Source organism: Nycticebus coucang, chromosome 14 (assembly GCF_027406575.1).
Source record: "Nycticebus coucang isolate mNycCou1 chromosome 14, mNycCou1.pri, whole genome shotgun sequence".
NCBI classification, from domain to species: Eukaryota; Metazoa; Chordata; class Mammalia; order Primates; family Lorisidae; genus Nycticebus; species Nycticebus coucang.
The window spans coordinates 14,411,495-14,475,698 of NC_069793.1; the positions used below are offsets into that span (position 1 = coordinate 14,411,495).

General features: G+C 41.2%; 2 protein-coding genes and 2 pseudogenes across 2 annotated transcripts; 2 read left to right on the forward strand and 2 right to left on the reverse strand.

Annotated features, from left to right (window-relative positions):
- Positions 1-6,261: 6,261 nt before the first annotated feature.
- On the reverse strand, positions 6,262-33,084 carry LOC128565403 (olfactory receptor 9Q1-like). The gene is made up of 3 exons (XM_053561828.1): positions 32,962-33,084; positions 30,344-30,418; positions 6,262-7,221 (listed from the first exon to the last, which is right to left on the reverse strand). Exon 3 carries the CDS (start codon positions 7,195-7,197, stop codon positions 6,262-6,264), a length of 936 nt encoding a protein of 311 aa, XP_053417803.1. The 5' UTR covers positions 7,198-7,221; positions 30,344-30,418; positions 32,962-33,084.
- On the forward strand, positions 23,643-28,313 carry LOC128564300 (DDB1- and CUL4-associated factor 13-like; annotated as a pseudogene).
- A 6,378-nt stretch (positions 33,085-39,462) lies between the features above and the next one.
- On the forward strand, positions 39,463-39,576 carry LOC128566154 (uncharacterized; annotated as a pseudogene).
- A 10,775-nt stretch (positions 39,577-50,351) lies between these two features.
- Positions 50,352-51,293, reverse strand: LOC128564301 (olfactory receptor 9I1-like). The gene has a single exon (XM_053559795.1). It carries the CDS (start codon positions 51,291-51,293, stop codon positions 50,352-50,354), a length of 942 nt encoding a protein of 313 aa, XP_053415770.1.
- Between the last annotated feature and the right edge of the window lie 12,911 nt (positions 51,294-64,204).

Below are 64,204 nucleotides of genomic sequence, written 5' to 3' on the forward strand. Positions count from 1 at the left end.
ACTCACAGTCACTGCAAAGGAGTGGACCGAGCATCCACCCTACCCCCATGTAGCTTCACCTTTATAGCTGTAGTTGATTGGATAAAGAGAAGACCAGATCTGAGTCAACTGCAACAGATAAACCTTTCTTATCCCAAAAAGCTCTTTTCTTGAACTATTTAGGTGGATGTCTCATTCTTACAGCCAAAAAAGTCATGAGTTACGGGCTGGAGTGGATGCTAAGAAGGATGTGTAAAGTACGTATCTTTAGCTCTCACACTGGAGTCCATCTTCCTCCATCTAGACTTAGGTAGACCTCTTGCCAGTTTGAGGCTGAGGAACACCTAGTGCCTATAAATTTCCTTTGGAAGGATTTTGGAAGGGCTTATCCTGCTGCAATGTTCCCTTTCAATTCATCATTGGTATCCCTGCCCTCACTTTACATATTCTGGAACTGCAGAATTTTTATACATTTTCATAAGATACTGGTACCAAAGGGGACATTAGAAGTCAAATGACACAGCCTTTTCAAATCATAGGCAAATAGGTTGAGGCCCTCAAATAGGAAGACAGTTGGTGGTTGTATCAGTCCATTTGATTCCTAGTCTATGAACTTTCTTTTTAACTTCAGATTAATATGGGAGTACAAATGATTAGGTTACATTGTTTGCATTTCTAAGGTAAAGTTCAAGTTGTAGTTAACCCCTTGATCCAGGGGATGTACTTATACCCTACATTGTGCACATTAGATGAAAGCTTACCAATCCCCCTCCCTCCTTCTTTTTTCCCTCTCCAACCTCTCCCCTCCCCCCACCACTTGAATATACTTGTGTTTTTCTCTTGTGGGTATATAGTTGTTTTTTTCTACTGGTTTCATAGTAGTATTCAGTACATTGGATACTTGCTTTTCCATTCTTGTGATACTTCACTGAGAAGAATGTGTTTCAACTCCATCCAGGTAAATACAAAAGATGTAGAATCCCCATCTTTTTATGATTGAATCTATTTAATCAGTTAATCAAACTGGTTACCAGACACTTTACCCAGTGACCCCTTATTGCTCTCAAGTACAGAAAAGTCCCCAAATAAAGATGATCTTGATTTAGTTCTATGCCTATCCACCTTTTCTATCCTTCAACTTTCTCAGAGGTGTGCAGTCCTGAGACAAATTTCTTCCATTGCTTCCCTTATGAGATTTCTTAAAGTTTTCTAAGAGTCTCCACATGTGAACTTTGGAGCCATAAAGAATATTGGAATCTTGTCAACTCCTCATCATACAGATATGGAGAATAAGAGACTGAAGAGGGAGTGACTTACAGTCGCTAGGTTTCTTAGCAAGAACTTAGTATTTATAAGTAACAGACCAGCCCAGCACATAACATGGCTTGAACACACAGATTAATTCACTGTAAGAGTCTCCAAAATAATTCTCCAGACTATGAGGATACAGGAAAGGGTGCATCCAAGTCTCGGGAACAATTGTGACCATCAACTCCTAAGATACAAGGAATTTTTCTATTGTCCATATCATTTCTAAACATCAGCTTTATTTTCTTCCTACATCTACTTTGTGAAAGAAAGAAAAAAAAATGCCCACTGGTCATTTCCACACTTCATGTGTCCCAACTTGTCCACCACAAAGCAGGTGAAGATCACTTTTTCTGATGCCAAATTAAAAGAAAAATAATTCCTAAGAAAGACCTCAGATGTTATTTGCCCAAGGTATGGAGTAACAATACTGGGCCAAAACTGATTAGTGGCCAGTAGGGGAAGACCAGAAAGATGGGATATACAGGGAGACAGAAATACTTGCATGATCCACATGGTCACACAATAGAACATTTCCAAGAAAGAAGGAATACTGTTCTGGGGTCACAACAGAATAAGATTTTCACCACACTGAAGTAAGGAGAATCAGAGAAATTCCCACTGCCCCTGTGCTTCAGAGAATGGTGCAGAGGTGGTAGGTGAGCTAGAAGCAGATCTGCCACTGGCACCCCAACAGCTTATGCTTTCCTCCTGTCTTTTATCCACCAGGCCTTGGGAAGACAATGGTTGTTTGGTGGTTTTTCAAGCTTTGTGTCTGACCTCTTCAGGCCAATGTCAAGTGTGGAAAGTTCATCTCCCACCATTCCCATACTTCCCAGTTTCTGGGTTCCCCAGTGCTCATCCCCATCCCAACCCATGTTCAGAGAGAGCTCTGAGACTGTCTCCTTCTGAAGAAAGTGAGTGGCAATGTTTAATGCAAGGTCCCTTCTTAAATAACTTATCTTTTTAATAGTGTTAAAGCTCGAGTAGATAGAATCTCAGCCTTCAGAAGGACTCAAATCTCTCTTAATCAACTATTTACCCCATGTGACAGATGGAGACACCAAGGAAGACAGCAAGGGAATTCCTTTATGGAAGGACACACAGCTGGCTGATGGTAGTTAGCTGATGGTGGTTCTTTCTATTATATCCTATAGTTTCAAAAACAAAAAAAGAAAGGTCAAGCGGACTAGCATCAAGCAAGGGAATTGGAAACAAAAAGTAGGAATTTAAGAGGGATACAGGCTCCTTCGTGGCACTTCAGAAATCATGCCATTTGTAATATCTGTTGACTTGCATTGCCCCCAGAAGGGCTGTGGCATTCCTTCTTCCACTTCCAGAACACTTCATTATTTTCTGGGACGAAGGAAGTTGGCGGGGTCTCCTGAAGCCCACGAGAATGGTCATGCGACCAACAACTTCCTTCCTTGACAGCTCCTAATAGTGACGCTCTCCTTGGAGGGCACCAGGTGTGGCAGACACTTGAGAGGACCCAGCTTAGTGCCAGGAGTGAGCCCAGGCTGGGTGCAGATAGAGCACTACCCTTACCATTCCTTTATTGAGCTGCATGTCCAAGGTTTCTCTACAGAAGATCTGTTTATTCTCATTTTAGGCATTGTAGCACATTGTAGTAAACCTTCTTGTAAATGGTATTCCTGGGCTGAAGAGCCCACTTTTCAAAAATCTAAAAGCACATTTTTAAGCATTAGTGTGGTATAATTGATATAACAAAAATTGCACTAATTTATTATATACCATTTGATGACTTTGAAAAAAAATAAATAAGTATATATACTCATAATACCATCACCACAATCAGTGTATATTGTGTACCTATCCAAAATTTTCCCTGTCTTCTTTTATGGGTTTTCTTTTTTGTTGTTTTGAGTGGTTGATTGGATCATTGGTTGTATGGTGGTAAGAACATTTGAACTGAGATCCATCCTCTTCACATATTTTTAAGTAACTAATATCATATTATAACTGCGGGTTCTATGTTGTATAGCAGATCTCTAGAATTATTCATCTTGCATAACTGAACCTTTATGCACAGTGAACAATTCTCCATCCCACCTCTCCCCGTTCCCTGGCAACCACCATACTACTCTCTGCTTCTGTGAGTTAGACTATTTTGTTACCTCATATAAATGAAATCAGCATTTATCTTCCTGTGACTCACTTATCTCACTTAGCATAGTGTTCCTGTAAGTTCATCATCGTCACAAATGGCAGAATTTTCCTTTGGGAATTAAAATAACTGAAAAAAAGAAAAACAATCACAGGTTGTCTATTTCAATGAGTTCTATACAAGGTATAGCAGGACATAGGGAACTATTGATACTAACACCCATTTATAACCAGGTAACGTCTCTGTTATCAACCAATTCAAAATTTCCTAATTAAACCCAATTCCCTTTCCCTACCTAAGTGGAAGGCATTTGTTTTCAACTTTCCCTGAGCTCTCTTTATAGAGTAAAAAGTAAAGAGTAAAAAGTATAGAGTATAGAGTAAAAAGTAGATGGAGTTCCATATACAACATGGGACTTCATGACCATGTTCTATAGCTTTTTCATTTAGCCCTTTCTTCTTGAATAGATATCTTTAAATGCTTACTGAGAATTTTTTTCTTTTTCAATTTTTTATATTGACTTCAAAATACTAAGTGGATGCAAATTTTTTGGTACACTGGTAACTTTTATAATGCTTAAAGCAGGGATATTAGTGTGCCCCTCACCTGAATAGTGTTCACCGTAACTGTGCCTGCTTAGAATCGAATCAGAAGGAGACATTAAATTTTTTTTCTTAGACCTGGCAACTTATTCTCTTAAAAATCCCTTCCCAGTCATTGTGTTCTCTCTATATTCTGGTAGATTCTAAGAGAGCAAATAATTCCTCAATATACTGCTGTTATTCACACAAACCCAATATTGTCTTTCTCAACCAGGAAGAAATTTCATAAAGCCAATTCAAGCTTTCCAACCAGTTCCTTAACATTTCACACCACCTGTAACACACTTGACATATGAACATTTATTAATCATCTCCTTAGTGGAGACATAAATTTTCAGCCAGGGTTTTGATATCTAGACAAAATGTGATTAGCGTAATAAAATATTTCTTATAATAATTATAATATATATTTTAAAATAGCCCATATCCTGGAATAAACAATGTCTTTGAATATATTTGGTTGTCTTTTGCTTTACTGTAGTGATTTTAAATTGAAACGTCCTTTGGCCCTCTGCAAACTCAATCTTCTACCCTTCGTATATCTGTTCCTCCAATTCAAAGTCCAGTTCCTGGAATTCCGTGTGTGATGCAGCCTTGTTGGCTGGATTAGTTTGGAGAAATCCTGTTCATAAAATAATCTCAGTACTTCTATGAAACCAACTTATATTTACTCACACTTTCTTATGAAAGATAGAACACAACTATAGCCCAGGATGACGGAGAGAAATGGAGTGGGAAGGGAGGGCAAGGGAAAGGTTTCACAGAGGGAGGGTAAAAGGCAGGACCACACCTATGGAACATATTGTAAGGGTACAAGTCAAATCTGTCAAGTGTAGAACATAAATGTCTTAACACAATAATCAAGTAAATGAGGCGAAAGATACGTTGATTGGTTTGATGTAAGCACATCAGATTGTATAAAAAAAAAAAACACATTGTACCCCACATATGCATAAATGTATTCATGATCTATGTGTATGACTTAATAAAAAAATAATAATAATATCACCCACTCTTCCCCCACCCACAACTGTTTACATCATTAACATAACTGGAATCTTGTTTTTTGGTAATCCAGGAAACAAGAAGTGAAGAAATTTAAGTTTTAGGGGGAAAAAAATTATTTTTAATGCAGAAAAGATGAGTAGACAGGGCCTGCTCCCTTCCAGTGCCTTGGGTTTGGTTGAAGTAAGGCAACTTTGGTTGTAGCAGATCAAGAGCCAACAGATTTTGTGATGCTTTGAATGTAATTCTCAGGTCACTGTTGCAGAGCACAGGGATCCTGTAGAGGCAAAGATCCCTCCTGCCCACTCGCCCATGGAATTCAGCAATGCTCTGCTTTCCTGAGGACAAATCCTTTAAGAACACAGACAGTCGAATCTATAATGCAGAAACTAGAAATACTATTATGGGCAGTGGGAATGGCATAACTTTGTCAAGTGCATTTTCAGGCAATGGAGCTGGAACAGGTGGGGAAGAAGAAAGAACAGGGCATATTTCCAGTGACGACAGCAATTGACACACATGTTATTTGTGGGCACTGTGTAGAGACTGGTGTGTGGCATCCCTGGGAACACCTAGGGATCTGAGGAACACCTTGAGCAGTGTCAGCTTTGCTAAGTGGGACCTCAAACTACCATCATTTGATCATTAAAAATAAATGTAATCTAAATATTAAATTCAAATTGATGATATAACTCTGAAGTACATAGGAGTAGAGGATACTGTGATGTCTACAACTTAATCTTGAAATGAATCAAAAAATAAGGGGAGTTGATAGGTGAATTGATGGATGAATAAATTAATGGATAGGTTATATCCATGTAATGAAGTAAATATAGCAAAATATTAGAAATGACAGAATCTGAGTACTGAGTATAGGGTGTTCACCATACATTATTTTTAATATTTCTATAGGACAGGAAAATTTCATTAAACATTTGCAAAAAATATATAATCTTGTGTTATAGACTAGTGAGATGCGTCCTATCTGGATTGCACAGGATTTAATTTCAGATCCTTTGGTCACCTGTCCTGGGAATCAAAGCCCTCGCTCCCATCTCTTCTGAGGCTATGTTTTCCTTTTCTTCCTTCCTCTCCCTGGAGCTAAAAGTTCCGGGCCTTTTTTATCCCTCCTGCCATAATATATTCATTTGAACACTGAGCATGCTATAAATAATGAGTGTCCAGAATGCTGGCACCACAGAGTAGGTGGTTCTCGGGATTTTCCAATTTGGGAGATGATTAGGACAACCTGGCTCTATTGAGAATTTTTCTCAGGGCCTCCTTCACTTCCTGGTTCCTCAGGCTGTAGATGAGGGGGTTCAGCATGGGGATCACTGTCGTGTAGAACACAGAGGCCACCCGGTCGTCCACCGAGGACCGGCCCGAGTTATCCCGCAGGTACATGAAGATGAGGGTGCCGAAGAAGAGTGACACAGCCGTGAGGTGGGAGGCGCAGGTGGAGAAGGTCTTGGCCCGGCCTCCAGCTGAGCGGATCCGCAGAATGGCCGCGATGATGAACGCGTAGGACACCAAGATCACCACCATGCAGGCGGGGATGACAAAAACGGCGAACACAATAATCACCACTTCCTGGGTGTAGCTGTCCCCGCAGGTCAGCTTCAACAGAGGAGGAAGATCACAGAAAATAAAGTCGATCTCCCCGCTTCCGCAGAAGGACAGCGTGAAGGCGGAGACTGTCCGCACCAGGGCGCTGCAGAGGCCGGCAGCGTAGGCCGCGGCCACCCAGCCCAGGCAGGCCTCGTGCGTGACAACGCTGACGTAAAGCAGGGGCTGGCACACTGCCGCGTAGCGGTCGTAGGCCATGAGCGCCAGGATATAGCAGTCGACAGAACCAAACAAAGTGAACAGGAAGAACTGAGCCACACAGCGCATGTAGGACAGAGCTGCCCTGCGCTCCTGCAGCACGGCCAGCATCTGAGGGACGGTGACAGACGAATAGCAGATATCCATGAGAGACAGGTGGCTCAGGAGGAAGTACATCGGGCTGTGGAGCCGGCGATCCGTGCAGATCAAGGTGATCATCCCCAGGTTTCCCAGCAAGGTGATGAGATAGATGCATAAAAAAAGCAGGAAGAGGGGGAGGGCCCATTCGGGGCAGTCCGAGAACGCGATGAGAAGGAACTCGGTCACCAAGGTGAGGTTGGTCTGTGCCATGAAACCAGCGGTACCTGGGAGAACCTGGAGGAGAACAGATTAGGAAACTGTGCCTAAGATTCAACTGTATTTCCAATTTACACTTATCTAACATGTACTATGGACAAAATATGCCAGGTGCTAAATGGAGCTTTAGAGACAGCTCATCTTAGCTCCTGCCTTCAAAGGAATCCTGTGACTTAGTCATCTTAGTATGTCAAGAAACAGATACAGTAAACATTTTTTAGACCAGGAGGGCATATTCACCCATCTCTTTTGCTAAGTCACCAAGCTCTGAGACAAATCTTCCCTATGGCTCCATTAGACAGGGATACATGTTCTCTCACCTGCTGAGGAACTGCCCATCTCAGGACCCTGTCTGTTTCTCTCCGTGACCACAGCTCATCCCTGATTTCAAACATTCATCATCCCTTGCCTCGTCATCTCTTACCTGGATCAAAACAACAGCTGTGGAACTAATGGCACTCTCTGCCTTCCGATTTGCTTCTTGCCCGTCCTTGCTCTTCATTCACGGTGGCCAGAGTGATAATTCTAAGACTTTAACTTAACCCCATTCTCATCTTCCTGTTAAAAATCCTGCCATGGTGCCCCATCACCATGAGATATTATTTAACTCCTCCACATGCTGGGAATGCTCTCTGTGAGCTCTCCCCAACACCACTTCTCAACCTCCCACATTCCTCTCTAGCCATGCGGAGTTACTGGCACCTTCTCCAATGCCCCCATCTTCTCTCATGTCTCTGCAGTTTCGGCAGAACACCCTTGCTGCCCAGAAAACCATCTCTTTTCCATCCCAAAGGGAACACGGCTCACAATAAGGCCTTAATATTATCTTGTGGAATGGATAAAGTCACCAAGTGAAATACCAAGCACCTTGCAAAGGGAAAGGTATTCTGCACATGTTCAAGTGATTATTTTTATTTTTGTGAAAGTATTTAAAAGCATAAAATGCCTGAAGTCTAAGAACTCACTAAAATTGACCAGTAATCGCAGAGGTCATAAGCCATGCTTGGGCTTACACTTCTACACTCAACCTAGCAATGTGCTTACTGAACAGAGCTGCTGTCTGAACTAGAGGCCCTTAGTTTAATTGAAATGAATTTTGTAGTAACTAATATTGTCCTTAATAGAAAACCAACTCTATTCTAAGTAATGTATATAACTAACTCATTTAATCCCTACAACCTCTTTATGATTCAGGAACTTTTCTTATCTTCATGTTACAGATGAGCAAAATCAGACCAGGAGTTTAAGGACCATGCCCAAAGTTGCATAGAACTGACCCTACAAACAAACTGCACACAGAAGCGCTATTTACCTTAAAACAGGATTTCACATGCATCACGTGGCTATTCCAACAGCCCCTATCAAGAAATGTCCACCATTAGGTAAAGAAATGTAAATACCAGCACCACGGTCTGTTAGTTTATGAAGACTGATGGAGAATTTTGAGCTCACAGATAGAAAGCCCTTTGGCACAGTTGATATGCAGCAGAACAGAGAAGACATTTCACCTTCTTTACAGCATAAGACTCTGGAAGCTAGACAAGTGTTGGACTGAGCTATTGGAAAAAATGCAAAAGGAAATTGGATCTGATGATCTGAATTGGGCATGAGCCAAGAGTACCAGGTGGGTTTCCTCACCTGAATTTCATGTTGCCTTTACCCACCCCATCCTCTTCTCTCTTTGTGCACTATTTTTCCTTAGGCTCTGAAATATCATTTCTCCCCTAGTGCTTAGAGGAGCATCCTAAGGGTGTGAGGGAACAGGTGCTGCACTGGGTTTCAGGAGATCTGGTGGTTCTTGCTGCCCTCCCAGACCTGCTCATCTGTGATGTTTGGAAAGCCTCTTGCACCTGCCATGCCCTTCTCTGTCCCCCCACATCCCCTGCAAACACAAAATGTGAATTGGTGTAAGGAAACAATGGCTTACATGCCTGATAGTCAGTCTCTGAACACTACGATCCTCCAGATCTTTTTAAGCTGTTTCTTTTCTGTCAAGGACTCCCTTTATATTCTTTTTGTTTCCATGATCTTCTAAATCTAAGATGCATTTTTCACCCTGGTTCTGTTCAATTCCTGGCTGGAACAGCAGATTTAGGGGAACAGCTTCATCCCATGGGCTCCCAGCTCCAACCCAACTCCCTTTGGAGAAGCCACTAATAGTTGCTACAAAAGTTCTGAAGCCTCCACTCAATGGCTAAAGTGGTCTCTAAGGAAAGGCAATTATTGTTCATGTGGGTTCCTCACAAGGCACCTGGTCCCTCTCATGAAGGAGTAGAGAAGGCTTCCCTCCCCGTCCCAGCTCCCAGAGCCCTACCAGTGGGGTTTAAAGGCCTGAACGCCAGTTCTACATAGTTCCCCAAGGAGGTAAATGTCTCTGGTTTTAATTTCTCTGTTCAGAACAATGTCTGAAATTATGTCCATTATTCCTATCACCAGTGTGGCCATATCCTGGAAGAACAGCACTTTGTGAACACAGGCTTTGCTCAATGTAAGTCAAGAGGACTAAGTGAGCCTCCTAACCAGAGACCTCAACAACACACATCCTGTCTCCTTTGCCCTCTCTGGGAGTCAAGTGTTCCATTAAGCCTTTCATTAAGTCCTTTCTCCCCTCTTATATGCAAATGAAACCAACAAAACCCTGGGATGCTGCCCAGAGGAGAAATTGGCAAGTTCTTATTGGCATGGCCTTTGCCAGCTCTCTGCATTCTTGACACACTAGTACTTTTTCAGCCCCCAATTCATGGACATTGTGTTAAATCATTGAATTTCAACATATCTTTGGTTCAAAAAAGGAAAAAGGGAAGAGGAAGATGAATAGAATAATTGTTTTCTTTGGCAGTTTTGGGAACCCAGAGACAATGAGACCACATAATTCACTGATTCATCACTGTGCTAAGAGTTTTAAGTGAAAAGCAAGAGATACTAAATGAAACGAAAAGAAAAACCACAATGACTATCTATAAGAAATATGCAGCCTAACAAATGTGATCATTATCCATACTACAAGATAGACATTACTGAACTCTTATTCAAGGTATGAGTTAGATGCCCTGGGGATCCAGTGTAGGGCAAGATTTCTTACAGGTGAGGTGAATCACAGAGGGCTTCCAAGAGGAGGTGAACTTTGACAGTCAGTTTGGACAGAGGAGCAGTGGGAGAGTGATAGGCAAAACTCTTCAGGAAAGGGAAAGAACAAATAAGAACAAATGCAGCATGACCAAAAGCAGATGGAATGATGAGTGGCACCTTGGAGGCAGCACAGGACAGTCCTAGATGAGTCAAGTCCAGGGCTAGGGGGAGGTAATTGAAGCACCAGCTCAAGCAAATAAGTTAAGGTGGTGCCAGAAACCTTAGTAAACAACAGAAATAATACTTTATTGTAATACTTTTAAAAATCCAAATCAATGCAAAAAAAAATCTATGATGAACAAAACATCAACATTTTAAATAGAGACAGCACAGTGTCACAGCTTCTTCTTTGCCTCAGTCCCCAACATGGCTTGGTGCAGCGCTGGTACCAGGAGATAATCTTAGAAGGGAGGGCAAGATCAAGGGCTTAGCAAGTGCCCATCTGTCAGTGGGTAGCCCATTCCTCTCCTCTTGATTCTCCACATAGAAAAAAACAATGCAGGAAGCCCAACTTAACAAGATCAAATATTTGTAGAGTATCTTTAACCATGTCAAAGTACTCACTTCTTCATGTATTCTTTTTCTATTTCAGATTAAAATGAGGGTACATACAATGAGGTTATATTGGTTTTTTTGAGGTTATATTGTTTTAAAAGTAAAATAAAATCTATACTTTTTGTCCTTTGTAAATTTATTCTTTATTCTGGATAAAATCTAGAACCTATCCTCAAAATTTTTGAGGACATTCAAAGACTTACTATTGGATCTTAATCCAAGATGGCGGCTGAGTAACAGCTTCCATGCAACAGGGCCTGGTGAGTCTGGGGAGATAAGACTCCATGCATCTCTGTCTGGTGAGATCTGCCTATAATAATCCCTTTGAGGATACAGGGAGTCATCAAGGGACTTCTGGATCCTAAGAGGAGGACAAAAACAGTGGGAAACTGGCAAGTAGTTGCATGTGTTCGATCAACCTAATCCCGCGGGCAGCCATAAGTACAAGCAGCAGTGAGACTACAAACCAGAAAGGCCTTACCTGTGAACTGTTTCAATGTTTTTGGACTTGTCACTCAGTTGAACTGCCTTGGGGAGAGCTTGAGCAGGAGTGCAGAGAAGTTTGGGCATTGTCTAGGGCCCCTGACTGAGCCGCTGAGCCAGACAGAGCTAATAGTGTTCGGCTGTGGGCCACAGGGAGCCATTGTGAGAGAATTGTCCCAGCCAGCTCCGCCCTCAGGGTCGCAGAGCAAAGATTAGGCAGGAGCTAGTAACCTAGTGACTGAGCAGCCTAAAGGCGGGGACTGAGCTGCCTTACAGCCTTAACCCTCAGGGGCAGAGTGAGACCAGTTTTGGCACACTGGAGCCTGGGGCTGTTGCCCTGGGTAGAGTGCCGTGGCGTCACAGCCATAGTAACCTCAAATTCCTGGGCTTGGAACCACCTGGACCTCCATAAGAGCTGGGTCACAACACCCAACCCATGACCCACACCTGCCAGGCCTCCACATGCCTGACCAGGAACTGTGGGAGCCATGCAACCCTGTGTCCTCTCTCCTGTACCCTCCCTGCCTCCACACCGGCTGCTCATCTGGCCAGGGACTCTGGTAGCTGCATGCCCTCCAGAGCCCTCCCTGCCTCTGCACAGAGCCCTTCTCCTGGCCAGAGACTGCTGGAACCTTGGGCTCTCTGTGCCAAAGTCACTGGGTGCCAGGCACTCCCAAAAACATGTGCACCACCTCCTGCCCTGTTGCTGGATCCAGGTGTGTCACACTCCAGAGCTGCTTCCACAACCAGAATTCCCCAACCCCAGAGGAACTACGCAGGGTCACTCCCTACAAAGATCCAGCAACAATAGAATGATCTTGCTGGGGTCTAATCTTGGAGAGACACCTCCCCAACTCTGAGGATGGCCAGAGGCATCGGTGAAAAACAATTATGAGGTGAAATCAACAGAAAAACTCTGGCAATATGAATAATCAGAGTAGATCAATTCCCTCAAGGATCAATGGGGCAGACACAGCACAAGATCCCATGCACAAACAAATAGCTGAGATGTCAGAAATCGAATTTAGAATCTGGATAGCAAATGAGATCAAATTAGAATTCCAAGCAGTAACCCAAAAAATATCTCAAGAATTCAATGAATTCAAAGACCAAATGACCAAAGATTTTGACACATTGAGACAAGAAGTTGCAGCCCTCAAAGATCTGAGAAACACAGTAGAATCCCTCATTAACAGAATGTAGCAAGCAGAAGAAAGGATTTCTGACATTGAAGACAAAGCTTTCAAACGCTCCCAAACTCTCAGAGAGGAAGAGAAATGGAGAGCAAAAACAGATCACTCCCTCAGAGAGCTCTGGGAAAATTCTAAAAAAAAAAAAAAACAATATTCATCTTATATGGATCCCCAAAAGCGACAAAGTGGCTTCACAAGGCACAGAGTCCCTTCTCCATGAGATTATGAAGGAGAACTTTCCATACATGCCAAGAGATCCTGAAATTCAGATAGCAGACAGTTTCAGAACTCCAGGATGACTCAACCCAAATAAGACATCCCCCAGACACATCATAATCAATTTCACTAAAATTAATATGAAGGAGAAAATTCTGAAAGCAGACAGACGAAAGAAAACCATCAATTACAAGGGCAAGAATATTAGAATAACTGCAGATTTCTCTGCTGAAATCGTTCAAGCTAGAAGAGGATGGTCATCGACTTTTAATCTCCTAAAACAAAATAACTTTCAACCCAGGATCCTATACCCAGCTTAACTGAGTTTCATTTATGTCAGAGAAATTAAATACTTCAATGACATTCACACGTTGAAGAAATTTGCCATAACTAAACCAGCTCTCCAGGATATTCTCAGACCAATCCTCCATAAAGACCAGCATAATCCTCCACCACAAAAGTAAACCCACCCAGAAAATTTTGATCAAATTCCAACTTCCACAGTCACAAAAGAATTAAAAATGTCCACCGGACTCTTGAAAGGCTTATCAATATTCTCAATTAATGTGAATAGTTTAAATTGTCCTCTAAAGAGGCACAGGTTGGCTGACTGGATACAAAAACTCAAGCCAGATATCTGCTGCATACAAAAATTGCATATTACACTAAAAGACAAATATAGACTTAAGGTGAAGGGATGGTCATCTATACTCCAGGCAAATGGAAAGCAGAAAAAAAACAGGCATTGCAATTCTATTCACAGACGCAATAGGCTTTAAACCAACCAAAATAAGGAAGGATAAGAATGGACACTTCATATTTGTTAAAGGCAATACTCAATATGATAAGATTTCAATTATTAATATTTATGCACCCAATCAGAATGCTCCTCAATTTATAAGAGAAACTCTAACAGACATGAGCAATTTGATTTCCTCCAGTTCCATAGTAGTTGGAGATTTTAACACCCTTTTAGGAGTGCTGGATAGATCCTCCAAAAACAAGCTAAGCAAAGAAATTTTAGATTTAAACTTAACCATTCAACATCTCGACATAACAAACATCTACAAAACATTTCATCCCAACAAAACTGAATACACATTCTTCTCATCTGCTCACGGAACATACTCCAAAATCGACCACATCCTAGGCCACAAATCTAACCTCAGCAAACCTAAAAAAAATAGAAATTATTCCTTGCATCTTCTCAGACCATCATGGAATAAAAGTTGAACAATAACAACAGGAACCTGCATACCCATACAAAAACTTGGAAGCTAAACAGCCTTATGCTGAAGGTTATAGACGAGATTAAGAAGGAAATCACCAAATTTTTGGAACAAAACAACTATCAAGACATGAATTACCAGAACCTCTAGGATACCACAAAGGCAGTCAGAGAGGGAAATTTATAGCACTGCAAGCCTTCCTCAAGAGAACGGAAAGAGAGGAAGTTAACAACTTAATGGGACATCTCAAGCAACTGGAGAAGGAAAAACACTCCAACACCAAACCCACCAGAAGAAAAGAAATAACCAAAATCAGAGCAGAATTAAATGAAATTGAAAACAAAAGAATTATACAACAGGTCAATAAATTCAAAAGTTGGTTTTTTGAAAAGATCAATAAAATAGATAAACCTTTGGCCAACCTAACCAGAAAAAAAAAAAAAGAGTAAAATCTCTAATTTCATCAATCAGAAATGGTAACGATGAAATAACAACAGACACCTCAGAAATTCAAAAAATCCTGAACGAATACTACAAGAAACTCTACACTCAGAAATATAAAAATCTGGAAGAAATTGACCAATACCTGGAAGTATGCCACCTACCAAGACTTAGCCAGAATGAAGTGGAAATGTTGAACAGGCCTATATCAAGTTCTGAAATAGCATCAACTATACAAAATCTCCCTAAAAAGAAAAGCCCAGGACCAGATGGCTTTACGTTAGAATTCTACCAAACCTTTGAAGAAGAACTAGTACTTATATTACTAAACCTCTTCCAAAATATAGAAAAAGAAGGAATATTACCCAACACATTCTATGAAGCAAGCATCACCTTGATCCCCAAACCAGGGAAAGACCCAACAAGAAAAGAAAATTATAGATCAATATCACTAATGAATATTGATGCTGAAATACTCAATAAGATCCTAACAAACAGAATCCAACAACACATCAAAAAAATTATACACCATGACCAAGTGGGATTTATCCCAGGCTCTCAAGTCTGGTTCAATATATGTAAATCTATAAATGTAATTCAGCACATAAACAAACTAAAAAATAAGGACCATACGATTCTCTCAATTGATGCAGAAAAAGCTTTTAATAATATCCAGCATCCCTTCATAATCAGAACACTTAAGAAAATTGGTATACAAGGGACATTACTTAAACTAATAGAGGCCATCTACAGCAAACCCACAGCCAATATCGTATTGAATGGAGTTAAATTGAAATCATTTCCACTTAGATCAGGAACCAGGCAAGGTTGCCCATTGTCTCCATTGCTCTTTAATGTTGTAATGGAAGTTTTAGCCACTGCAATTAGGGAAGAAAAGGTGATCAAGGGTATCCACATAGGATCAGAAGAGATCAAACTTTCACTCTTCGCAGATGATATGATCGTATATCTGGAAAACACTAGGGATTCTACTACAAAACTTCTAGAAGTGATCAAGGAATACAGCAATGTCTCAGGCTACAAAATCAACACCCATAAATCTATAGCCTTTATATATACCAACAATAACCAAGCTGAAAAAACAGACAAGGACTCTATTCCATTCACAGTAATGCCAAAAAAGATGAAATATTTGGGAGTTTATCTAACAAAGGACGTGAAAGATCTCTACAAAGAGAACTATGAAACTTTAAGAAAAGAAATAGCTGAAGATGTTAACAAATGGAAAAACATACCATGCTCATGGCTGGGAAGAATCAACATTGTTAAAATGTCCATACTGCCCAAAGCAATATATAATTTTAATGCAATTCCTATCAAAGCTCAATTGTCATATTTTAAAGATCTTAAAAAAATAATACTTCATTTTATATGGAATCAGCAAAAACCTCGAATAGCCAAGACATTACTCAGAAATAAAAACAAAGCAGGAGGAATCACACTACCAGACCTCAGACTGCACTATAAATCGATAGTGATCAAAACAGCATGGTACTGGCACAAAAACAGAGAAATAGATGTCTGGAACAGAATAGAGAACCAAGAGATGAATCCAGCTACTTACCATTATTTGATCTTTGACAAGCCAATTAAAAACATTCAGTGGGGAAAAGATTCCCTATTTAACAAATGGTGCTGGGTGAACTGGCTGGCAATCTGTAGAAGACAGAAACTGGACCCACACATTTCACCATCAACTAAGATAGACTCTCACTGGATAAAAGATTTAAACTTAAGACATGAAACTATAAAAATACTTGAAGAAAGTGCAGGGAAAACTCTTGAAGGAATTGGCCTGGGTGAATATTTTATGAGGAGGACTCCCCAGGCAATTGAAGCAGTATCAAAAATACACTACTGGGACCTGATCAAACTATAAAGCTTCTGCACAGCCAAGAACACAGCAAGTAAAGCAAGCAGACAGCCCTCAGAATTGGAGAAAATATTTGCAGGTTATACCTCTGATAAAGGTTTAATAACCAGAATCCACAGAGAACTCAAACATATTAGCAAGAAAAGAACATGTGTCCCCATCTCAGGGTGGGCAAGGGACTTGAAGAGAAACTTCTCTAAAGAAGACAGATGCACGATCTACAAACACATGAAAAAAAGCTCATCATCCTTAATCATCAGAGAAATGCAAATCAAAACTACTTTAAGATATCACCTAACCCCAGTGAGAGTAGCCCACATAACAAAATCCCAAAACCAGAGATGTTGGCATGGATGCAGAGAAAAGGGCACACTTCTACTCTGCTGGTGGGAATGCACACTAATATGTTCCTTCTGGAAGGATGTTTGGCGAATACTTAGAGACCTAAAAATAGACCTGCCATTCGATCCTATAATTCCTTCACTAGGTTTATACCCAGAAGACCAAAAATCACAATATAACAAAGACATCTGTACCAGAATGTTCATTGCAGCCCAATTCATAATTGCTAAGTCATGGAAGAAGCCCAAGTGTCCATCGACCCACGAATGGACTAGCAAATTGTGGTACATGTATACCATGGAATATTATGCAGCCTTAAAGAAAGATAGAGACTTTACCTCTTGCATGTTTACATGGATAGAGCTAGAACATATTCTTAGCAAAGTATCTTAGGAATGGAAGAAAAAGTATCCAATGTACTCAGCCCTACTATGACACTAAATTATAGCTTTCACATGAAGGCTATAACCCAACTATAGCACAAGACTATGAGGAAAGGGCCAAGGAAGGGGAAAGGAAGGGAGAGGTTAGGGTGGAGGGAGGTTAATGGGTGGGGCCACACCTACGCTGCATCTTAGAATGGGTACAGGCAAAACTTACTAAAGGCAGAATACAAATGTCTACATACAGTAACTAAGAAAATGCCATGAAGGCTACGTTGAACAGTTTGATGAGAATATTTCAGATTGTATATGAAACCAGCACATTGTACCCCTTGATTGCACTAATGTACACAGCTATGATTTAACAATTAAAAAAAAAAAAGGCTCACTATTACGTCTGCATGGCTCTCCATTTTCCTGCTCCTGAAAGCTTGTGCCCACTTCCCATGAGTGACTATTCACCCTTCCTTGCCCTACATCATACCAAGCAAGAAGCAGGGTCTTTTTTCTTTTTCTTTCATGCTCTAAAGCAAAATTAACACAATGTTTGTTCGAGTAACAGACTTCAGTAAAGATTTTATAGAAAAGGTGGGAGATTTACATACTATACAGAATTGGGGGGGGGGGTTAGAATTGAATAATCGATGCCATTCTAAAATTTCCCAGCCACTTTGTCCTCACTCCACCTTACTCCACTTTGTCCTCACTGCCTGCTACCATCTGACTCCATCACTTTCTCCACTGACATAATCTTTTGTCCTTATCTGTCTTCCACCAGTTCCAAAGTCTTCCAAATCTCTTCTACCCGATCAATTGAGAGAAGACTCAAAATTCTTCATACACTGTTATGCACAATAACAAAATATCTTCCATTTAGGCCTTGAATTGTAGGTTCTTAAAGGTAATTATCAAGATGTCTTTTATTTTCTTCAACAAGGGCAAAATTTTCTCTGTAGAGGAAAATTAGGTCAAACTTCAGCAAACTTTTGGGTTTTTTACTTTTATCATACCAGAAAAGGATTCAGTGCTCAAGGAAGTCTGGGAGGCTGGGTTAAATGAAGTTAAATAGCTGTCTTAAGTAGAGGATTTCTCAGAGAGTTTAGTATGAGAAAATATTTTATAGGTCTCCAAAGTGCAAAGTAGCAATTCTCAGAAATATTTCACCACGGAGGCCTTAGTTAGCTACTGTAATATAATAAGCACCCAGAAAATTCAGCAGCAAACAATAATAAGCATTTGTTCTCACACTCAAAGGTTTCTGGGTCAGCCAGGGGTTTAGCTTACTAAACTAGGCTTGGCCTCTTCAGCCAAGCTGCAAAAATTGGTCCCGAATCTGTTTCACATGTCCCTCATCATCCTTGGATCAGTAAACCACCTAGGACATTTCTTCTGAAAATGCAGAAGTGCAAACAGGCAAAGCCCATTACTGAAGCGCATTGCAAGTCTTTGCTTGCGTTAGGTCCACTGATGTCTCATCAGCCACCTCAAGCCACAGGGTCGAGCTCAGCCTCCCAGAGTGGGAGAGCTTATTACAAGTGAGAGAAGAGTAGAGTGAATATTTTCTGAACAATAATCCAGTCTTCTTACCATCCATAAATGCTCCTGTCCTACTTCCCCCAACCACATGCAAAATACTTTCGTCAGCACCCTCAGACATCACCCCACATACACAAATGTCAAAAAATTACATCATCAAGATCAAAATCTAAGATTTTGTGATCCTCATCAAGTCCAGATGCAGCTCCCCTGTCTACAGGATGATGAACTGAAAGACAGTCGAATGCCTGCTCAGAAACACCCCAAATGTACTGGTGACTCCGGCAGGATAACATCAATAAACACTCCCATCAGAAAACGGGAAGAATGTCAGGCAGGTGGCAGTCTTTGGTCCACAGCAGCTCTGAAGTCCTCCCGATAAAATATCGGCATGTCCCTGGGTACAAAATACGCCTTGCTGGGTCATGAATCTGAGCCCTTGGGCAAGGGTGGGGAAGGGGGCACAGGCAGTCAGGAAGAAACTTCCTTTTCAGTGTTCCCATGGCTCTTAGAAAATACCAGAACCATGATATATATTTTCATACCCCAGAGTACCTTAATCCTAAACGTAAATAGTTTCTATTTTTTTACTTATCTCTGTCAATTACTATTCTTTAACCACATAGAGTTTACTAAGAGAAGGCATGAGTTTTAGGTAACAGTATGGGTTCTGGAGTTACTCCATCTTTTTCTAGCTCTGCAATCTTGGGAAATATGCAAGATCTCTCTATATATACTTTAACTTCCTCATCTATAAATTGGCCAACCTCAAATTTATGGAGAAAATCAAATAAAGGGGTACCCTTCACTAAGATACCCTAATCTGGCTCAATGTCCTCCAGACAACTTCCAAATTTAATCTTTTCTTCTATTTCTTAGTCTGGAACTATCTACCTTCAATGACATTGTAGTACTGCAATTACTTGCAGATAGCTGTAAAACTTTCTATCCGGGTTTTAATGAATGTAGAACCCGCTAATGATAATTGTGATGACCACAGAAATAGCATCCCTGAGTGCCAACTATAGGCCAGGCACTATGCCAAGCATTTCACATATAACTTCTCACTTAAAAATAAGATTATAAATCATTCGAACTAGATGTAACATTTCTAATCCTATAAGAAAATATCCTTGGAGATGAGAAAGCACTCCTTTATTGGACCGGAGTTCTCATAAATCCATTATGCAATTGTCTCCTCATCATCTTCCTATCCCGTTTCACTCTTCTCTGGCTCAGCGTTAATGCTACCACTGACGTCAGCCTTCTCTGCTGTTGCCATTGCCTGATTGAATTTCAGTATTTCTCTCCATTAAAATATGGAGTTTCTTTGTCAATATTCTGCTTCTGTCTTTCATTGCTTTCCCTGGATCTGAGCTTCACGGAAAACTTTTTGCTGGAAGCTTCTCCACCTCTGGGGTCCTGGTTCTGTGCCTAGCGTATATGAGCACCTGCAAACGATAACAAGGGCCCAGATGGTTGGTACAACAGAGGAGGTTGTGGAGCATTCTGCAGAGCTGTGAAGATAATTAGAACCACTTGGCTTTATCAAGCACTTTCCTCGGGGCTTCCTTTACCTCCTTGTCCTCAGGCTGTCACATCGGGAAGTTCAGCCCCAGCTCACTGCTGTATAGGACATGGTCACAGCCTTTCCCCTGTCATCGCATGCATGGATTAGAGCTGGAGTCTCCGCAATCAACCCAGCTGCAGTTATGCATGAGACCAGGGTTGGGGGAGGAAGCCTTTGCCTAGAAACCCTTTGTGCAGATGTCTAGATGTTTAGATGGCCTTGTTGCTGGCCAGGTAAGAGGGCAGAATCACAGCAATTCTAATCAGAATCGAATACAGAGCAAAGAGGATAATCAGCAGCGGCTAGAGGAAGCTATCACCTGGCTTGCTGTTGACAACAGTGGAAGTCACAGAAATGAAACTAAGAGATGAGGGCAGGAAAGGAGAGCGAGAAGGTGTGAAGAGTTCACAGTCACTAGCTTCTGCCAGACATCGTGGGGGACATGATGCAGCATAAAACAGGGGTTGACAGACCCACAAAATAATCACAGACACATCTGAAAATCTGGGTGGTATTTCCAAAGATGAGACCTTAATGCCAGTCAAACAATATTTTGAGATATTTTTAATTTAATTTTTTATTACATCATAACTGTATACATTTATGGGGTATAATGTGATGATTCGATTTACAATTTGGAATGCTTAAATCAAACTGATTGACATAACCATCACCTCACTTATTTTTTGTGGTAAGACATTTATAATTTACTCTTAGTTATTTTGAAGTGTACCCTTGCATTGTACACATTAGGTGAGTTCCCACCAGTCACCCTTCCCCTCCTATCCCCCTCTCCTTCCCTCTCCCCTCCCTCTTGTTAGACTATATTTGTGTTTTATCATTTGTATGAGAGTGTAAGTGTTTATATATTGGTTTCATAATATTATTGACTACACTGGATACTTTTTCCCCCATTCTTGAGATACTTTTACTAAGAAGGGTATGTTCCAACTCCAACCATATAAACATAAAAGATGTAAAGTCTTTTTAATGGCTGCATAGTATTCCATGGTATACATATACGACAGTTTGTTAATCCTTTCATGGGTTGATGGGCCTTTGGATTGCTTCCATGACTTGGCAATTATGAATTGGGCTGCAATAAATATTCTGGTGCAAATGTCTTTGTGGTAAAATGATATTTTTGAGATTGTAAGCACTTGTTTCCCCTGCCCACCAACAATGATTCCCACCACCACACCTAACACCTTGTGTTCTTTAGAGCTCTAGCTTTACCTCCAAGATTCAGAAAGCAGTGATGAACTGTCACATACGCTTCCCCTTCAGGGTTGGGCTGGATGATAGCATAAACTAAAGAAACCAATTGAATTCCTAAATAATTTTTTAATATATTAAAGAAATAATTATCCAGACACCAAAGCTTTTAATTGCAAGAGAGACTATATTGCAAGTTAAAAGATTTTACTCAGAATTCCCCAACATGAATATTTTAATATAAGGAGAACTCCTGAAAGAGTGTAAGCAGAGAGTTTATGCCACGAGTATAAAATTCACACTATGATAACTTCTCACTAGGATATCACACTATGATATCTTCTTACTTGAGGAGAGATGTTATCTGTAGAAAGGAGAGGAGAAAATCAGTAGCTATCCCAGACTACACTTGTTACCTCGAGAAGATGTCTGGGCCCCGAGACCCCAGATGAGTCCCAGAGAGGAGCAATTAGTGATATAAGTCCCCATTCCATTTTTAGAAGCATCTGGAAGAGGGGATAGTTACGCCTCACTTCCTAGACTAATGCCAAGCCTTCTAGCCATTCTCTGCACCCAACATAGAAGCTGACAAGCTGTCAACAATGGTTGAATAATCAGCGGGACCAAAACAACGTCACAGGATCCTGACACTTCAGTATAAAAAAAAAAAAGCCGAGAAGGTTGGAAAGCCAAAAGAACCCCAGGGCGGTACAAAGAGAATACAGAGTATCTTTCTTTAAGGGAGAAGCCCAGGCTGGACCATGGACAGCAGCAGCAGATAGGAGCACTTGGCAGTTAAGCAGAAAAGACCAGCGACCCCTGTCCAGAGGACAGTGAGAGCAGAGAGCAGAGCTGTACTAAATACCCTACTCCCAGGGCCAGGATGATACTAAAAGCCCCTGGGGATTTAGCTGACTCTCTAAGGGGAAAAGGGATTAGAAGAGAATTTTGAACTGACTTGAGTTTAAATCCTGAATAGACTATATATAAAACTGAATATGATTAAGTTGCCTTACTTTGGAAAGAATTTGTTTTCTTGCCCTCTCTGGGAAAAGATTGAGTTTAGTTAAAAATAAAATTTTAAGAAGTTACTTTTGTTGGACACCTGTATTCAGACTGTATATAAACCTGTTACACTTCACACAGTGTAAAGTAAAAATGCCACTAGGGGCATGAGAATCATGAAAAGAGGAGCATAAGAGATAAACAAATATCTGTTTAATGAAACCTTCAGAAGAAAATGACAAAATTAAAGTAGTAACAGAAGGAAAATTAACTTGAGCCTTAGGCCTTCAGATCCAAACAGCTCATAAAGATCCTGATACTAATATTGAAGAAAAGACACACTGCTAGACTCAAAGATAAAAAATATATGTTATTCACAGCTATGATTTAATTTAAAAATATATATATATATGTTATACATTTCTGGAAGGGGAAAAACAACGACAAAAGCAGGTGATCTATAAGGGAACAAGAAGGAGACTGCCATCAAATTTTGGGCAAAAAGGAAAGAAAAATGTCTATGAATATTAGAGAAAAATGATTTTGAATGTAGAACTTAATACTCAGTCAAATTGTTATTAAAATATGAATTAATTCTACAAGCTGCATTCCCTGATCCTAATACAAGGCACACAGACATTAACAAAGGCTAAAAAAGAGTATCCACCATTTTGACATATTGAAATAGTCCAGTCAGTTATACTTGAAATAAGGTGAAGCTCATCCTGAAATTGAAAACTATTTAGAAATAACAGACATTGATATTGTAGCAACAACAGCAAAAGAGAAAAACTAAATCTACAAGTGCGTGTATTAGACCATGAAGACAACGGCCACAAAAAAAAAACAAAATTTACATTATGAGCAAATACTAAGACACACATACAAGCAAAAGAAGCTAGAAAGAATTTATTTAAAAAATTTGAAGTAAAAAGTAATGATATATAAGACAAATTTTTAAATGGACCTGATAAACCAGGAGCTGCCTCTTTGAAATGATCAATACAATAGACAAACACATTTCCAGTCCAAAGGGAAGAGGCATAAAAACGAAACAAATAAATGACAATAGAACTGATGGATGATAAAAAGCAGTTTGTAAGATAATTTTAAATTATGAGAAAGAAAGTTGCATGTGCAGAAGGAGGCGGCGGTGTACTGACCGAACCTGAGGGGGAGGATTGTGGAGTCAGGGAGGAGGAGTAGCCAAGATGAAGGTGAAGATGCTGAGCCGGAATCCGGACAGCTATGTCCGCAAAACCAAGTTGGACTTACAGAGAGTTCCAAGAAACTATGATCCTACCTTACATCCTTTTGAGGTCTCACGAGAATATGTAAGAGTTTTAAATGCAAATGGTATTTGCCAAACCATTCCTTGCTTCCCTGGATGGTCACTGAGATGGAGTCAATTGCTTGGCAAAGCATCCAAAGAGCCTGGCTACTGTCCTTTCTGGGGCATGTGATGGAGAGGTTAGAATTTGGAACCTCACTAAACAAAAATCTATCCGTACAATACGAGCCCATGAGGGTTTTGTATGAGGAATGTGTACTAGCTTTTGTGGGACTTCTTTTTTTACTGTCGGTGATGACAAAACTGTGAAGCAGTGGAAAATGGATGCCCCAGGCTATGGATAAGAGGAAGAGCCATTGCGTACAATATTAGGAGAGACATTGTATACTGGAATTGATCATCACTGGAAAGAAGCCATTTTTGCCACATGTGGACAGCAAGTAGACATTTGGGATGAGCAAAGAACCAGTCCTATATGTTCAATGACCTGGAGATTTGACAGTATAAGTCATGTTAAATTTAAGCCAATGGAGACATTTCTTTTGGGAAGCTGTGCTTCTGACAGGAATATAGTACTATATGATATGAGACAATCTACTCCTCTGAAAAAGGTTATCTTAGATATGAGAACAAATACAATCTGTTGGAACCCTATGGAAGCTTTCATTTTTACTGCAGCAAATGAAGATTACAATTTACATACTTTCGATGTGCATGCATTGGACACTCCTGTGATGGTTCATACGGATCATGTATCTTCAGCGCTTGATGTGGATTACTCTCCCACTGGGAAGGAGTTTGTGTCTGCTAGTTTTGATAAATCTATTCGAATCTTTCCTGTGGACAAGAGTCGAAGCAGGAAAGTCTACCACACAAAGAGAATGCAATGTGTTACTTGTGTAAAATGGACTTCTGACAGCAAGTATATTATGTGTGAACCTGGGGGAAGTCAGGGTGGAGGGAGGGCAATGGGAGGGGCCACGCCTACTGTGCATCTTAGAATGGGTACAGGTGAAACCTGCTAAATGCAGAACACAAATGTCTACATACAATAACTAAGAAAATGCCATGAAGGCTACGTTGAACAGTTTGATGAGAATATTTCAGATTGCATATGAAACCAGCACATTGTACCCCTCGATTGCACAAATGTACACAGCTATGATTTAACAATAAATAATAAATTACATAAAAGGAAGAGACTAAATACTTAAAAACAAAAATTCATAAAGTATAAAAATTTATGAAATCCTAACAAAAATATTTGAAATCATAGGCCGCATACTCAAATCTCATTCAGATCTGATCTCCCAAATCAGATATCACCTATTAGGATAAATAAAGTTAGTAGCAACTATTATTATTACTATTATCATTATCATTATTATTTGGTTGGTCCAAGGAGAGTTTTTGGTGACCCACCATCCTGCAGGCTTCAGAGACGTCAGAGAAGCAATCTTTAAATACAGAAAAATCTGGGTAGCATGTCATAACTTTCCCATGCAGAATAAACAACAGAATTCTTATATTCAATCTTGTAACTTAAGAAGGTACACAATTTTGTAGATGTCAGCTCTTCAGGTAAAGAAATTTCCTAACAGAAGTGCTCACTGAGGGTCTTGGAAAGAATTTCCCTAAAGCATTACTCAGTCTGGTAACTGAGGTCAAAAAACATATTTTATAGTCTCTCCTTGGCACTGATAATGATACCAGCCTCTTCAGTCAACAAATACTCATTTACTGTCTACCCAGGGTCAGGTAATGGACTGAAGTGCGGGAAATAGCAGTGAGCCAGTTTCACATGATCTCTGCCCCATTCAAGCCTTAAGGTCTATTGGGAAAAACAGACTTCAAACAAGTGACAATACGTGGTTTGTGTCTTTTTACAAAGAGCAGACAGGGTGCTACAGGAGCAAACAACCAGCAAACAGTCTTATTGGGGGAATCAGAGGACAGCTCAATTATGTCCACAGAATTTACTGGATGGCCCTGAATGTGGGATAGACTGTTGCCTAAATAGTCCCTCCACAAAGGGGATGGATCAAGGAGTCAGGAAGCCACAGGAGGTAATATTAAATTATTAGATGTAGTTTTAAATAGAACTCTTGAAAGAAACAAGAGTGTTTCTATGCATTGCATTCCATAGACATTAAGCATGTGTTAAGTAAGCCAGGCATGGTGATAAATGTGTCTGACGTGAAGGAGTGCATTCACTCCATGGTCATTTAGTCTTCAAATATTTTCTAGTGCTTATTGTCTGCCAGGGACTGTTTTAGGCACTGAGGACACAGCAGAGAACCCTGCCCTCATGAACTTACATTCTTGCACAGTGACAGAAAAGAAAACACAAAGGGAAAACATGTATCAGATATAGATAAATGCTGTGCAGAAAAAGATTTAGTTTGCTATTTTAAATAGGGTGATTGGATCATTAGAAGTTGATATTGTAGCAAAGATTTGAAGGAATCAAAACAGCAAGTTATACAGACATCTGGCAAAGAAAGCAAGTGCAAAGGTCCTGAGGTGAGATCATGCCCCACGTGTTCAAGGGACAGCAAGAACTACAGACTCTAGCATAAGAAACAAGCCCACACAAAAAGAACTCTTTTATAATTCAATGTAACAAGTCATGATGCTAGAAATTTTTGCTAAAAAGTCAAGTGCAGCTGTGACAGAATTCTAGTGCTGGGCTGCAAAGACAATGTTTAACATTGCTGAAAGCTCCTGGCCAGCAAGGTCAATGTGAAACAGAGCCCTTGTGCACATGACAAGTAAAAAAAAATAAAAAAAATAAATTCTCTGGCAGCATTAGGTTGGGTGTGGACCAGGTGAACCTGATCAGCTCTCTCACCTGACCCCCTTCACCTTCCCCTGAGCAATTTCTTTCTCCCCTTGTTCATTGTTCTCTCTGTTTATGACCTTCTGCCCTTTCACTGATTATACTCTCAGGGTCTGGATGTAGAAAAAGACATCCAGAGCATGGAGCAACCAGACACCTGGGTCCTCCTTCCCATCCCCTGCCCCGTCCCCACAACCACACTTAATTAGCTGTGTGATCCCAGAGAAGTATCTTAATCACTCTGATTTTCTACTTCCTCATCTGTTTTTTTAATTAATCTCCCTTAAATTATAATTTAACCACCTAACAACAGGAAGCTGGAAGAATGTAATTTTATGATTCTCTTTTCTTCCTAACTCCCTCTCCATAAATTCTCACCTGTGCATCCCCCAGCCAAGCAGAGTCAGGGTGGGGAACACCCTCTGTCTGTGGGTATCCTGGCTCCATCACAACACTCTCCTACTATATTCTGCCCCAACAGGTCCCCGTCAATGGATGCCGGCCAGTCTGAGCTTCCAAGGAGAGGTCTTCTGATATTTGGATTATTTACATGCAAATGGCACCTTTCACAAAGGAATGGAGAAGCCTTCCTTTCTATCTCCATTTCTAACAGCCATAAACCTAGCTGGGCCATCACTAAGCATGGCTGAGAGAACCTGAATTCTAGTTCTGAGTTGTCCCATAAAAAGTCACCTATCTTCCAGGGTTCAGTTTCCTCAGAGGGAATAATGTCGTGAATCATAGGATCTTCTGCCATCACACCAGCTCTGACTGGGGAGAACAGGGATCCCCTCATCTTGACCCAGAGATGGTACAATGGGAACCTATTCACCTAGGGAAAGACAGTTTGCCCTCCCTTGAGGTCAGGTGCCTCATCAAGTTTCTCCCTTTTATCTTGAACAGGAGAAACCTTAGGGAAAAAATAAATAGGACAAGTGCATTACCAGGAGAAGCAATTGGCACGGTCTGCAGGTTGGCATGACCTTTACCAGTTCTCTGCGGCTGAGAAATTGTGACAATTATTCTTAGCATCAGATGCATAAGCATTTTTATGAGTCTCAAAATGCTCTACAAGTAAAAGGAAAAGAACAAGGTCATGAAGAAACCCCTTTAGCCAGGCACAGTGACTCGCACCTAGAATCCTAGCACTCTGGGAGCCTGAGGCAGGTGGATTGCTTGAGATCAGGAATTCAAAACCAGCATGAGCAAGAATGAGAATCTGTCTCTACTGATAATAGAAAAATTAGCTAGGAGTTGTGGTGGGTGCCTGTAGTCCCAGCTACTTGGGAGGCTGAGGCAGGAGGACTGAACCCAGGAGTTTGAAATTGCTGTGAGCTAGGCTGGCACCATAGCACTGTAGCCTGGGCAAGAGAGTAAGACACTCTGTCTCGAAAAAACAAAAAAAAAAGAAAGAAAGAAAGAAAAGAAACCCCTTTGACAAAGGAGGGCCTGGGAGGGGGACAGGTGGAGATGGGAGCCACCTACACATCCAGTCATGTTGTCATTTTTCATCATGAAAGGTGCTCTAGAAACCAGGGCTGAAGTTTACACACACACACACGTATTTCCTGCCTTCAAAACTTTTATAGTCTACCATGAGAAGTAGGTCATATATGTACTCGATCATTTCTACACCAGGATGGAAATTCACAGGAGACTTTCCAAGAGCGTGGCATTTAAGCTGAACCTTAAAATCAAAATTTGAGCTGGACACTTGAAATTGCAAATTTCCCTGTTCTCCTTGTCCCATCTTGTTATTCTCCACAGGAATGATTACCTTCAAGAATAAGCTATGATTTACTTATTATGTTTATTGCCTATCCCCCTCACCAAGCCTACTCCTTCCCTATCCCTCCTACCAGAGAAAAATGCATAGAATGAAAAATTGATAAGCTCTGGTAACTAGGATCTATAGAGAACTCAAATTAATCCACATGAAAAAAGCCAACAATCCCATATATCAATGGGCAAGAGACATGAATAGAACCTTCTCCAAAGAAGACAGACGAATGGCTAACAAACATATGAAAAAATGTTCATTATCCCTATCTGTTAGAGAAATGCAAATCAAAACAACCCTGAGATATCATCTAACCCCAGTGAGAATGGCTCACATCACAAAATCTCAAAACTGCAGATGCTGGCGTGGATGTGGAGAGAAGGGAACACTTTTACACTGCTAGTGGGACTGCAAACTAGTACAACCTTTTTGGAAGGAAATACGGAGAAACCTCAAAGAACTCAAGCTAGACCTCCCATTTGATCCTGCAATCCAAGGAAGGAAAAAAATCCTTTTATCATAAGGACACTTGTACTAGACTGTTAATTGCAGCTCAATTTACAATCGCCAAAATGTGGAAATAGCCTAAATACCCACCAACCCTGGAATGGATTAACAAGCTGTGGTATATGTACACCATGGAATACTATTCAGCTATTAAAAAAAATGGAGACTTTACATCCTCTGTATTAACCTGGATGGAAGTGGGAGACATTATTCTTAGCAAAGCATCACAAGAATGGAGAAGCATGAATGCTATGTACTTAATTTTGATATGAGGACAATTAATGACAATTAAGGTCATGGTGGGGGTGAGGGAAGGGGAGAGCAGAGAGAGAGGGAAGGAGGGAGGGGGTGGGGCCTTGGTGTGACACACCTTTTGGGGGCAAGACACGATTGCAAGAGGGACTTTACCTAACAAATGCAATCAGCGTAACCTGGCTTATTATACCCTCAATGAATCCCCAAAAATAAAAAAAAAGAAAGAAAGAAAAATTAAAATAAAGAAAAATTGATAAGCTCTTATATTTACAGAGTACCTTTAACCTTTCAGAACAATCCATCCATTTTTCCCTCAGAAGAGTTCTGCAAAGAACAGAGATTAGATGACTCTCCCAAATGTGCCTTCAGCTTTGCAATAACATAGATATGGGGAGAGGAGAGGTTATCCAAGGTCATCTGCCTGACACCCACCAACCTTACAGAGATGTCACTAGAATCTCACTTGGCACATAGGGAGCACTCAAAATACAAGAATTATTATTTCCTTTTTCTTGTGTCATATTTTTTCAGAAAGAAGGTATTAAATTACCTTCTCAGTACCAGCAGCTGGCACAGCAAACATTGTTCTGACTCTTTTGCCCTTCTTCCTCCTTGTGGTGCCAGAAAATCAAATCACCTTTCACTTAGTGCCCTACCTTTTAAAAAGACCCAAGGTTTGTTCTTATTTCCCGCCCCATCACCATAGTGTGGCATGGACAGCTTCGTAAATGCCAGCTCCCTCCTATTCCTTGGTCCAGAACAATTTCAATAGCATGTATTCACGAACCACAACCTGAATGCAGTTATGAGTCAGACAACCAGCTATGAGAGGGGTTCTCTTTCTACGTATCAACAGACACACTCAAACAAAACCTAACAGTTCTAAAAGATGAAAGGTGATTTTCTAGAGAAATTAGGACACTTTTTATGACTTCTTTTTACCGGTAGCTGATGACAACAGCTATATATCTCAATATATTTCCAAATTCCCAGGACATGATTCTAATTGGCTTAATCTGAGTTAAGTAAAACCCCTGGTTCAGTCCACTTGTGACCACAGGGTCACTTTGATGTCAGCACACTACAGTTACAATGAGGGTTAAATAACTATTAAGAGCCTTCCTCCAGGTCTCTTCCCTTTTCTTCTTCCTCCAAGATATACATTAAAATATTCCATGTAGGAATAGCCTGAGCAAACTAGTGAACCATCTTAGTCCAGTCAGCGTGATCAGTGCTGAGTTGTCCACTAACACCGGAACGTTGAGATCCATACCTACCTCCAGCAGAGCTCTGGGTGTCTAGGAAGCCTCCCAGCCAGGCTCTGTCAAGGAACCCCCAGCTTGGCTTGCCTGCTGGAGAAACGAGCAGGTTCTGATTAACTGCATGTATCAGTTTGAACTCTTTAGTTTCAAGTAGCAAAACCAACTACAACAAGTCTGTGCAAAACAAAAGGAAATTTATTATAAAGATATGTTATAAAGAACCCAAGCCAAGATTACAACTGGGCTGAGGATTTCCCATGAAAATCTTGTGGGAACTTAAGCAGTCTCTCCCCCTTCTCTCTCTCTCTCTCTCTCTCTCTCTCTCTGCCTTCTACCTGCTCTGCCTTGCAAAATATTTGAGTTATCACCTCCCAAGTTTAAATTTTTGGGGTTCATTCATAGTAGAACTCTTAACTCTCTCAATATATTTCCAGATTCCCAGGATGTGACCCTAATTGACTTAATCTGAGTTAAGTAAAACCCCTGGTTCAATCCACTTGTGACCACAGGATCACTTTCAGATATTAGAAAATGGCCAGGGGGGTTCCATTATTGTAGACTAGGGTGGAAGTGGAAGATGCCAGGAGGAGCTATCCCAAACTTAACATATCTAAGGGAAAATGCATGATTTCATTTAAAAAAAAAAAAAAAAACAAACTCTTCTGCTCATTCAGATCAAAAACTTAGAGTCACCGTAGATTCGCTCTTTCCTCCTATATCCCACATCAAATCTGTAGTTATCCAGCTACCTAATAGATTATCCAAAAACTTAGTGGCTTAAAACAAAAATAATATTTATTATTATTCGTGGGTTCTTTGATGCAGGAATATCTGAGGACTGGAGGCTGAAGTAACCGAAGGCTCATTCAATCACTTCTCTAGAAGTTGATGCTGGGACAGCAGAAAGGCTAGTAGGGCTGTTGGCCATCACACTCTACACGCAGCATCTTCATGTAAGTCTAGCCTTTCTCACAAAATGGTAGATGAGTTCTACAAGCCAACATCCCAAGGGAATATGAGGGCCCCACAGATGCTGCCTTCATGACACAGCCTCAGCAGGGCCACAGCAGTGATTCTGCCACATTCTATTTCGAAGAGAAAAGAGCACAGACCTCAGCTCCTGACGGTGGTGGGTACCAACATCTTATTGCAAGAATAGAATGTTGGAAAGGATGAAATTTGGTGTGGCCATTTTTTTAAAAATTAAACTTGCTATACCATCCCTCTGTAAATTCTATTAAATCTCCCTCCAAAAAATATTCTGAACCTGACTCATTCTCCACTGCTACCATCCTACAGCAGGTGACTGTCGACTTATTTTAGAGTGTGGCAATCCCTTTCAAACTGGTCTGGTTGGTTTCACACTTAAACTCCCTTCCGTCAACTCTTCACAAAAAATCCCAACTCTCATTCCCCTAGTCTACCTACATTATCACCTTCAGAACAAAATCCAAGCTCGTAATTCCGTTCATATGAATAAATTGGCTCATGATCGGCTGCCTACAATAAGAGGATGCAGTTCTGGTTTAGATGAGGGGAGTGGGATTAGTTAAAGATCCCTCAGTTCTTCCAAGCTATCACCAATCTAAATTATTTCTTAATCTGGGCTCTTGCAATTATTAGCTGTGTAGCTTCTATATTTTCCCATATGGAAAGCACCATACAAGAATTTCCTTCTACTTTGTTGATCTCAATAAAAGGTGGCAAGAGTAATCAGTACCCTAATATCCTGATATTTAGCCAAGACCACTAATGTCCCCATTTCTGAAGGCAGATGATCTGAGTCCCAGCTGATAACAGGTGGTTGTCCATTAATTCCTTTACTAGCACATACCAAGAAATAGATTCAAGATGGGGAAGTCCCCACTGTCTCCATCACTGTCTTAGATTACAACACCTTTTTTTTCTAAAGGACTTATTTTAACTCACCTTACTTCTGACATTCCTGATCTTTGCATTAGTTAAGACACTTGGATGCAAGTATCAGAAATCAATGCAAATAAATTTAAGGAGCTAATTGTAAGCTAAAAGAAGCTAATTGTAAGAACTGGGGGAATCTCGCAAGAACACAGCCAAGCTCAGAAAGCGCTGCCCCCTCCTAAATAACGAGCAGCCCTTCTCTGCCCCTCAGTGTGTGTTTCTTTGTGCCTGAAGAACTTCTTCCTTTGCAATTCGGTCCACATGACAGGATATAGCCAACCGCAGCTCCCAGTCAGACACACTACAAGTCCAGCCCCTCAGAAAGACCAGTTTTCCATAATTCCAATAACCCATTCCTGCAGAAGAATTTCAAAGTAGTCCAACTTGGATCAGATGGCCTCCCATGTCCAATGAACTATGGCCAGGAAGGTGGCACCACCTTGGTTATCAAGGTTCCATTTGCGCCCTTTTGGCAGTGATGTACCCACTAGCGGAAATTAAAGGCATTCAAGAGATTTATGGCAAGCCTTGGCAGGCTCTTCAAAATGCATGATGTAGCAAGGACCTAGACTCTTAATGCAGCTCTATAATAGACACGATTCAGAGCTGATACGCTCAGGCATGGTCCACTTCTCTTTAAACTCTCCCTGTGAGAAAGATCTGAAGCGCAGCAGACTTGGAAGCCACATTTATGTTATATGACCTAGACTTACCCAAATGAATAGCAGACAATCCACCCAATAGCGCGGCTGGTCAGATGACTCACATTCCTTCACTGGAAAAATCTAACAAAGAAACATAAATCTCATAGTTGGTTTAGCAGTAAGAACTTGAAATGATTGTTTATGTATATTTGCGAACTGGTGGCCGTGTTGAGAGGCTGTTCAAACAGAGGAAGTTGGTGAAAAAAGACACAGAAAGAGCTAGAATGAAGCAGAGATGAGTAGAGAGTGACATTCCTGAGATGGAAGAAAGACGTTGTGGTTCCCAGATGCTCCCGGAGCCTAGTTCCCAAGAGGCCTAGCTGCAGTTCAGCTCCCTTGTCTTAAAAAACAGTCTGCTTTATCTTCACAATGAAATCCCCCACTTTTACTGAGTTAGTTTGAGTAGATTTCTACTTGCCTCAGCCAACAGCCCCTGACTGAGAGAGCCTGGGAGGGTGTCAGATGGGAAGAGTGGGAGAACATCTCCCCTGCCATTCAGTGACGTGCTCCGCAGAGCGCCCAGCTCATGCACCGACCTACTCACGTCTGCTTCTCTGCTTTTCAGAAAACAAAGTTGTCAGACCTTTAAAAACCTCCAGCCTCTATTTCAAGCCTGATCAGGAAAGAACCTACCAGCGTGAGGCTGCTAGACATTAAAGCATCATCATGCACTTTTTTCTACACAGGATGTGCTGTCCTCACCCGACTTACATCTCAGCAAGCAGAACTTCCCAGCCCGACTAGCAGCATTAAGCAGATGTTTCTCCAACCACATCATATTCTTTCTTGCTCTCTCTTTGCCTTCATCCCTCTCTCCCTTCCTCCTTTCTTCCTTTCTTCTTTCCTTCCTGTCTTTCTCTCAGCCTTGATTCTTGTTTCTAGAGGAGAGATTGAATGATGAGCAAAGGAAACACAGCCCCTGCCCTCATGGAATTTAAAATCCGAATGGGGAAACAGGCAGCAGTTAAATATTAAACAATCACTCAAAAATGTACAATTGCACTTGTGTTAAGTGCTGCTGAGGAAAGATACATGAAGCTATGAGGGAGAATAAGAGGTTCCTGTGACACCATCAGGGAAGTCCCAGGAGGATTACAGAGAAAGACGAGAAGCGAAGGTCGGTAGGCGTGACCCTGTGAGACGGTGCACAGAGGGGCAGAGTGGCCAGCTGAGCAGGCCCAGGACTGGAATCAGCCATGGTCTTGTATTTGCGTAACTAGAAGAAACCCTTAAGCCAGGGCTCAGCTGAAGGGAGCTTGGTGCCAGGCACACCTGCAGCAGGTTGGAGCTGGATTAGGTCAGCTCTCACTAGCCAGGTTCCGGGTTCTGGTCTTCACTTTCAAAGCAACTGAAGCCATACGCTCCAAACACCAGGCTGACTCACAGGCTATTAGGGGAAATGCTTGTTATCTTGCAAGAAGATCAGCTATTCCTGCTGTCCAGCATCCACAGTCTGTTTCCCATGTACCGATAGTTTGCTAAGCTGTTCTGCAACTGACCCTGCAAAGCAGTAACTCTACCAAAGGGCCCAGCTACCCAGGAAACAAACCAAAAATTATCAAATATATGTATATATAGTATATTGATAATATATGATATACTATATATATATATATAGAGAGAGAGAGAGAGAGAGACCAGGATGCTAAGAGAAACAGACCCAGAAAGAGAGAGAAAGATTATAGATTGACACACAGTAGAAATCTCAGGGAATGACATCTCCAAAATTATCTGCTAATGCCATGTTGTTTGATCTGTTGAATAATGTGTTTATTATCTAAAAGAAAATACTTGTTTAAGCCACATGGTCATCATAAAAATATCTATAATACAGCAGAAACACTAGATGTATTATTTTCTTAGAATCCTAAGAGCTCACTAAAAGGACTAATCTGAATTATAGAAAAGACTGAATTACAGAATTTCTATTTTATTACCTACCTGCACATTGGCTTGTGATTTGAACTAACTGCTAACAAAATGGTTTTGAAGCAGCCTACTGCCCTGTTATGTTTAATGAGCGTGAGGGCTGTCCCCCACAATGGCGCGGCCAGCCACACTCTGTCTCATGGTACCGTCTGTGTGTATTGGTCCTCTTCCCTCCATACTGGGCTCGAGGACAGAATTTTCCTTTCATTTTTTTGAATTTCTAGGCCCTCCACATTAAGACTTGGCATCGGGGGATGTGCAAAAGAAAGGCAATACTTGGCTATTCCATGCACTAAAATTATAACAAATGCTAAAATAAATTAATTCCTCTGCCATAATAAAGAAAAGAATTTTCCATAACGAACCACACTCTTCACCCTTCTCGTGTCTGACATTCTATCCCCTCACAACATCCTTGAAAAGCAGGTGATGCTATTATCCCCATTCCACAGGTGGGAAAACAGGTTCAGAGTGATTGTGCCACTTGACCAAGATCTCCCTAGAATAATGGAGGCAAGATTCAAATTCAGATCTGTCTGATCCCTGTTCCATACTGTTGTAAGAAGGCCCAGGTTAAAGACATAATCTTGAGTCCCTCTTGGAGAACAGAGCCAGGACTAGCATGAAGCAAGTGAGACACAAGACTGAAGCTGGTTCTCACTCTCAGGCGCTGGCACTGTGCCTGCTCTCTGAAGGTACCTCCTAGGAGTAACTGCTGAGCCACACAATCTTCAAGGCACCTGTGATGGTTCATTCTGTGTGTCAGCATGGCTGGGCTATGGTGCCCAGTGACTTAGTCAAACACCAGTCTAAGTATGGCTGTGAAGGTATTTTTCCACAAATGTGCTTAACACTTAAATCAGTTAACTATCAGTAAAGCAGAGTACCCTCCATAGTATGGGTGAGCCTCTTTCTGTAATTTGAAGGTTTCACAAAGAAGAATGAATTCTGCCTCCAGATTGACTGTAGACTGAAAACTACAGTATCAGGGGGCTCTGCAGACTATAGGCCTGCCCTGCAGATTCCACACTTGGCTGCCCCACAGTCAGGTGAGCAAACGTCCATGAATTACTAGGTTGATGTAAATACTGTATGTAGATATAAATATGTTATCTATTATTTCTTTGGAGAACCATGAAAAAGGCAGGACCTAAGCAAGTAAAAGTAAGCACATAACAGCTCATCCTGATAGAAGAGGCCAGGGGAGCATCAGGGGAACCTTATGAAGGCTAAGCGTGCAGCTGTAAAGACAAACGTTCAGTCTTAGCTTGGCTGCTGACTATGTGTGAGACCTTGGACCTTTTGCTTTTCTGTTTAATTTTTTTCAATTAATGTATGATAAATGTGATAATACGGCTTCTTTTGAAAGAAGTATGGAGAACATGTATTTTGATACATGTATACAATGTATAATGATCAAGTCGGGATAATTAGGATTTCCGTTCCCTAAACATTTATTACTTCTTTGTTTGTTTGTTTTTCATGCTTTTTTTTTCTTTTTTTTTTTTTGCAGTTTTTGGCCAGGGTTGGGTTTGGACCCATCACCTCCAGTATATGGGGCCAGCGCACTGCTCCTTTAAGCCATAGGCACCACCCTTTTTTTCATATTATTACAAATGATACAAATGGTGTGAATGATTAGGTTACAATGTTTGCATTTGTTACATAAGGTCCCTTTCCGTACTTGTGCCCCTCAACCTGGAGGTGTGCCATATTCCCTTACATTGTGCCCATTAAGAGCACACCAATTACTTTTTTGTGGTGGGAACATTTCAAATACTCTCTTCTAGCTGTTTTGAAATATATAATAAATCGTTTTTTATGTCAGATTAATACGAGGGTACAAATGATTAGGTTACAGTGTTTGCATTTGTTAGGTAAGGTCCAAGTTGTAGTTTACAGCAACACCAGAAATAAATAAATGGGACATGATCAAGCTGAAAAGTTTCCACACAGCCAAGGGCACAACGTAAGCAAAAAGACAACCTTCAGAATGGGAGAAGATATTTGCATGCTTCAGATCCAACAAAGGGCTTAGAACTAGAATCTACACAGAACTCAAAGTAATCAACAAAAAAAGAGCAAACAATCCTGTTTATAAGTGGGCAAGAGATATGAACAGACCCTCTCTAAAGAAGACAGATGAATGACCGACAAACACATGAAAAATCATCCCTAATTTTCAGGGACATGCAAATCAAACCCACCTCAAGGTATCACCTAACACCTATGAGAATAGCCCACCATACAAAGTCCAAAGCTTCAGACACTGGCAGGGATGTGGAGGAGAGGGAACATTTTTACACTGCTGATGGGATTGCAGAATCTTTGGAAAGAAGTATGGAGAATCCTCAGAGAGCTGAAAATAGACCTTCCATTTGATCCTGCAATCTCATTTACACTAGAATGTTTATCAAGCTCAATTTACAATCACCAAGATGTGGAATCAAGTCATGAATGGATTAATACAATAAATCCCTGTTTACTATAGTAATCCTACTGTGTGATCAAACACCAGAACATATTTCTTCTATCTAACCATATGTTCGTAACCATTAACTCACCTCTCTTTTTCCCTTCCCCACCCTTCCCAGCCTCTCATAACAATCATTCTACTATCTCCATGAAAAAAACCTTTCTTAGCTCCCACATATGAGTAAGAACATGCAATATTTGTTTTTCTGTGCCTGGCTTATTTCACTTAACATAGTAACTTCCAGTTCCATCCATGTTACTGCAAATGACAAGATTTCATTCTTTTCTGTGGTTGAACAGCATTCCATTGTGTAAAGGTCCCACATGTGCCTTATCCACTCATCTGCTGGTGGACAGGTAGGTTGATTCCATACCTTGGCTATTTTGAATCATGCTGTCATAACCATGGGGGTTCAGGTCCCCCCTTAATACGCAGATTTTCTTTCCTTCGGGTAAGTAACCAGCAGAGGAATTGCTGGATCCTGTGGTACTTCTATTTTTAGTTTTTTTGAGAAAATGATACACTGTTTTCCATAATGGTTGACTAATTTACATTCCTACCAATAGTGAACATACTTCCCTTTTCTCCACATGTTCACTAGTATTTGTCATCTTTCACCTGTTTGGTAATTGCCACTCTAACAGAGTCCATTTCTCCTTGTGGCTTTCATTTGCATTTCCCTGATGATTAAAGATGCTGAGCATTCTTTCCTATCCCTGTTGGCCATTTGTCTGCCTTCTTTTGAGAAATGTCTATTCAGGTTCTTTGTCCAGTTTTTCGTAGTATTAATTTTTGCTGTTGAGTGTTTGAGTTCCTTGTATATTCTGGATATTAGTCCCTTGTAGGATGAATGGTTTGCAGATATTTTCTCCCATTCTGCCAGTTTTCTCTTCACCCTCTTAATTGTTTCTTTTGATGTGCAGAAAAGTTTTAGTTTCATATAGTCTCGTTTGTCTATTTTTCTTCATTCACTATGTTTTCAAGGTTTCAGCCATAAAAATCTTTTCCTAGACTAATGTCCTGAAGCATTTCCCCTATCTTTTCTTTTAGTAGTTTTATCATTTAGGGTCTTATGTTTGAGTCTTTAATCCATTTTGAATTGATTTTTTTTTTTTTTGCAGTTTTGGCTGGGGCAGGGCTTGAACCCACCACCCCTGGTATATGGGGCCAGTGCCCTACTCCTTGAGCCACAGGCACCGCCCTTGATTGATTTTTTTGTATGTAATAAGAGTTAGGGGTTCAGTTTCATTCCACTGCATATGGTATCAGGTTTCTCAATATCAACTGTCAAAGATGGTATCTTTTCCCTTATGTACATTCTTGGCACATTTGTCAAAAACCAATTCTCTTTCGGGCCATGGTGCCATCTCTCCTCAGCTGTGCATTCAGCCCTCTCCATTAATGGTTATGAAGATGCAATAGAATAATGTTGAATTGGGAAGCAGTAACAATTCCTGTTCCTTTTCAACTCTCTCAGTTTCATCACAGAACAAAAAATCCATAGCACTGATTCTTAAGGCTGGGCCCAAACACCCACCTATTCAGTGAACGGCACAGCCGGGCCCCTGCATCACCAGGCCCCTGGGCTAACACTGACGTCCTTAAAGTCTTCATTTCCTTTTATGCTCACTGGAGTTTCAGTTCAAAATTACTTTCCTTCCTTCAGTCTCCTCTCTTTCTACTGCCTGGCTCTTTATTTCCTCTTAGGACTTGCTCATGTGGCTTCCTCCTACTCTATTATTACTAACAATGTTTATTGGCATAAAATGACAATAGGTTGTACAGAGCAGACCAATTCCAGAGACATTCTTCCTTCCATCAAATCCTAATTCTTCCTCCATCATATCTGCTCTTCTCGTATGCTGAGTCATATTCCAGTGATGTAGCAACACTATTAATAATCCCTCACATTTATAGAGCTGGGGAAATCAAAGCACTAAGGTTAGAAAAGTCCTTGGGAGGTCATCTACTCCAGAAACTGTGCTACTTTCTATACATGATCCTCCTTTCATCTGAGGCAGGGTTTGCAAATTGGCCACAAGAGAAACTCAGGCATCAGATGAGTTTTGTTTAGACCATGCAGGATTTAAAAAATCAGGAAACTTGTGCTCACTTCGGCAGCACATATAATGAAACTGGAACAAAGCAGAGCAAATTAGCAAGGCCCCTGAGCAAGGATGACACACAAATTTGTAAAAACAAAGAAACTTCCCATTTTTAAAATTCATTTTCAAACTTCAAGTTTGAAAGGAGGCTGCTGCTCCTCTGGAATGGGGTCTCTCCTCTTCACCATTCCCCGCCCCGCCCCATCACATTATCTTTAGCCCATCACGCTGCCAGTTAGCTCGTGGTGTTTGAAATCTTCCACAGCAGTCCCCCCAAACCCATACATCTCTGAGTACTGCCAGGGAAAGAGAGCTCAGCATCTCCAAGGACAACCCATTCCCTCTTTGAACTGTTCATTCTAAAGCTTTTCCTTAAGCTGAAAGCCAAGGCATCCCTTGTACCAGACAAAGGAGGAGAAGCTCTCACTGAGTTTTCTCCAAAGTGAGCATCCCCTGTTCCTCACATGACTTGGTTTCTGGCTCCTTCACCATCATTTTTATTTTCTGAAATGATTCACTCTTTTTTAAAATTCCTTTCAAAGTATCATTCCAGAAACAAAATTTTCTTCCTGGTCAATTCAGCTCATCCATGCACTAATCTAGAATTTCATCCCTGCACTAATTAAAGGAAAGCTTGCTGAGTGCCTACCAGGTGCCAGGCACCAGCACCACTTTGGCAAGTTGCAAAAGCTCAGGGCCTGCCTTCCTGCAGCTCAGACTCCAGGGCGAAGACAGTGTTACCCAGCAGTCTCCCAGAGAAATGTAAACCTGCCCTGTCATGTGTGCAAACTAAATTCTGGATAAATCCAAGATTTTAGACATTTAGAAGGATGAAACAGTAGCAAATGTAAAAGAAAACAACGTAGGTGAATCATTTAATTATCTTAAAGGGAAGGTCTTTCTAATCACAACAGAAAGCCTAAAAGCGGTAAAGCCAACAAAAAGGAGATAACTCTAATGACATCAAATTTTAACATTTTAAGAGGCTAAAAAAAAAAAACTATAAATAAACTCAAAAGACAAATGTGGGAAAATTTTCACCACACAAATGACAAACTAAAAACTTATTTTCCAGGGCGGCGCCTGTGGCTCAGTCAGTAAGGCGCCGGCCCCCTATACCGAGGGTGGCGGGTTCAAACCCGGCCCTGGCCAAACTACAACCAAAAAATAGCCGGGCGTTGTGGCGGGTGCCTGTAGTCCCAGCTGCTCGGGAGGCTGAGGCAAGAGAATCGCTTAAGCCCAGGAGTTGGAGGTTGCTGTGAGCTGTGTGAGGCCACTCTACCGAGGGCCATAAAGTGAGACTCCGTCTCTACAAAAAAAAAAACAAAAAAACTTATTTTCCTAATATACGAATTACTCTTGGAAATCAATTGAAAAAGCTCATAAAAAATTTACAAAAGAAATATAAATGATGCAAACAAATGAGGCAATTCTGAACCTCATTAATAATCAAAGAAACACAAATTAAAACCATGAGGTACTTTCCAAGTAAATATTGGCCGTGATATTTTTTTTAAACTTTTTTTTTTTTTTATTGTTGGGGATTCATTGAGGGTACAATAAGCCAGGTTACACTGATTGCAATTGTTGGGCAAAGTCCCTCTTGCAATCATGTCTTGCCCCCATAAAACTGGTGCTCCCCAGTGCTGTCAGGGTATAGGGGACCTGGGGTTCCCATTCACTGTACCTTGAAACAGCCCTTCTGGAGGGGATTCAGCAATTAGCTAATTTTAAATGTTCTAATTCTCACACATATGTGCAGTCATTATTTGTCATTGAAAATAAAATAAAACAAAAACTGAAATAAATGTTCTGATTCTGCCATTTTAATTGTCCCTGTCCTTAATTCTCTTATCTAACCCATCCCCACACCTGTCACAGTATAATTTTCAGGACTAACCCCCCACCCCATACTTCTTTCCATCCTCATACCAATCCTCTTGATTCTACTCACTCTATGATTTCTGGAACTCTCCTGGCCTGAGAGGATGTCCACAGAGCTTGCCTAGGTGTTTTCATATCCCCTAGAAAATGCAGCAATGGTCTCGTTAACCCAACAATCCCCCTGTCAAAGTTTGATAAAGGTACAATCTGTGTAATCTTTCTACCCCAATTCCCTTACTTACAATAAAGGAAGATAATAAATGAAAAACAACGGCTCAATTCACAATCACAAAGATGTGGAAACAACCCAAGTGCCCACCAACCCATAAGTGGATTAATAAACTGTGGTATCCGTATACCATGGAATACTATTCAGCCATTGAAAAAGATGGAGGCTGGTGGTGCCCATAGCTCAGTGGGTAGGGTACTGGCCACATACACCAGGGCTACCAGGGCTGCCAGGGCTGGTGGGTTCGAACCCAGACCCGGCCTGCTAAAACAAAAAACAAAAAAGAAAAAAGAAAAAGATGGAGACTTTGCATCTTTTTATTTACATGAATAGGTCTGGAGAACGTCCCCTTGAGTAAAGTATCTCATGAATAGGAAAGCAAGCATCCCATGTCCTCAATGCTAATCTGAAAATAATAGACCAACATTTACAGGCCCAGATGGAGAGAAAAACACAATTAAATTTGAGGTGGGAGGTCTCACTTAGTTTCTACCTACCTAATGTAGGGGTACATGGCACACATCCTGGGTGAAGGACTTAGCTACAACTTAGACTTGACCTTTACCTTACAAATGCAAATAATGCAACCTAATCATATGTACCCTCATTTTAACCCAAAACAAAATTTTTTTTTTTATTGTTGGGGATTCATTGAGGGTACAAGAAACCAGGTTACACTGATTGCATTCGTTAGGATCTCAGTGAAAGTCAAGTGCTCTTACAACTGTGTCTTGCCCCCAAAAAGTGAGTCACACACCAAGACTTCCCTCCACCCCCTCCTTCCCTCTCTCTGCTCTTCCTTTAACAAAAAAAAATTTTTAAAGAAAAAGAAATATAAGCACCTGTTTCAACTGGAGAAACCCAGAGACATCAGAACCAAGACAGTTGTGTTGATGCCTGGGGCAATTCTGTTCATGGTTAATTCACTGGCCATATCATCTAGAAATTCCTTTTCTCAACAGGGACTGGTGTGTGCACATGGCTGCCATGAGATAATACCCACTAGACCCCAGCATTTTTAGCTCTCACCCGTCCAATGCTCGTTACTCTACCATCTGTGCAGCCCCACAAGCTATAAACAGAAGAATTTAACTTTATGCTGTCTGTATTATGAATTTAATAGTCATGCTGCAAACAGTTTCCAACTGTTAATCACTCTCCTGCAGATGTGAATTTGGCCTCCTTGAGAGACAACTCCCCCCACACCAGGTAAACGATAGAAGGAAAGGACGTGATTTCACTCTCTCCAAAGCCACTTTAAAACTTAGTTGCTCTTTAGCTACCATACCTGGAGCAGGATCCCTGGGGTCACTTAACTATCCCAGGTTTCATTTGCCCTGTTGGTAAAAAGGAGCTGAGGATAGATGAGAAGGAAGAGGTGTGGGCCTGGAGGTGAGTGAGAGCCCGTCCCTCTCAATCTTGTGTCTTTTTACACCACTTGGCTCTTGTTTTGTTAAGGATCTCAGTGAAAGTCAAGTGCTTCTTTTCAACCAGTGATGAAAGGAAAGTTAGATGTCCCAGTGCATCTAACTGGGACAAAAATCTGCAAAACTCCTAGAACAAAACAGAGAGGAAAAGCTTCATGACATTGGATTTGGCAATTTTTTGTTTTTAACATGACTCCAAAAACACAGGCAACAAAAGTAAATATAGATACAATAGCATTCATCAAAATTAATAACTTTCATGCATAGAGGTCACTATCGACAGAGTGAAAAAGTAACCCACAGAATGAGGAAAAAATTCAATTTTGTGTCTGATGAGGGATTAATATCTGGAGTACAGTGACACGCAGCTTAATGATATGGATACACCCTGAGAAACGTGGGATCAGGCAATTTCATCATTGTGCACTTACTTAAACCTGGATGATCCAGCATACTGCACACCTAGGCTAGATGACAGCTATTGCTCTACACACCTGTACAGCTTTTTACTGTCCTGAATACCATAAGCAACTGTAACACAGTGATAAATATCTGTGTATCTAAACATATTGAAACATAGAAAAGGTGTCATAAAAACAAGGCATACAGGATAAAAAATGGTACGCAGGGAGTGAGCAGTGAGTGAAGGTGAAGGCCTATGGCCTCATCAGACACTGCTACAGACTTTAGCAACACTGTGCACTTAGGCTCCTCTAAATTTATTTGTAAAACTTTTCTTTCTTCAATAATAAATTAGCCTTAGCTTACTATAACTTTCTTACCTTATAAACGTTTCATTTTTTTTAACTTTTTGACTCTTTCATAATAAACAATTCGCTTCAAACAGACACATTGCAGGCTGTACAAAAATATTTTCTTTATCCTTACTTTATGAGCATTTACCTTTTTTCTCTTTTTTTTTTTTTCAGTTTTTGGCCAGGGTTGGGTTTGAACCCGCCACCTCCAGCATAGGGGGCCAGCGCCCTATTCCTTTCAGCCACAGGCACCGCCCAGCACTTAGCTATTTTTAAAGTTTGGGGAGTCTTATTTATTTCTACTGTTAAATCCAAGACACTAACACAGAGCCAGAATCATCTACATCCCTGTCTTCCTCCTCTACATCTTGTCCCACTGGAAAAGCTTCAGAGATAATAACATGCGTGGAACTCTCATCTGCTATGACAAAATGCCTTCTTCTGGCTACCTCTGGAAGGACCTGCTTGTTTTGTAGTTAACTTTTTTTTTCAGAAGTAGAAAGAATACACTCTAAAATAACAATAAAAAATACATTATAGTGAATTCATATACTATTATCAGTGTCAAGCACTGTGCACTGTACGTAACTGTGTGTGCTACACTTTGTATAACTGATGGCACCGTACATTTGTTTACACCAGCATCCCCACAAAGACATGAGTCACGTGTTGTGCTGTGATGTTACAATGGGTGGGTGTCTACAGGCAACAGGAATTTTTCAGCTCCATTATAATCTCGTGAAACCACCATTGGGGTATACATGATCCATTGTTGACTGAGACATCCTCGTGTGGTGCATGACTGTATATAAAGAATTTATACAGCTCAACAACAACAACAAAAGCAACCGAACTTAAAAATGAGTAAAGAACTTAGACTTTTCTCCAAAGAAGATATGTAAATAAATGGCCAATAAGCACATAAATAGGTGATCAACATCACTTCTCATCAGGGAAATACAATTCAAAACCACAATGAAATACCACTTCACATCCATTAGGAAGGACATTGTCAAAACACTGGAATGTAAGTGTCGATAAGGATGTGGAAAAGTTAAAACCCTTGTACATTGCCAGTGGGAATGTGAAATAGTGCAGCTACTGTGAAAAACAGTAGGCGGTTCTTCAAAAAGTTAAACATAGACTTACCATATGATTCAACAATTCCACTTTTAGGTAGTATATACTATGCAAAAAGAATTGAAAACAAGGACTTGAACAGATTCTTGTACACCCGTGTCTGCGGCAGCATTATTCACAGTAACCAAAAAGATGGAAGCCACCAAGGTGTTCACCAACAGGTGAATGGAAAAACAAAACATGGTATATACATACAATGGAAATTTGTTCATCCATATAGAACAGTGAAATTCTGATACGTGCTACGCCATGCAAGAAACTTCAAAACATTATGCTAAGTGAAATAAGCCAAATACAGAAGGACAAATGTTACGGGATCCCACTTATATAAGGTACTTGGAATAGGGAAATTCATACAGATAGAAAGTAGAAAAATGGCTTTCAAGAGCGGGGGTGGGGGGTTAGGTGATATCTCGAAGTGGTTTTGATTTGCATTTCTCTGATGCTTAGGGACGATGAGCATTTCTTTATGTGTTTATCAGCCATTTGTCTGTCTTTTGGGGAGAAAGTTCTGTTCATGTCTCTTGCCCAATAATTACTGAGGGTGTTTTCTCTTTTCTTGTTGATTTCCTTGAGTTCTTTGTAGTTTCTGGTTATTGGCCTTTTGTCAGATTCGTAACATGTGACTATCTTCTCCCATTCTGAAGGCGGTCTATTTGCTGTGCAGAAACAATGTAGCTGAATCATATAGACCCCTATGTTAATCAAAAAAAAAAAAGGGGGAGTTGTGGGGAGTGATGGGAAGTTATTTAATGAGTACAGAGCTTTGGTTTGGGGTGAGGAAAAGCTCTAGAGATGAACAGTGGGAATGGTTGCACAGTGATGTGAATGTACTTAATGCCACCAAATTATCTATTTAAATGGTTAAAATGCTAAATTTATTTTAGCCACTTAAGTTTCAACGTTACTTATATGTTGCCACAAAAAGTGTATTTATATTTTTATTGTCTGGGATTCATTGAGGGGACAAAGAGTTAGGTTGCACGGATCACATTTGTTAGGTAAAGTCCCTCTAATACTTGTGTCCTTCCCCCAGAGACGTGTCATTCACCATAACCCCCATTGCTCCCTCCACTCTCTACTCGCTCCTTCCTTCCCCTACCCCCACCTTGTATTAGATCATCTACTGCCTTCATATTAGAATTGAATACATTGGATTCTTACTTCTCCATTCTTATTTTTTAAACAGAGAGCAAAGTTTTTTTCAGTGAATTAAATGCCAACTATGCTCCAAGTCCAGGGATTTCAGTGAGGAGTACAGTCAGCAAAGTCCCTGCCCACAGAGTGCCCAGCACAGAGCAGCCTCTCAATAAAGAGTTAATTTATTGAGTTGATGAACAAAATAGTTTAGGTTGTGTTTTTAATGAATGTATAAAGCTACGGGGATGGCAGCCTGGCTATTGTTATAATATTTGGATAGGGGGAGGCAGTTAAAAGCCCAAAGAAGCAAAGTTAGCAAGGGTAGAATCAGAAAGAGTTCAGATATTCATTCTACCACAAGATAAAAAGCAGTCTTTTTTATGACTGTGGCTGTCTTTTTTATTTTTGTGTTTCCGCTATTATGTTTTAAATAAGGACAAAGACATGTTGAGAAAGAGAAAAAGACACAATGTTCTTTGCAACTATTTTCAGAAAACTTCATGATTTTTGAAGAAGAGAGGAATGGAAATAGCTGAGATTTTCTTTCCCAAAAGGATTAAAAGAGTGAATTGTATAACGGCCACGAAGCATCTTGATCTCCACAAGCAACCTCGCAGACCCGCCACGGGGAAGCCACAACCTTGCCTTTCAACTTCTGCCAGCTTTCCCCAATTTCTGAGGCGATTCATCCTCCTCATACTCTCTTAAGTAAAATTCAGGAGACATTTTTGTTTGAGGATTGGATTTGGCATCAGGCAAAATGAGAGTCAGAACCTAAAGGTACCCCACCTTCTTTGAACTCCGTCACCAGGAAAGGCCTTCAAACCAAATGCCTCCTTCATTCCCTTTTGGCCTCTACCCTCATTGCTGCCAAAAAGGTGTGGGAGATCCGCAGGAGGTGGGGTGGGGGGCTTTGCCAGCTCTGTTCTTGTGGTTCTATGCACATGGCTTTGATGGCATTTTCCGTTCCCTGTAGGTTAGACAAACAGAACTGGAGCAAGGGGAAAAGAAAGAGAACTCTGAGAGAAGTATTTCTATCTGTCCTATATTGAGCTTCCTGAGCAAAAAAAAAAAATCATGTGTGGTTGTTTTTTGCTCTTAACTGAAGTACTGTGACCTTCCCAAACAAAATGCATACCCATACACAAAAGTAATATATATTTACCCATTCCCATGAAAGTCTTAAGATCACGTGTTCTATGGGTTATACCCTGTTTCCCCGAAAATAAGACAGTGTCTTATTTTAAGGTGTGCTCCCAAAGATGCGCTAGGTCTTATTTTCAGGGGACGTCTTATCTTTCCTGTAAGCAGGTCTTATTTTCGGAGGATGTCTTATTTTGGGGGAAACAGGGTACTTCATCCGTCATTCCACCCTACACCCATGACCTCATGCTGATAATCCAGACTTTACACCTACACTCATTCATTCAAATTAATATATGTGAAAAATAGAGACCCACAATTAAAGTATTGGTTTTGCTTTCAGAGGTCCTCAAACTATGGCCTGCGGGCCACATGAGGTGGTGTGATTGTATTTGTTCTCGTTTTGTTTTTTTACTTCAAAATAGGATATGTGCAGTGTGCATAGGAATTTGTTCATAGTTTGGTTTTTTTTTTTAACTATAGTCCGGCCCTCCAGTGGTCTGAGGGACAGTGAACTGGCCCCCTGTTTAAAAAGTTTGAGGACCTCTGCAATTAATCACAAAATTCTTGGTGTATTCATATTAATGAGTCAGTTTGGAGTTTATGCATCTGCTTTCTTCATTTTCCCAAAATTGAAGCCAAAATATCACAGCTAAAAATTTGTAATTCCAAAGCCCAGTTTCTAAAAGAAGTATGTTTAAAAATGAGAAAGAAAAATAAAACAACACCAACGTTACTGACTGGATTCTATTTGTAAATGATTATATACAACGTTCATTTTTAAAATGAGAATTTTTATTTTTTATTTTAGGAACAAGAACTTTAAATAAGTGAAAACTCTTAGCACAGAACCTGACATGCATTAGGTAATTTATGAATGTTTTCATTCATTTATTAATGTATATAATTAGCAATACCACATAAATGCCATTTTCTGCAGTGCCTTCTACGTTAATCAGAAGATAATCCCCTAAACCAAATGAAAACCTCATTTTATTTTCATCTACTTGGTGTATGTCTGAAGCAACTGTACATACATCAAATACTATACATATACGGAAGATCATTCACTCATAGGCAGAGCTGGTAGCTCCTCACAAAGCACAAATTGGGAGGAGTGAGAGGTAAGCCCCCACCACTACCAAAATAGCAAGCCCCCCATCTAGCATTTTGCCCATTTTTTTTTTTAATTTGAACGTTTTCCTGCCTTTAAGCACACAAGAAGGCCTGAAAGGGTGGTTTCTTAAGCCCATTAACATAGACCGGCCTATAATAGGAGATTAATGAAAATGTGTTGATCCTTGAAGAAAGAGAAGGAATGACCACTGTGATAAAGGGGTGGGCGTTTTATACCTATGTCTGAAGGTCATTCTTGATGAAAAGTACATTAGCGAAAAGGTGGGGACCCCCAAGAACCTATTTCCGCAATTTCACAATTTTGCCAAAAATCGCTCCTTAATCAATATCAAGGTCATACACTTACTGGCTTTCTCTAGTGTGTATTCTAGAATGAAGCACAAAGTATTGCATGGAAATAAAATGCCGTGCACTGGGATACGCTCACTGTTTCTTAGATTAAATGTGTCTACTTCCCCCCATCTCTGCCACCACCAGCCCCCTCTCCACCTGTCACACTGCAGCCAAAGGGAGCTCCTTAAAATTCAGATCTGACCCTGCTTTTGGAATAAGGTCCACCAGTCCCTAAGCAAATCTGCAAGGCTCTGTGACCTGGTTTCTCTGGAACTCACCAGTTGCATCTCACCAAAGTCCCCCTTGCTTATGCTGCAGCCACCCTGGCTTTTCTCAGCCCCTCACTTTATTCAGTTTCACAGTCTCTTGCATTTGCAACTCTATCTAGCCTCCCTAACCCATAACTGCAGCATACTTATTCTTTCAGCCTCTGCTTAAATGTCAGTTCCTCAAGAAACTTTTTCTGACTCACCAGACTAGGTCAAATCCTTATCATGCAGCATAACAATAACAGTACCCCATGCGGCTTCTTTTGTCCCGGTTTCCAGAGTTGAATAGTGGTTTATTATCTGTCTGTTCCCCAGGTTCTAATCTCCATGCAAAAGGAACCATGTCTATCTTGTTTATTATTATATTCTGAACTTAATATTATGTCCAGTACGTACATAGTAGATAGTAAATATTTGCCGAGCTGGTGAATAAAATTGTGGGATCTCCATGGAAATGCTTCTCATTTCCAGCAGACGTGGAGATCATTAAAGGTGGCAGTCAGACTCATAGTTATCTGTCTTCTGACAATAAAGTAAGTGTCCTAGAGGAGATGAGAGTAGATAATGGTTTTCATTACTGGAGAATAGGAAATAACTTGAGGTAATTGACGCAGATGGCCCATGAACAATGCTTCAGAAATAAAATAGAGCATCTGACCTTTGGTGATCAAGAAATATTACACAGTTATATATGGGACTCACTTCAGCCGTACATCTAGATCAAAGTGTTTCCAATAATGAATGCAAGTCATTACATCCGTCTTTCACACTACAGTTTTTTGGTGCTCTATGCCATTTTGGGATGTTGGTGCACATATTCTAGTTGAACATTTCCCAGCTCACCTCGCCTTTCCCCTCTTTGTATTTTTTCTGCTTAGCTGCTTGTATTTTCCATGACAAATATCTAAATTGGATACGACTTAATATTAAGAAAAGTTTTCTTAGATCAAGGCTGATATTAATTTCAACATCCACAACCAAAAATATGACTGCTCCTGTTATATAAACAATGAGCTATTGCTTTGTAATCATTCTGGGTATAAAAAAAATGAGCTTAGTAGAAAAAAAAAATTCAAGTAGCTGAGAAAACACCCAACAATACCCAGGACAGATAAGAAAAATAAATCTTAGACTTTGTAGCATGTTATTATTTACAAAGCCCTCCGGCATTCCATCTCTCTTGATCCTGACTAAAGATCTCTTGACATTTAATCATAGCAAAGTAGAAATTTTTTACTGATGCAAGAACGAAGGCTGAACATTTCTGGATCAAGGTCATAGATGTAATTAAGAAAGTACTAGAACCCAAATCTACATTTTTTTGGCCTCGATATGTCTCTGTAGTTATGAGATCTATTTCATGGATCAAGGGGACAAGACAAAAGCACAGAAGATGATTTGTAGAAACTTCTGGATTGATAGAGCCCAAGTCTCACTCTGCTTGGGAAACTCTCATCCTGTTAAACATTCTCTTCACAGCCTTTTTTACTTCTTTGTTTCTCAGGCTGTAGATCATTGGGTTCAGCATGGGGATGACCACAGTGTAAAATACTGACACAATCTTGTCTTCCCCAAGGGATCTGCCCATGTTACCTTTCAGGTATATGAATATGAGTGTCCCAAAGAAAAGAGCCACAGCAGTCATGTGGGATGCACAGGTGGAGAAGGTCTTGGCTTTGCCACCTGCTGTACGAATCTTCAGAATAGCCCGAATGATGAATAGGTAGGACGTGAGAATCACTGAAATGCTGGTCATGATGACCAAGAAAGCTGAGAGGTAGATTATCTGCTCCCGTGGCCTAGTGTCACTGCAGGCAAGATTCAACAGGGGTGGGAGGTCACAAAAGAAGAAGTCCACGTGATTGGACTTACAGAAGGAGATGGAGAAGGTACAGCCAGTGCGGATCACAGAATTGGCCATGGCGCCAGCATACGCTCCAGCCACCAGCCCCACACGGGTCTGTGGTATCATGGCTGTGACATAGAGGAGGGGTTTACACACAGCCACATAACGGTCATAGGCCATCACGGCCAAGAGGAAACACTCAGTGCTAGCACAGAGGGTGAAAAAGAAGAACTGGCTGGCACAGCGTTCATAGCTGATGCCCTTCTTATCAGCCCCCAAAGTCTCAAGCAACTGAGGAACAATGACAGAAGAGTAGCAGATGTCCAGGAGGGAGAGGTGGGTGAGGAAGAAGTACATGGGAGTCTGGAGCCGAGGGTCGCTGTGAATGAGCACAATCATGCCCAGGTTGCCCCCCATGGTGATGAGGTAAAGGGCCAGAAACACAAAGAAGAGACCCATCTGCAGCTCCGCCTGTAGCTGGAACCCCACCAGAACAAATCCCGCCACCAGGGTGCCATTCTCTGCCATGAAGCCGAGGTCATCTGCTGAAATTTTTAAAAATAATAATAATAATAAAGTCTCCTTTATTAGTGTGATCCTGGCTTGACTTGATCTGATCACTGCTCAGTGAGGATAAAAACCTTTTACATTTGCAAAGCACTTTCCTTTCTTCACAAAGGAAAGTGATTTTTTCACGGCATCCTTTGCAAGTCCTTGGAAGCACATTTTGTTAATCCCATTTCTGATGGTAGAATGTGAGGGTCAAAAAGGAGAAGTGACTAGTTCCAGATTTCACTGTTGGTCAATAGGCAAAACCTGGGCTAGAACTCAATTAGGCATTTCTAAACTTGTGTCAAGTCGCAGCTTGGAAACCTAGACTAGCCTCAGACGAGCCAGGAAACACTTTGTGAAGGAAACCACAGCGGTGTGTGTTTGAAAGCAGACGTAGATTTAAAGCCCTTCAAATCTTAAGTTAATTCCCCTGGCGTCTGGCTCCCCGCTCTCACAGCCATTGCAGTACATTGAGCTCCATAGAGACAGCGCCGGGGCAAGTGAGAGCCGGACGGACACTGGGCGACTCTGTGCCTCGCTAAGTTAATTCCCCTTTCCAAATCTCAGCGTCCTCTGCTCAAATGGACATTATAATGTGAAAGTCACAATATCATTGTGAAGGACCTTCTTTACCTAGTATATATCACACACCATCTGACATACACTCAGAATTATATTTTCCAAATTCCAGGATAATACAAGTGACATGCTTCATATACATTCTAGCACCATCTTATCTCCAGAATCCTGGGGTTCCAACATCAACTCTTACCTTTTTTTGAAGTTGTTTCTGATGTGCACACGAGCACAGTGGATTTGGAGGCCAGATACTGAGCCATAAAGAGCAAGTGCTGTTAGAACCTCTGTAGCCTGTGGCCTGCCAAATTGCTTCTTCCCCTCTGTTCCTGCCAAGCAGCATGGCCTGGTTTCCAAGTTCAGCTGCTATTCCAAAGGACCTGTCCCATTTTTTTAAATGCCACATCGTTATCAATCAGGAAGATACATGAATCAAACCATTCCAGAATTAGCCCACAAAGCTCATTAAGGGACAAAGCATCATGTTGAGTTTAGAATTCTAATACAGATGGGGTTCTGGCCAGGTATTCAGACAATCCTGTCCCTGTGCCTCTGGATTCTGATAATCTGGGACAAAGAAAGTATTGAATGTGAACTTCAGAGTTGATCCTTCTTGTCCCTTTTCCATCCTTAAAACAAAAACTAATTTTGAGAACGATCTCAGAGTGCTTCAGGTAAATAACAAAGTAAAATTTTGATCAACTTTGGCAAGAACTGATCTAATGATAGAATGATAAAGGTCAGTATCTGGTGGTTTTAAGTCCCCCCCACACATACACTAAATTTTTGATAGTGTGAATATTTAGGTTGTTTTCCTTTACTTAGGGCCAAATCTTATCCTGATCATGTCCCAAAACAATGACTTCCTGTGTTCGTAAGAAGAGTTTGTGCAAATCATCCTGACCAGAGGAAAAAAGAGGTTATATTTATTCGTGTATTCAATAAGAATCTACTGAGAACTTACCGTGTACCAGGCATGCTTCTAGTTACTCAGAACAAAACAGACAAAGATCATCCCTACCTTCAGGGAGCAGTAATTCCAGTGCAACCAGGCATACACAATATATATTTTAAAAGAAGAAGAAGAAATATGCTTTCTGCCATGATAGAAGATAATAAGGGTTATAAAAACAAATACTGCAGGATGTGAGGAATTAAACGTAGCAAAGTAAGGAGAAGGGTATCAAACAGGACTATCAAAAGAGATTCATTTAAAAAGGTGACATCTTAGCAGAAATTCTGGGGATCGGGAGAGTGTTAATATTTATTTGCACACATAATTTACACGTGAATAATAGAATATAAAGGTACAAATCACCAACAATGCACCATCCTTCATTCATTAAAAAATACATGGAGTTGGGCCGCACGTGTGACTCAAAGGAGTAGGGTGATGGCCCCATACACCGGAGGCAGTGGGTTCAAACCTGTTCCCGGCAAAAAACTGCAAAAAAAAAATGGAGTTTTTTGGTCCTTGTGAGACATTTTCTAGGACACTTCATTCAGAAGTGTCAACCCCCTCATAACACAGAGACGCCCCCGAGGTATCGGAATCTCAATGATCAACCTAAGATTACCCAGCATAAAGGTAAAGCTAGAATCCCAGGACTCTAGCACAGTGGCTAAGAAAATGGGCCCTGAAGACAGACAGAGCTTGCTCTGAACACAGACTTAGTCATTTGTATTTGTGTGACCTTGGACAAGTTACTTGACCTTGAGAGGTGCAGTTTCAACACGTAGGCACTAACAGTAAGCACTGCTGTGCTGTGAGAAGGAAAAGATCACTCTATCGTTAATGGAAATAGCACACTCTGTGCCCGGTGCAGAGCAAACCTTGATACATGGAATTGTTACGGAAGTGATTTTCAACTTCAATATCATTCAGCCCCTTAGAATGCAATTTACCTCACTATACTGCTGAGCAAAATGAGGCTCAATGTAGACAAACCACTCTCCCAAGACCACAAAGTTAACAAACAGCACCAGGACTTCTGCCTCCAGATTCACTGACACTGTGACCTCTGACTTCTGCCCAGGAAGCAGGACGCTGTGCCCAGTGCCAGGCAGTGCCAGCTGGGGAGGCACAAGTCTGCCACGGCCCTAAGATTTGTCACTTTTGGAGGGGGAGAGCTATCTTCCCATGAGGGAAGTAGCATGGTGGGGACATGGTGGTTGGCTCATAATGGGGTGGTAAGAAGTCTGGAAACAGCACCCAAGAGGTCTGAACTTAAGCTAGATGCTGCCACAGAAGCCAGTGCCCCCATCTCTAGGTCTGCGTCCTCACAGAGCAAGGCTGCACCGAAAGACCTCAAATGCTCATCTTGCCCTGTGACATGATGACCTCACTTCTCTTCTGAAGAGTCTAGTAAGGCTGGGAGTGGTGGTTCACACCTGTAATCCTAGCACTCTGGGAGGCCAAGGCGAGTGGATCACTTGAGTTCATCAGTTAGAGACCAGCCTGAGCAAGAGCAAGACCCCATCTCTACAAAAAGAAAAAAAAAAGCCAGGCATTGTGGTGGGCCCCTGTAGTCCGAACTATGCAGAAGACTGAGGCAAATGAACCTTTTTTTTTTTTTGATACATTTATTTATTTATTCTTTAGTTTTTGGCTGGGGCTGGGTTTGAACCCGCCACCTCCAGCATATGGGGCCAGTGCCCTACACTTGAGCCACAAGCACCACCTAAATGAAACTTTTGAGCCTAAGAGTTTGAGGTTGCTGTGAGCTATGACGCCATGACACTCTACCCAGGGTGACAGAGTGAGACTTGGTCTTAAAAATAAATAAATAAAAGAAGAAGAAGAAAGAGAAGAAGAATCTGATGGGAGGGGAAGTATCTATTAATATTAATGACAGACATTAAGGGCGGCGCCTGTGGCTCAAAGGGGTAGGGCGCCGGCCCCATATGCCGGAGGTGGCGAGTTCAAACCCAGCCCTGGCCAAAAAACTGCAAAATAAATAAATAAATAAAAAAGAAAGTACTCACAGTGTACTAAACACTGCTCTAGCTAATTTATATCAAACTGCCTCATTTACTTCTCACAATACCCCAAGACTCATTTATTACCCCCTATTAATAGCCTGGGAAACGAGGGCTTGCAGAGATTAAGTGACCTGTTTCACCAGGTAACCCCTAACCAGGAATTTGCACATGCTCTGTCAGACTCCAAGGTCACATTCTCAACCACTTACTCATGGCTTGTGAGTACAGTTTTAAGGAGAGCACCCTTTTTATGCCCAGAACTTTTCTATGGCTTTTCATACATTACCCTCCTGCTCTTGAGCAAGGAGAGAGGCAGATAAATTAAACAGAGATTTTGGCAAATGACCCCAGTTCTGAGTTGAGAGCCTCGTATGTGCTTTTTTTTTTTTCACAGTGTCATCTTTTTTCATTGTGTTTTTATCTGCAGGGAAGAGGTGCTCAGGGCACCATCATAACATCAACCCCTATGAGGAGTCTGCACCCACCAAGGACCGTCATCTCTAGCGCAGATTTAAATTGCAGCCCAGAAGTCACATAAGCCAGCTTTGCTCCTGGCTCCGCGTTGTCATAGGCCCACCTGTACTTTCCCTTTGCCCAAATCTCATTCCTCATTTTTAATTTATTTTGTCTTGCTGCATGTTATGCATTTTTATAAGCCACTTCAGCTCTCTTTGGGAGAGAGCTACTGATGAATAAATAAATACAAAATAAAATTGCCCGTTTGCCGGATGTCAGGATAATCAGAATAATTGGCTGTATCATCATCAGACCAATAATGGTGCCGCCAGAGGACTTTGCCAAATGGGTTCTGGAATGACACTGCACAAACAGTGGTTCAATCTAAATCAGACTGATCTACGAATGACAGAAAGAGCCAGATGCTGCAGGAAGAAAATGGAAAATCTTAGGGAGGTCGCCTGGACTCCAATACGGTAGCCAGTTCCTGAAATTTTTGTTTTTGATTTTGAAACAGAGTCTCAAATCAAAGGGTAGAGTGCTGTGGAATCATAGCTCACAGCAACCTCAAATTCTTGGGCTCAAGCAATCCTCTTGCCTCAGCCTCCTGAGTAGCTGGGACTACAGGCACCTGCCACCTGGCTATTTTTTTTATTAGACATGGGTTCTCACTCTTGCCCAGGCTGGTCTCCAACTCCTGAACTTGAGGGATCTACCCATCTCTGCCTCCCAGTTACTGAAATTTTTGTCAGCCAAAAATCCCAAAACAGTGATGGGGCTTTCATTTGAGACAGGGAACAGCATGAAGGGAGCTGCGGAAAGGGTCCTCCTAACAGCCCACGTCAGCGTGGTCCTCTGAACATCAACAACGTACATTTTGAAATGAACAGGAGAAAATTTTTTAAAACTCCAAGGTTCCCCACCAATGATTACTGATCTTCAGAGGAGCTAAAAAAGTCTGACTCTCTCCCATATTGGTTCTGCCTTGCATTGTCTAAACTCCTATACTAGTCAAGAATGATTTACAATTCTAGACTGAACAGCCAATCAACTTCTTGATAATTAAGACTAGGGAAAACAAACAGTCTCCACAAAATCTCCAGGCAGGGAGAAGAAACGTGAATCCATGTGGCCTCAGAGAAAAATATTTGGTCCAAGGCAATGGAGATAAACTAAATTTCTGTGGACATATGAATAGAACACTAAAGCAGCAATTTCCTGTTTTTGAAGCCTACAAAATAGTTGAAATTGCTGGCTTTTAAAGATGTACAAGAATAAAGCAAATGCTTAATGCCATCATGAACCCACCATGCTCCCCAGCATTCAGCAATATCAGCATTTAACATTCCTGACAATCTGTCTTCTAATTGTCATTGGGGCACAGAAATATTTCTCTTATATTTTATCTGTTATATAACCCAGACAGGCCTCCCCTGGTGGGGACCTCTGTACTTCTGGGTTATCATTCTCCCATATTAGTTATGTCCGTTCAAAGCCCACAGCCTCATTTTTGCATCAGCCAATGGTAAACACACCTAGGGCATGTGATACACATTCCAAGGCTCCAGGAGAAAGACCTGGAGATTGTGTGTTCTTTGGGGTTACTGAGGCTTTTCCAAGCCCTGCTGCACTAAACCTCAGAAAACAAGTGGAGGTTTCAGAAAAAGAGAAAGTCCAGCAAGCTTTAATAGGCTCCATCTGTCAACTTCGAGCAGAAAAAAGGACTGGGCGAAGAACCAAGAGGCTACTATGGATCAGACAAGAAAATATATACGAGAAGATGATTATAAAAGTGAAGTTTGCGCTTGCAAGTGCCCGAAGATCAGCTTCATCATAGTAGGTGCCGTGGGAAATATATAGCCATGGATCTGAAGAGCATTTATATGGATTAGAGAACCTAATCTCTTATAGGTCCTCTGAGTCAGGTTTAAAGTTATTTAAAAATGGTGAGGCGTAAAGGTTGTGTCGTGTTGCCCAAAGTCGTGCAGCTGGCGCTCTCAGCTGAATTATGCAACAAAGACATATAAAGCCTCTGCCCATGTATTCAGTGCCAGGCCATAGGCTGGACATTGAGGAGGCAGTGATAAATGTCTAAAGCTAAACAGACACGGGTGACAGTGATTCTCCCTCTGCCACCATAACAAACTGGCATCATCTGCCTTGTTCTGACTTCAAGAGAAAAACAGAAAGTGGAATGAGGGACAAGATGCTTTGGCTGCCACTCACTGTGCCCGGGTGGACTTGGGAGAAGGCAGAACATTCAAATGGTGAGAAAATATAGCAGCTCCTTCCGCCCACACACTGTCTGTGCTCAGGTAGGGAAGTAGTTCAAGCTCAAGATGAAAATAGAGCCTCTGTTCAAGAGCTCCCTGTTTCTCCCCCCCACCCAGAAACTTATATGGAAAAAACTTTAATTGGCCTTTTTCTAGTTGAATAAAAAGTCATAAAGACGTAGAAAAAAATATTTCCTGGCAATGTATTTGCATTGAAAATAGCAAGAAAGGCAGAACCAGCATGGTACCAAGAAGCCAGGATGCTTTGAAGTTCTATCACAGCAGAGGCAAATCCCAGCCAGGCGCTTAAGCTCCCTGGACTTCAGCTCTTCAACTGTAAGATGGGTGTGGATTCCACCTAATGCACAGGAGTGTCATGAGGATGAAATAAGGTGACATATTGCACGTCCAACAAAGGTTGGTTCTGTTGCACACAATGGAAGGTATGAATTCCATCCCCCCCCAAAATTACAAATTACTTTCATAATCCCTTACTTTATTTTTTTTTTAAGCTTACCATAGTATTAGTTTATAACAGTAAAAAAAAATTATGGGAAATAACCTGATCACACGAGCGGTTATATAAACTATGTTAACTAGTGTGATGAAAATGTGTCAAACGATCTATGAACCAAGTGTATGGTGCCCCATGATCATACTAATGTATACAGCTATGATTTAATTAAAAAAAAAAAAGAAAGTCACCAAAAGCCTATCACTACCATAATTTGGTATATTTCCTTCCATAATCCCTTACTTTAGAATGTTGCACACCCGTTATCTCGTTTGGTCCTCACACAATCCATTTTCAGATGAAGAAAGTGGGGACTCAGAGAGGTCAACTGACATGTCCCAGGGTCACCAAGCTAGAAAAAAAGCAGCCAGAACTGGGAGCTGGGCCCTGCTGCAGAGGGCCCTGGGGAGACACGATGCCCAGCCTGAGTGAAGATGGGAGTTCTGGGCAATCAGGGCAAAGTGAGGTTCTCCCTTACTTTGTAATCCTACAATAAATTTCCAGAATGGCACATAAAGAGAGTCTGCAGGTCTGAGAGGCATTATCAGCCCCGGGTTAGGGATGAGAAACTGAGACCCCAAGATGCTAAGTGTCTTGCATCACTGCCAGAGGCAGGCAAATGTATTAAGTCCCAGCAATCTGTGCTCCCCAGCAAATCACACTCAGCTTTGACCTTATTTCCTAGAGAAACAAAGAGGAAAAAACTCCATTTTAGATGAGAAGAAACCAAGATTCAGATTGTCAGGTTCATGTCCAGCCTGGATTGTGAGTCATTTTCCCTCCTTTCTACCACAGCCACACTCACCTTCAGCAGGACCAAGAGGTCCTCCGCCATCCAGAAGGCCGGGCCGAGCACAGGCATAGTGTGGAGTCTAAATGGGGTTTTTGCAGGGCCAGAAACATAGACACCATCAGCACCTGCATCTCACAAGCCCCAACATCTACCAGAACTGGATTAGTAGGTGCTGGAGCCGTGCTCTACCCTAGGCTGGATCCTTCCCTCCAGGAAGGCAATTAGAAGACTGAGGCTGGGGGATTAGCCACTGACTGGGGCTTCTAATCAGGCCCTCAGCTTCTCATTAGGCTTCCCCAATGCCCAGGGAAAAGGAATCTTCAAAAAAGGGCCCCTGCAAAGTTAGCTTGCTCAGTTCCTCCCCCCATCTACCTCCATCCTGTCTGGCGGCTTCCACCCTAATGCAGCCCCATCCTGGGGATGAGGGAGATACCTCTGCGATTCACTCTCTGAGGAGGTGTCACCAACCCAAGGTGACCCTTTCTGATCAATCTCATTTGCAGAACTCAAGTGAAGTGCGTGACTATGTGAAGCCCCAGCAGCCTGCCTCCTCTCTTGTCCAACTAATATTGAGTTAGGTGTATGCAGAGTGCTCAGAGCAGGCCTAAACATCATCCCAGGGTTATCACCATGCAACCCATTGAGTCCTCAAACAATCGCCTGAGATGAACACTATTATTATTTTATTTACTGGTGAGGAAAGGGAGACTCAGAGAGGTGAAATATCCACTCACAGCCACACACGCAGTAAGGAGAAGAGCTGACGTTGGAACCAGGGGAGATTAGCTCCAGACCCCTCACCCACAGCCACCACACTGCACTGCCTGGCGCCACTCAACTGATTATAAGTACAGCTTACTTGATATAAAAAAACGTGGACAACATCAAAAAAGTAAAAAGGAAGAAACATAAACCATTTTAATCAGACCATTCCAATAAGCACTGTTAATAGTTGGAGAGAAATTCATCACAACATAATTATTTAGCGCATGAGTTTTAGCTGTAGACTGCTTGGGTTCAAACTCTCCCTCTACCCGGTAAATTGGAGCCACACCCACTTTGTGGGATGGCCATGGAAGTTGAAGAAGCCGAAACAGGTAAAACACTCAGAACAGGGCCTAGTACCCTTAACAGCCTCTCAGAATTATTTTCTATAGGAATTTACACATTTTTTTCAATGAAAAAATGAAAGTTCCTATAAGTATTGTGTTTTTATACTGTTACATTGGTGTGATGTAAGAAGAAAAAAGTCAACTGTTATAAAGTTACTCATGTGGGAGGCACCTATAGCCCAGTGTAATGCCCTGGGAAGTGGCAAGGCCTCTCACTGGATGGCTCGTGAATGCTGGGGCCGTGGAACATCATACCCTGGAGATTCCATCCCCTAAAAGGCCAAGTGACTACAGGAAAAGAAAAATCAACTCCCAATCTTTTTCTTTTTATTAACTCATTTGTACATAGATCATGAATACATTTATGCCATTAGGGGATTCAATGTGTTGATTATTTATACAAATTGGAGTGCTCACATCCTACTAATTAACATAGCCTTCACCTCATTTACCCAATTACAGTGTTAAGACATTTGTTTTAGTAAAGTATCTCAGGAATGGAAAAATACATGTATCCAATGTACTCAGTACTACTATGAAACCAACTGCCGATCTTGCCGCAGTCACTGAGATTGCCCTTTTCTCAGGTCCCACACGCTCTGAACAAGTTCAGGATAGTTAAAATAGACTGAAGGCCAGAGGCTTCTCCTCTGGTTTTCTAAGGTTTGGAAATCCTCAAAAGTCTCAAGTCCAGACCCCGCTAAAAAAAAGTTGTATGTGTGTGTATTAATATGCACGTGTGTATGTCAATATGTGTATAGATAGAACATTGCTATATAATGTTGTAAATGCTTCATAAAACATTGCAATATACACAAATGTGTGTGTGTGGTATTTATCCTTCTAATCTTGACAGAGAATTGTAACGTATTTAACTTAGAAAACTTATTAATAAAGACAAGTTTATTTCTTACTCTCACATTTGATGAAGAAAATTTATATTCTCCCCAAAATTTATATTCTTAATCTGCTATTTTGCTACCTCTAACACGAACAGCCACCACCACCAAAGCTGCCTGGCCAATCCAGGAAGACCCCCGAGGCCCTCAGAGTGGGTTCCGCTCAAGCCTCTCCCCACGCAGGCCAGCTGAGGATATTTGACATCCCTGAACCTCTGTGGAGGTCTGAGTTTAAATCCCTTACCTCGGGGGAAATTCCCCAGTTTCCTGCATCAACCAGCGGCCCCATGCAGCACACAGAAGCTAAAAGCACATGTGTGTTTTGAAAGATGCTCGCAGCATTCGAACTCTGGGGTCCTCACATCCCAAATAGCCTACTACACCTCAACAATTTTGGTTACTTTCACATTTTCAATTTTTTATTAAGAAATATCAGCACCAGAAGTAGAGATCTTTGTAGATAGTAATGATTCCCCTGGAGTAATTTTCTAGAAGCAGGGGAAAGAACATTTTCTTTCTTTCTTTCTTTCTTTTTCTTTTTTGAGACAGAACCTGTGTGGCATCACAGCTCAAAGCAACGTCCAACTCCTGGGCCTAAGCGATTCTCTTGCCTCAGCTTCCCAAGTAGCTGGGACTACAGGCGCCCGCCACAACACCGCTATTTTTTGGTTGTAGCTGTCATTGTTGTTTGGCAGGCCCGGGCTGGATTCAAACCCACCAGCTCTGGTGTAGCCGCTTGAGCTACAAGCGCCAAGCCAGGAAATAACATTTTCGTGTTTAAAGGCCTTCATACAAATTACCAAACTGACTTCAAGATACTCTCTGGCACTGCACCGTTTAGGAAGGTGACTATTTCCCGGCATCCCTGTTAATAATGAACATTACGATCTTCTTTTAAACATGTGGCCATTACACAGGCAAAAGGTATCTCATAGCTACATAAGTATCTAATTTTTATTTCCTGTTACATTAAAGTTTTTTCAGCCACAATTTTTTTTGGAGTTGATCCTGTATTTGTTTGTTTAGGTTTTTATATCAAAATATTAAGGGGGTGTAAATGTTTTTGTTCCATGGATACTGGTTACATTGTATAATGCCCAAGTCAGGCCTTTCAGTGTACCTGTCACTAGAATAGTGTTCGTGGCACCCTATAGGTAAGGTTTTGTCCTTAATCCCCTTTTCAACCTCCCCACTTCTTGGTTTCCAATATCCTTTGTATTTTCATTTCTTCTTTTGTAAATTCAGTAGCCATATCCTTTGCCCATTTTTTCTATTGAGGTGATTGGCTTTTCCAAGTGAATTATGGAAACATCAAAGAACTTTGCTCTCACTTGTCTGACAAATATTGATTGAGTGCCAGCATAAGGCCGGGACTAGCATAGGCGCTGGAGACACTGCAGTAAACAAGACAGGCAACATCCCAGCCCTCTAATCACGGAGATACAGAATCGACCGACGCGCCCATCAATCATAAGTGGATTAAAACAACGAGATTCATCCACACCCTGGAGCACTACTCAGCCATAAAAAAGGAATGAAATAAAGCATTTTTCAGCAACTTGGATGGAACAGGAAGCCTTTATCCTAAGTGAAGTATGTCGGGAATAGAAAACCAAGCACCACATGTGCCCTCTAATACTGAGGGCTGCTGGGGACACACGAGCCCAAGCTGTAAAGGTCACTGGAAATCAAGATGGGAAAGAAGAGAGAAGGGAGGGTTGGAGCAGGGAAGGGATAAAACCCAGTGAACACTATTCTACTCAGGTGATGGGTGGATGAAAAGCCCATACTCAAGCATTATAAAAAGTATCCATGCCCTATTGTGAGATTTTTTTAAATAGAAAGATATTTACCTGGGGAATAATAATTATAGGAATGTAAAAAAGTTGCTACAATCTAAATTTAGAAAAAGGATCTTTAGGCATGGTGAAGAAAAAATTTAAATCCTTACCCTCTAATTGGCAAAGACTGAGGGAATAGTATCAGAAGGAAAGAGAGAAGGTTGCTGTGTTAGAAATTGTCTGGGGGGTAATGACAGAGAAAGGGAAGTCTTGAAGGTCACAAAAGTTTTGATGGTGAGATATTTACCCTGAGACCTGCAACAGCAGAAAACATAAGTTTCTTCTTGTGTGAAGAGCATCTCAGACAGAGGGAAGAGCCAAGGCCCTGAGGCAGGAATAAGCTGGGCTCCTTAGAATAGATAGACATCTCAGAGGAGATGAGGTAGGCAGGGAGCAGATCCTGTGTGACCACAGAGGCCACCGTGAGAGATCAGATTTGATTCTAAACGCAGCGGAAAGCCAGTGGAAGTTGTTTAATAAGGAAGCTATAGAATCTGATGTAGATTTTAAGCAATTTCTCTGGATTCTGTAAGGAAAATGGATTATAACAAGGCAAGAAAAAAAGCAGTAGTGTAAAGAGGCAGCTGTTGGGAGAGTGTCCAGAGATCCAGAGATGAAGGACCCTGGGAGAAATAGTAGCGATGACCTACCTATGTGTGCGCGTGCACACACACACATACACACACACTAGAATTGCACTGCCTGCCCCTGTGTGGTTGGTGGGATGGGGCATGTGGCAGCCAGCAGCACTGAGATAGTGAATGGACCATTGAGAAGATGGACCCTCCTGGGTGCCTGAGATACTCTGGTAAGCAAAGCCAAAAGGGACCGCACCAAGAGCAAGGAACAAATCTCTGTTGTTTTAAGCCACCGCGAGTTTTGTTATCTATCTCTCCAGCGTAACTTGGGATCACCTGAAACCTGGAGTGGGCGCTAAAAAGAAGTGAAAGAATTTAGGATCCCAGGAGGTAAATGCAACCAAACACACCTTCCATGGCTGTTAGAAATACCTTTTTCGTGTGATGAAAATGTGTCGAACGGTCTATGAAACTAATGTATGGTGCCCCATGATCACATTAATGTACACAGCTATGATTTAATAAAAAAAAAAAAGAAAAGAAATACTTTTTTTTTTTTGTAGAGACAGAGTCTCACTGTACTGTCTTCGGGTAGAGTGCCGTGGCATCACACGGCTCACAGCAACCTCTAACTCTTGGGCTTACGCGATTCTCTTGCCTCAGCCTCCCCAGCAGCTGGGACTACAGGCACCCGCCACAACGCCCGGCTATTTTTTTGTTGCAGTTTGGCCGGGGCTGGGTTTGAACCCACCACCCTTGGCATATGGGGCCAACGCCCTACTCACTGAGCCACAGGCGCCGCCCAAGAAATACCTTTTTTTAATTAATTTTAAATCATAGCTGTGTACATTAATGCAATCATG

What these genes read in the sequence shown, in the direction of transcription:
- LOC128565403 (XM_053561828.1), bottom strand. Translation starts at nt 7,197, where the DNA reads ATGGCACAGACCAACCTCACCTTGGTGACCGAGTTCCTTCTCATCGCG.
- LOC128564301 (XM_053559795.1), bottom strand. Translation starts at nt 51,293, where the DNA reads ATGGCAGAGAATGGCACCCTGGTGGCGGGATTTGTTCTGGTGGGGTTC.